Source organism: Dipteris shenzhenensis, chromosome 4 (assembly GCF_047967505.1).
Source record: "Dipteris shenzhenensis isolate YYH24624 ecotype China chromosome 4, Dip_SZ_1.0, whole genome shotgun sequence".
Taxonomy (NCBI): Eukaryota; Viridiplantae; Streptophyta; class Polypodiopsida; order Gleicheniales; family Dipteridaceae; genus Dipteris; species Dipteris shenzhenensis.
In genome coordinates, this window is record NC_141599.1 from 12969205 (window position 1) to 13041293 (window position 72089).

The 72089-nt window shown below is 40.4% G+C and overlaps 1 protein-coding gene across 1 annotated transcript; it reads left to right on the forward strand.

The window, feature by feature from the left end:
• The first annotated feature begins 5730 nt into the window (after positions 1 to 5730).
• LOC147902476 (pentatricopeptide repeat-containing protein At4g39530-like) lies at positions 5731 to 9605 on the forward strand. Its single transcript, XM_087373514.1, has 3 exons — positions 5731 to 5912; positions 5983 to 6059; positions 6153 to 9605. The coding sequence occupies exons 1-3, from the start codon at positions 5831 to 5833 to the stop codon at positions 9000 to 9002; spliced, it is 3009 nt and encodes a 1002-aa protein (XP_087229640.1). The 5' UTR covers positions 5731 to 5830; the 3' UTR covers positions 9003 to 9605.
• Positions 9606 to 72089: the final 62484 nt, after the last annotated feature.

A 72089-nucleotide genomic window follows, 5' to 3' on the forward strand; every position in this document is an offset into this window, starting at 1 on the left:
GATGATCGCATCATTGGCGAGGTCCCCCAAGGAAAAGGGATTGAAAGAAAGATGAGCGAAGAGCAAATGGAGAAATTCAATAAGTTTTGTATCCTCAATAGCCCTGAGATGCAGAAGTGGATTGAGAGATATGAAGTGGCCAAAGCAGAAAGAATAAATGCAAGGACGAGATTCAGAGTAATGTACAGGCGATCACAACCATATCCACGAGATCTGGCTCTTCTCCCTACTCACATATCACTTGATTGGCTACAACTAGCTATACGTAAAGCCGAACGTGATGGAGAGACAATAAACGAGCGCGAGCGGGAGTTATCATTTGGATGTATGGTGCATGTAAGTTTCTTATCTCTTGACGTAATTAAGTAATTATTTGTGGCAATATATGCTATAAAATAGGTGCATCTTCATTGTTTTAATGATGCTCTTTTACAGTACAAAAAGTACAGTGCATTATGGTCATATGGACGACATTTTTGCGTGGAACGCATCGATTCAAAGAGAGTCACGTATGATTGTGGAGTCATGGCTAACTTCACACAAGATAGCCGAGCAAGTGCTTCGGATACCAATCTTCTCTCCTCACAGTTGGATGGATGTGGAACCATACGCGACATCTATGAAATTGATTTCAGACGATTTACTATTTTCATTCTTGATGTAAAATGGTTTAGAAATACTTACAACGGTCCCCATGCGACAGTGAGAAAAGATAGTAGCGGTCTCTTTGCAATAGACTCCACCAAACATTGGACCAATGAAAGTGATACTTTTGTTCTTCCCGAGCACTGTGAGCAGGTGCATACTAATGATTTAAGTAGTCGAAGCTTTCGTTTTTTAAGTCCATTGATATATATATAATTGACAACATTTGGCACGTGATTTTTCATCTTCAATATAGGTGGTTTTTCATCCGGATCGTTCTGATCCAAGATGGTGGTACGTGATCCAAGTTGCACCACGAAGTAAGCAGATTTTTGAAGATCGAGATGTGGATATGGAGATGCCACTACCAATGCCGGATCCAATTGATGAATCTAGCGAAGAAGATGTAGATCACCATATGAGGCAAGAGGAAGATGCGCATAATGACATCGCACGGGAGGAGGATGGAGATCACGATATTGACGAGGAAGACAACAATCATCAAGATCAATCACCACACTTAAGCTTAATTGAAGAAGATGATCAAATACTTTTAGGTGAACGTACGATACTAGAGTACGATGATGATATAGGAGATCAACTCGGTATAGAGTTGGAGATAGACTTGCTTGGCGCCTTAGACTTGGCTCAAGATGAAACAGTTGATGTAAATGCTCTTATTTGATTTTTCTCATCTCAAACTTGGACATGAATATATGAGTTTCAAAGGCTTGATGTACATGCTCTCATTTTTTAATTCTCTATGAGCTCAAACATGTATGAAAATTTAAAAAATTTTGTCATTGGAAAAAAATAATTTTTAAGGCCTAAAAAAAAAAAAAACCTCTCTGTAAAACGTCGCTATAATATATTGTCTCAGTGTCGCTATATAGCGACTTTTAAAAGTCGCTATATAGCGACTTTTACTAATGTCGCTATATAGCGACGTTTAGCAAAAGTCGCTATATAGCGACGATTTACGACACCCGATTTTTATACCGACGATTAACGCTAAGCGGGCACTAATCGTCGGTACGTAAACGTCGCAATAGGATGCGTGTGTACTAGTGACATACGCTTCACCGATTACCATCCCGCCCACCACTTTGAGGGCTTCTTCTTCAACGAGTTGCTAAAGAAGGTTCCCTTCAGGAATGAGAACGAATTGCTCTCCACATCCAATCAGACAAGGTCATACTTTTTGGAATGTCACATTCGTGGGATTATCCAGACAGAGCATGACATCGATACACTCATCTTGAATTACTATAAGATTCATATGCTTGTAGACTAGATAAGATAACAAATTACCAACATGATCTTGCAAAAGAGCCGTCTGCAAGCCATGGAGGATACTTTTCTGATCATTTGTGAGGATGGGAGTAACAACACAATCAAGAGGAGCCGAATCAAGATTCTGCAACTACTAGACGAATTCAAAGGCATGGGAGATAGTACACTGACAGAAGATCAAAGTGCAATCTACAAAAACATCTTCGAGATAGGAGGACTGCACATTGTTTGTGGAACACCAGGCTCAGGTAAGACATTCATGATCAAGTATATTACGTACAATCACATTCTGTAGAAAAAATCCATAGCTCTATCAGCGACAACTGGTGTTGCAGCAATACGCTTGAGCTGCCTAGCAACAATAGTTCATCATCAAAATTTCACCCTTCCGAAGAAGAATGATATGTTTCATAGCGCACTTGCCAATTCCGATGAATGCTACTCTGCTTTACTTGCAGCAGACACAATGATCATCGACGAGATATCTATTGGTGATTCTTTTCGGTGACATGCAACAACTATCACGAGTATGCAAATGTAGGGTCGCTCCAAAGGATTATTGTCGAAAATGCCACATCAATAATTTGCCCTTTTGGAGAATGGGAAGATTTCACTACATGCACGCCTCCATACGGCACCTAAAAGATTTAGATTTCAATACATTCTTAAAAATCATTCGCACAACACCACGAACAGAAGAGTAGATCAAATGATACCTCGGTGGTCTCATGATCACAGAAGAGGAGGCAGCAACATTCATGGACACAGACATGACTATTCTATGTACTCACAGATAAGATGTGAATCGATTTAATGACACAATATTGACATCATGATTCACAGCCTCCGATATCGTACCAGTCCAAGTCATGTCAAATGCCACCAACATTGATGAACTACAAGACTGGATCATGGACTCAGATTTCCATGAAGTTCCTCATGTGGCAATCGGGTCAAAAATCATGCTAACAGAGAACATCAACTTGATGATTGTGGTAGCCAATGGAGCAAACATGAACTATTCAAAGACTGGAGTAGGATAAAGTAACATCCACATTGGTAAAGATTCATGCCATCCTCTCCTCAACAGGAGAGCATACAATCCTTAGATGCTCAAAGCACACTCGAAGGGTCCTGAATGGAACGTGGTACCACAAAACCACATTCACAATCACACTCGCATACGCCATGACTGGCCACAAGTCACAAGACGCAACACTACAAGGGAAGGCAATAATCATGATTCGACAATTGTTCCCTCTAGAACTAACATATGTCATGCTCTCTTGAGTGACTACTTGTCAGAATCTTTGAATCTTACATGGCATAAAATCGTCTGACTTTGTAGCGATGTCATACATTGCACCACTGGAATAAATGAGGTATTCTATTTAAAACAGCCATCACGTCCACTCTTACATTTCCACTAGCAGTTTGCTACGAATAAATCAAAAAATTGTCATCATGTTCACTCTTACGTTTCAACTACAAGTTTGTTAAGAATAAATCAAGTAAATGTTAAAAAATAAAACTTAAATAGCATTCCTCGGTTTCACAGATCAAGGAGCACAAAATAAAAAAGGAGACCGCAAAGTAATGGCTAGCGCAAAAGAGGTAAAGCTATATGCTTTTACGTTTATGCATCGCTACATTAAAGTAAACATGCCTCGACGATCCTCAGCAAAATTAATCGTCACTACTTTGCAGCTCTTCCAACAATTTAGAAGAAAGGCAGTACAAAAGATAAACGAACAAGAACGCACCTCCAAGACGTAGAAAAAAGGAACAAAGATATTCTTCAACGATAAACAAATGCGAAGAGCTAATATAGCAGGAGTATTGCCGGCAGAGTACATCTACAGATCTCACGAAGAATATCATCCACTCATGACAGGAGTGACACGGATCTTGCTAGACAAACCAAGAGGATCAAACAACCTTGTAGATGGGCTAATTAAGCACATCATACACAAACTCTCAGATGGAAAAGAATCAGTCAACAAAGAGATGACTCGTTCCATGGCGCAGACACTACTTGACAAATATAGCAAAGGAATATCAACGTACTGCATGATCATGCTACACTTCGCATTCAATGTTGACATCGAAGAGGTCGCCCAATTGGACAAGCAAGAGGCAGATACCATACTTGAGGAATTCAAAGACGTATACAGTATTCAGGCAGGTCAATGGCTAGTTACTATTGAGAAAGTTGCGTACAAGATAGACCCCAAGTTCGCTAAAGAACATTATGGAAAGGCAGAAACTATCTTCCTGGCACCAACAAAGATCAAAACTGAAGGTAAAATGGAGTTTACATAATTGTCTATAAACTTGCTTTTACAACAACATGAGATTAAACTTACACTTTTCTCCACTGTATGCACAAACCTTGCAGAGATAGAACAAAGCGAGAAAAACGAAAACGACACTTCGGTAATGAATTTTATCTATTACATCACTTGTCTTGACAACGGAAAGAAATACATTGGCCGAACTACAAACACCGTAAAACGACTACAATAGCACAAGACTAACCCACCAAATAAAATGATCAATGATGTACACAGGTACGCCCCATTTGAAAGCCACTTCAAGATAGAAATAATAGCGTTGATGGCAAGCAAAAAGCAGGCAAATATCTTGGAGCGCCAACACATTCTACGCCTAGGAACAACATAAATCTCTAGGGGATACAATATCATAAAAGGAAACTTAGCATGTCTTACGAAGTATTACTACTTGAAGTGGAGGAAAATTATTTGATTGCATTTTTGAGAGGGCTCGAATCGAGCCTACATTTTTGTTACACCATCTCATATACTTTTTACAAATACATTGACTCGATATCAATAATTTCGGTGACTTTTCACGCTTTCTACTTTAACTATACTACATTAAACTTTCATAATTCATTGCTATGCAGTTCTTTTTGGAAAATAAAAACTTTCGTTTTCGGTCTATTGTTCAATCAGATGATCGTACAAACGATCAATCTTTATCTTCACTTTCTTTAAAGCTTACTGTAATTAAATTATATAACTGAATTCCACAATTCATTGCTATGCAGTTCATTATTTTTAAAGAAATCTTTCCTTCTTTGGTGTATTGTGGAAACAGACTAGCGAAAAAAAAAATTAACTGAAATGACCCAAACAAATTAATTTGGTCCGCGAGCTGATGCCACGAGACAAACTGATGCCCTTTGGTCGGTGAGCTGTGGATGACATTAGGGAGGTCGATCTGCTTGATAGGTTTAATGGCTGGATTTGTGTTTGGCTTTGTTGGGGGAAACGGTCTGTCTCCCGTCAACTTTGGCCAGATGTTGGCATTTGTTGCGAGCTGCCCGACTCATGGCTATCTGGTCAGTGAGAAATCGGTTGATCTTTCGAGAGTCGAGGTTGTGGGTGCTTAGGTTTCCTATGCTGATTAGTGACTGCAAGGAGAACCTGCGGGATCTGGGGGGGTTGATGGCCAAGGACTCCCTAGTAGGAGATATGCTCGTGGAGATAGGTCTTAGGCTTAAGGGTAGGCTCCTACTGCTTATGCAAGGTAGGCCACGGGCGCTTGCCCCTTGAGTTGGCCCATTTTTGTATATGGTCTTACTTTTGGGACTGACCATCCCTCCTCTTAATACAAGTCGGCATGGTTATTTAAAAAAAAAAAACGATAACCTGGGAATAGGCCCTAATTGACACAAAAAAAGGCTAATGATAGAGATATCCTTGTAATTGTCATTGTCATTGGACCAGGACCAGGCAGTGGCAGTGGCAGTGGCAGTGGCAGTGAGGCTGTGGCAGGACCAGGACCAGGCAGTGGTAGTGGCAGTGAGGCTGAGGCTCCAAGGACCCAACATTGAACGAGCTCCTCCAACCTGGATACCGCCCCTGCCATGGCTTCCCCAGAAGCTCCATTTATAGTCAATCATGACTCGAGTTTCCCGAATCGAAGTCTCTCAAAAGATTCTAGCTCAGGTACTTCAAATTTGAGTCTCAAGCACGCTTCAGTTCTGGCAATCGGTCTCATCGTGGTCATGCTTCGCAGGTAGCTTAAGGACAGAGCGCTTATGGCAAGAGTCTTTCACGGACCCCTCCGAGTGGTGGGACAATAGGAAGAACAAAGTAAGGGTTCGACAAACTGATTTGCAAAGGCAAAGCTGTAGAAATACTTGGTCATGTTGGCTAGTCTGACGAGTTTCTTGTGAGTTTTAGCAGGCAACCGTAAGGGCTCCATATTTTAAGCATAAAACTACCAAGGAGCCTCTATGGATAAACGATTTGTACAATCCAGGCTGGGTTAGATACATGTTTGAGAAAAAGGAGTCCACAAGCCATGGGGCCAAATCTTCCACTGGCATGGTCCGGTCGAACTGTGAGGACCTTGTCTTGGAGAGCCTCAACAATTGCAAGGCCAGCGTAAGTTCTGAAGTACAGGTGGACACATCTAAAGAACAAGAACTCCATGACAATCGCGGCTGGGAGAGGCTGGGCTTGGAGGAGGCACTCACGTCTTTGGAAGGAATATCCCAGCTGCCTTCGGTTGACAACATTATATGCGTCCTGCAGAAATGCAGAAAAGAGAAAAATCTGGCGTACGGCAAGCGCTTGTTGGTCTATATTAGCAAAAGTGGGCTGGAAGCTCATAGCTCTCTTGGCAACCACCTTGTTCCAATGCTGGTGGAGTGTGGAAGTATGTGCGATGCCTTGCAAGTGTTCAACAGGTTGGTTGATCTGAAAGAGTATTCTTGGACTTATCTTATCAGGGGTTATATCGAATTTGGGGAACCACAGCAGGCCCTCAACCTCTACCAGAAAATGCAAGAGGATGGTGTATATTCTAGCAAGTACACCCTTGTGGCCCTTCTTAAGGCTTGTGCTCGGCTAAAAGATGGGGAAAGGGGCCAAGAATTACATGATGAGATCGCTAGAAAGGGTTTAGAAAGTGATCCTTTTCTTGGCAACACCTTGGTCGATATGTATGCCAAATGCAGCTTGCTTGCAAAAGCACAGGAAGTGTTTGACAAGCTTGCAGTACGAGATGTAGTCTCCTGGAATGCACTAATTACAGGGTATGTCCAACATGGGCTTGCGGAGGAAGCACTGGATTGTTTCCAACGGATGCAACTGGAGGGTGTCTCTCCAAATGCTGTCACGTATATCTGCAGTTTGAAAGCTTGTGTCAGCGTAAGAGCCATAGACAAGGGCCAAGACATACATGGGGAGATTGCCAGAAAGGGGTTGGAAAGGGATTCTTTTATTGGCAGCACTTTGGTTGATATGTATGCCAAGTGTGGCATGCTTGCAAAAGCACGTGAGGTGATTGACAAGCTTTCCGCTCGTAATGTCGTCTCATGGAATGCACTCATCTCAGGATACTCCGAACACGGGCTTGGTGAGGAAGCGCTGAATTGTTTTGAGCAGATGCAAGTGCAGGGTTTGTCTCCTAATTCTGTCACGTATTTTGGCAGCTTGAAAGCCTGTGGCAGTGTAGGAGCTATTGAGAAGGGCCAAGACATACACACTGAAATTTCCAGAAGGGGGTTGGAAAGGGATCCTTTTGTTGGCAACACCTTGGTTGATATGTATGCTAAATGTGGCTCACTTGCAAAAGCACGGGAAGTGTTTGACAAGCTTCTAGTTCGAGATGTTGTCTCATGGAATGCACTAATTGCAGGCTATGCTGAACATGGGCTGGGTGAGGAAGGGCTGAATTGTTTTGAACAGATGAAACTCGAGGGTGTGTCTGCAGATGCTGTGACCTTTGTTAGTGGCTTGAAAGCTTGTGGCAGTGTGGGAGCCATAGACAAGGGCCAAGAAATACATGCCGAGATGGACAGACAGGGATTGGAAAGAGATCCTTTTGTTGGCAGCAGTTTGATAGATATGTATGCCAAATGTGGCTTGCTTGCAAAAGCACAGGAAGTGTTTGACAAGCTTCCAGTTCGAGATGTTGTCTTGTGGAGTACACTAGTCACGGGATATTCCGAATACGGGACTGGTGAGGAAGCTCTGAACTGTTTTGAACAGATGAAAGTGGAGGGTGTTCCTCCAGATGCTGTCACATTTGTTTGCAGTTTGAAAGCTTGTGGCAGCATAGGAGCCATAGACAAGGGCCGAGAAATACATGCTGAGATTTGCAGAAAGGGTTTTGAAAGAGATCCTTTTATTGGCAATACCTTGGTTGATATGTATGCCAAATGTGGGTCACTTGTGAAAGCACGGCAAGTGTTTGACAAGCTTCCGGTTCGAACTGTCGTCTCATGGAATGCACTAATTGCAGGGTATGCTGAACATGAGTTTGGTGAGGAAGCTCTGAGGTGTTTTGAACAAATGCAGCTAGAGGGTGTCTCCCCGGATGCTGTCACTTTTGTTTCTAGCTTGAAGGCTTGTGGCAACATAGGAGCCATAGACAAGGGAGAAGAAATACATGCTGAGATTGCCAGAAATGGGTTAGAAAGAGAACCTTTAATCAGTAGCACCTTGGTCGATATGTATGTTAAATGTGGCTGGCCTGCAAAAGCACAGGAATTGTTTGATGAGCTTTCTGCCAGAGATACAGTCTCTTGGAATGCACTCATCGCAGGATATGCCCAGCTAGGAGAAACTGAAATGGTTTTCTGTATGCTTGAGAGAATGAGAGTAGAAGGCATAAAGCCAAACAGGGTCACACTCCTTATTGTTCTTAATGTCTGCAGTCATGCTGGTCTATTGGATAAGGGCCAGAAGTACTTTGAGGCCATGAGCAGAGACGATGGCATCTCTCCAACTATTGAGCACCACACTTGCATTGTTGATCTCCTTGGCCGTGCAGGCCGATTAGATGAGGCATTGGCGATGGTGGAAAAGATGCCTTTGCAACCTGATCTTGCAATGTGGCATACTTTATTGGGTGCTTGTCAAAAGTGGGGTAATGTGGAGCTTGGAAGGCATGCATTTGAACATGCAGTGCAATTGGATGAAAAGGATGCCTCAACTTATATCTTAATGTCTAACATATATGCAGATGCTCACATGCAAGAGGCCCAAAAGGAGGTCGAGGAAAGGAGAGTGAGACAAGAGGCATGAAAGAACCCTGGACAGTGGTGGACTGAAGTCGATGAAATTGTGCATGCCCTTTGTGGTGGGGGATACAACGCATCCCCAATGCAAGGACATAAAGTAAAGCTAGAAGACCTTTTCCTCAAAATGTGAGGAATGATAGTTCTCAGATACGCATTGTGTCACAAGATATTTTCATCAAGCAAATTCCCATACATTTGTGATGACTTTCGTGTAGTAACGACACTCACATCAAGGATGAAGAAGTATGTTGTTAGTGTCCTTCAAGGAAAGGAAATGTACTTGTGGGACTACCCGGATTGCTCAAATTATATCCCACTGGTCTTGCTGCTCCTCGCCCCCCCCTGCCTACTCGTCCCTCCACTCTCATCCAGCCCCTTCCTCTCAGCCTTCCCTAAGCTTACTCTTCCTTGCCCAGCCCCCATCTCTCTTCTGCCATAATACGGCATAGTCATCAGGGAAGTGGAACGTTCCTGGAACATCTGATGCCCAAATGGAAATGTTTTGGGATGGTGAATGGGAACGCCATGTGATATGACACACAAGGAAATATATCGAAATATGAAAACAGCTCTAAGCCTTCCATTTCAGCTTTAAACTTTTAACACACACAAAAATCCATGGAAATAAGTAAAATACAATTAGAGGCGGCCATCCCTGTAGAATGCTGTATATTAGAGAACGTATAAATATGCAAAATACAAGAAAAGATTGGAATGCTAGAGAACGTGTTTTTGGAATGCGCTCTCGGAACGCCGCAACGGCCCGTAATGGCGTTCCTTGGAGGTCTGAGCTTGGTAAACGTTCTGGGCGTTCCAACTTTCTAGTTTTCTAAGGGGGAACAATGTTTCATGGTAATTCTGCTACACTGAAGCTCGTACATGACATACAACACTATATGATCCCGTATAGTTCCCGGCAACTACCTGCCCCTTCCCTCCGAGTTTCCCGTAGTATTTGTCCCCTCTCTGTCATATGGGAGTATGAAAGCCTATTGAGTCTTTAATCCTTGTATGGCCCGCTCCCTGGCCCCTTCCGCTTAGTTTGTCCAGCCTCCCACCCTCCTTCTATTACCCCTTGCCTTTCCTCCTTTCTGTGGCCTCCATATAGGTTTGTATAGCTAATCCATGTAGGCCGTATTGGCTATCGTTTCCTCGCTCGTAAGTTGCCTCCTAGCCTCTAACACCAGCCTTTGCCTTTCAGCTCTGAGCCCGGGTTCGTTCCTACAATTTTCTTGGACAATCCTGAGAAAAACAGCACGTAAAAGAAAGTGTAGCGGATAGATCTTTAAAGGTTTCAAGTTAGCTGCCCGCTATTCGTAATCATAACTCCATCTCTTCGCCGGCCATGAGAACATGCATTTTCTCTGGAGACAAGTTATGTTCACCATCTTTGCATTCCTTTCACATGTTCACCTTTTGGGGAGAGGTTTATTCCTGGTGTGTCCTTAGATTGAGAAGCAGCTCACGTAGTGTACTTTTGAATGATTACTTGGTTGCATGTATATACATAATAAAATTTTGATGTTTTGAATAAATTGCTATATCCTACAGTCTTCAGGAAGCATGCTTCATATGCAATAGAGCACTGGTAATGCTTTAATGGTCTCATTCCAAATCGGTGTTCCATAAATTTTTTATATGTTCAAGTTTGAAATGCGTACTACAACTTAAAGATAAATTTTATCGAATTCCGTTGAGCAATGCATAAGTTATGGGTCATGCAAGATACCAATATACAAAAAATTATCTGAACCTCACCAAAAATGGCTACACCCAAGAAAACAATGACCCTCCACGACTGGGTTGAAGTGCCTTTATTTTTACAATAACGTTCACTTTGGTCTCTTGGAATGCTCTTGGAATGAAGTAGGCTTGTTGCAAGCTATGAAGCTGGGCTCATCCACTAGAGGGCAAGGTCATTCTTAAATGACTATTTTCATTGCCACTGCTTGCCAAGAAAAGTGGTTACACCGCTTTGACAAAAGAGCAAGAGGCACAACTCGTTGAGGTGCTACATAGTTTACCCATTATTCCTACAACCGTGGCCACATTACATTATCATGAGCAACACTCTCATGGGTGATACTCCTTGCAAGACATCTGCAACAACAAGATTTACAGAATAAGGGCAACACCTTTTTATACCAACACCGAGACTGTCCTTCACTTGAGAGGAAGCATGCCAAGTAGGTCCTGTGGCACCACGACTAAATAAACCAGAGTCCAAACCATTGACTATGCGAATCTCCTTGAGGGGCTATGAAAGAGGAAGAGATCGGTGATAGATACTCTAGCCTTCTACAATAAGGAGGTGCAAGATTCTCATAAGGTTCCCATACAATTATTTATCATTCTATGCCATGCTTCGCAAATTAAATCCAACCACCAAACTCATATTCCAGAATCAAGGAGTTGTGCTAAGTGAGACAACGTCGAATAGTGCTGCATTTGCTCGAGCTGTTCAGCCAAGTAAGAAGGAACCAAACACCAAAGTTTTACTTGAACAACATGGGTCTAGAAACAAAAACGAAACACACATCTATGCTAAACAAAGTCGAGGAATGACTAGTGGAAATAAGAATAACATTTGTGCAAATTTGAGAGCTAGTATGCAAAGGGAAAAATGGTTTGCATGGGAGTGTTTAAATGTATTAAAAGATACTAATAGAGCACAATGTGTGTTGCCATGGTTCCTTTTAGACAATGCAATAGTGTTGGTCGTAATCAACCACACACAACTACATAAGTGGGCTCATTCGTCCAACTACAATGATGTGAAAAATGCATGAACTTTTCCAAACACCACTGAAATTTGGATGGCCCACATATCGATCTTGTAATAGAGCACTGAAGTTGATATTAGTAGCCTTGGACTAGAAGATTCTTCCCATTTGGAAAAGGACATTCAAATAGATACTCTAGTACATGTTCTATACACAAGCCAAAGTTGTTAACTTCAAGATAAACCTGTTGTCATCACTCTGCTGGAAGGCTTCCCAAAATTAAACATATTTAAAGACAAGTGCTACGAGGAGCTAGCATTCTTGACACTATTTTACAGACACCCACATGCATACGACATTCTCGAACCCACAAGTTTCTAAAAGATTGTGAAGTGAATTTGACCAACAAGGCTAGGCAATTTGCATAGAAAATTTGTTTTTCAAGACAATCAATGTTCTAGGCCAACAAGTTCTTTCATCAATATGGGTATGAATTTGCAAAGGACAATTGAGATGTATGATGCTAGATGCATTGATTCACACAAACATCGAGAAACTCCTACAATCTAAAATTGGGTATCATGACTTCTCATGCTTACATACATCTATAGATTACCAACAATGTATAAAGAAGGATTTGTTTGCAATGGTATGAAAAATTGGGCTATCTACTTTTTTTGTGACATTCTCGACCGCTACAGAGAGACTATGGCAGCCCCTACTTTAATTCTTGTCTGTGCTGCAAGACACAAAATCACACTTCTCATCCATGCACATAGAAAGATGTTTGCGAGATGATATGCTTAGACCTGATAATAACAACTAGATATTACGTCCACAAATTCCAAGCTATGAAATGTTTGTTGAAACAATATACCTCTATATTGCACTCGATTGTTGACTCTTCTTTGTCACCAAGTTCCAAAATGGGAGCAACAAACATGACCCTGGTTTGTTATTAAGTATAGGATCATTGACTTACAGTTCAAAAGAAAATCACCTCATAGAATCGTTCATTGATAAGTACATCACAACTGACTTATCACTCCTCAAACTGCCAAAGAAAGATGTTCGAACATGTAAACATTGGTTTGGATTTCCACGGCCACCTATGGTAAGGACTCAAATTTTGGATGTCTTCCAAGCTCTATAGATTTAAGATCATATAAGCCAAAACTCAAATACATTTCTAACTTGTTGATGGGACCATCTATGTTGATGCTTGATTTTGATGCATTCTTCCAAAACATCGAGATATCTAATGATGAGTACGTAACTATGCTACAAAGTGGCATCACCTAGCTGACAATCTTCTTGAGGAGGGAGCCAAAGGACCTGTACACCAACAACTTCAACCCATGATATCCAAACTATAGCAAGCAAACACGAACATTCAATGTTTCCTCAACCTTCATGGAGCATCATCATATTGCACATCATACATGACCAAGAATGATAAAGAGACAAACTACATCACCTGAAATGCTTTGATATCAAGCCAACAAACCAATGCACCTATAAACAAGAGCATAAGAAAGGGTAGGAATAATATACTTAACACACAACTCATCAATGCATAACAAGATGATTATCTATGCCTATTGCTCCCTCTAAGGAGCGCAAGTAGGAAATTCTACTACATTAACATGAGTGCCCCTGGTGAAAATACAGTGCTACTTAAAAGACAATCACAACTTCAAGAAATGGACCCATAGTATCAACGTCTTATTTGATGGGCCATTGCTACCAGGTACCTTTACTATAGAAGTGACTTTGAACGTGTATGTCTAGCAACTGTAGCTAGCCAGAGCACGATTCTCACCAAACAAAAGCACTCAAGAAAGCAAGGTAGAATTATACGATTCAACAATTACAACATATCAAAAGTCCTCGAAAACCACTACAGAGAACTATGCATGCTATACTTTCCATTTCGTAGCATGGAACACACAATCACTTATTAGTTTCCAACTTGGCATGATATGTACAATCCCCACTTGGATACTATTGAAACTGGTAACCATGCAATGCGTGCTAAAATCTCTACATAACTGCCCATCTCTGCCAGCAGTAAGTCCATTATGGGTTTAAGCTCTGACAATACCATATCTTCTATGAGCAAGGATAGATTCTACCTAGCAATGGAAATGAATATCCAAAGCAAGAAGATCACAATACATGATTTGCAGCAATACAAGCAAAGTTTGATGCCCAACGATACTTACTATGATTCTCTTCAGACCTTGAACTCCCAATAAAGGATCATTGTAGAAGACATCATGCTCTAGAAAAGGCTACATCCACAAAACCAATTCTACCTATTCCTTTCCTAGGACATAGGAACATGAAAAACATTCACGTTGATGCTCTTGGTGCAAGTGCTACCTGGGGCACCAACTCAATGTGTAATAAGTTACTACCCTCGTCCAAAATCCAGGGTATGTGGGGACAAGGTCCATATATAATATGCATGGATTTCCTTAAAAATTTCAAATATGCAAGGGTTTCATGTTCTCGCTCTCACAAAATATAAGATACATACCTTGAAAATTATGCAAGATTTTAAGATTTGTACATATTTTTCATAATATGTGAGGCCTAAGGACAATGTCGACCTCCTAGACTACCAACAACGAAGTTTCTCACAAGGCTATGACTGTTTACACTCCATATTTCAAATGACAGAGCATGAAAAAATCGTTATCCCCTTAATTTGTACAAATCATCAACCACCAGAACAACAACTTTGATTCAAGCCCTACTTAATATGATCCAACTCATTACATGCATGACTCTTATGTACATAGAAGGACACCTCAACATAGACTATCCACAAGCATGGAAAAACTACAAGACTTCATGTCTCATCACAATTTCTAACAAATCGTGACCATACCTACAACAATCTATGGATCCACAATCGACCATGTTTGGACCAACACGATGTGCTCATAAGTAAAAACATGAACAAAATTTGTGTAATGGTTAGACTACTCTCTCCTTTTCACATTAGTCGTTTTGACATGAGTATGATGCCACAAAACAATAAACATTTAACAAGAAACCCTTTCACCACAAGTACTTCAACTTGAAAGCCTCTCGGAAGCATCCTAAGCCCTATTGCAAATACAGAAGTAGAACCACTTCTAGTGTATATACAATGAGAATCATCTACCAATGTCATATACCTAGACAAGTCTTTCTCTTCCATGACCACTACATACGTTGCTTGGAACAAGTCACCAAGAACACTGCAAAGCTATTTACATCAAACTATCATAGTCCACAATCAATCATAGAACTCTCCAGTAATGTCGAACATGCACGTACAATAACTTGTATAGTGTTGATATCGAGGGATTTCATGCCTTCTAGTCATAATGCTCCTCCTTTGCTAAGAAACAATGACTATTAGAATATGTCATACAAGGTACGTAGACCTTATGCGGAGGAGATAGTGGCCTTACATTGCCCCTTCATGGATTGCTACACTTGTGCTTTTGTGCCTATCTGCAACTTCTTGTTGGACCACAAGCCCTCAGGACATTTCATCATCAACAGCTCCGGTTTCATTGTAGGGCCTGTGTGCAATGGTTAGAGGTATTGCCTGCTACAATTTCACCTACAATTCATAGTTGCCCTCGTAGTTTCCCCGAGGTCTCCTCCATTCTCCGTACACATGGAACGTAGCACCTAGTATGGGACCACAACAAAATGAGGTACATGCTACAATTTTTTGACAGGACCTGTGCAATTTCTTGCTCAATAGCTGTGAAATGCAAGTGTGCATTCTACGCCAAATCGTATGAAGGACACAAACACTTCCTCAGTTTGTAAATGTAGGTACAATGTCCTTCCATGATCATTGCCTTTTCTCTTTATGTAATGAGATCAAAGTAGGGCTTCCACTAGGACTAGGAATCATTATCAAGGAACTTCTAATTGATAGAAACAGATTTGAGATCTTCCATAGAGGAAGATGGGGTAGTTGGAAGGAGAAAGGTAAGGAGTAAGGAGTAGAGCTTTGACGGTGAAATGGTACACACGATTGATTCAAAATTTGGGTTAAAGAACATGCAGTTTCGAATCCTCCTTAGGGTAGGAGGTCTTGTACTCATGGGTGGCAGTCACAAGATTTCTAGTTTATTTTGATTATCACCAATGTGCTACAGATTCACATTCAAGTGATTTTCAAGCTTATCTCCCAAATGAGCACTCGAAATACCTCCTTGATTCAATAGACAAGTGATCTTTCTGGTACCTCTCAAACTCCCACAAGGAAGAAAAATCCTTGAAGGGTTTTGCACTTTCCAGTTCCCAACCCTCAAACATGAGGATGCAAATCCTTCGACTCTTGATTATTGGGACCAAAATACCCCACCGTCTGAGGATTTGGATATGAATTATTACATATCGAATGGGAAACACCTTCTGCTTCTTTCTCAAGTGAGTATGTGACTCAGAATCCCAAGATTCGAGGAGATCCAACTAGGCCTTTCAATGGGACAAGAAATCCTTATCAAGGGAATTCGAATCCTTTCAAAGAAATAGATACTACATTGAATAACACTTTTTCTTTATCTTTGCTTGTTGGTTCACCCTTCAAACAAGACCATACATTACTATTTCAAAGAAGGGTTTGCACAAGCACATCTATGATAATGTACTCGTTAACCGTGACCTTGATACATTCACTCACAGACGTTAGGCCCATGGAAGAGTGTACATGAGGTATAGTGGGATACTTAGTCCATTTGAAACTACCCAAACAGCACAAACGTGCTCGGTTGCATTACACGATTACTTCAAGAACATACTTTCAAGTTGTTGCTATGTATTTTCCATGGTGAAATTTCAGCAAGTCCGCATGCATACTAAATACCTTCGCATAACCCTTGGCCATGTGACAACATCGAGCCCTCCTTCACTTTCGCAAACAATTACGTTGCACAACTTCCTCAAATCTCTTCCAGTTCAGGCATTTTGATGTATGATTGTTTCAAACATCTCCCTCAAAATTTCGCATGCATATTTTGCTTCATTTTCCTATGGCGGAACACAACTAACAGGATGAAACACATTCGGGTTACCCGACCATGTTAGCATCTGCGAAACACTGTGATAACCCGATTGCTTTCACATCACAAGAACAGATCTTGCAACATTTCGACAGATTTGCACGAGGACCAACTAGTTGAGTACCTGGGTGCCTCGCCAACTTCGCCTACAACTCTCAGTACAAGCCAACAAATGACCACCACTTACCATCATAGCCAATCAGAACCAACTCATGACCTAAAGAAAAACTCTCAAGCATGTCTATTCAACAATATTCATCTTGTTTTAAAAAGCAATACTTTTCTATAGAGGGCGTGGGCCATGGCCCATAAATTGGCACTCACTAGTAAGGCGGAGCATGGGTTTCTTGCTAGCAACATTACATAAGAAACTTTGATGGTATGAGTCCATGACTCTTGTCCAAACTCTTATTAGATCATAAAGAGGATCATGCATGACATCTGAAGAAACTCTCATGGCACGGGTTTCTTGCTGGTGCAACATTACATAAGAAACTCTGATGGCATCAGTCCATGACTCTTGTCCGAACTCTTATTAGATCATAAACGGGATCATGTGTGACATCCGAAGAAACTCTCATGGCACGACTCTTGTCCGAACTATTTGTTATTACCGGATCATGCGTGACGTCTGAAGAAAAAAATGCTTCTTCGTCGTTCACTCACATAATACATTAACTGGAAATAATGCAATTAGATTTATTTAATTTAAACATTGAAAACAAACACAAATAGTTGTGATCTGAAAGATACAGTGTTTCATAGCGACAACTATGTATTCACAACGACAACTATGTATTCACAGATTCATTCAATATGACGTACTAGAGATTACCGCCAGTCAAATTTGGGAACAACTCAAATTAACGTATGTACATACTGACGTTTCTTCTCAAGTCTCTCACCTTAAGAAGCTTATGAAGAATAATATGTCCGAAACGGATGACGTCCCTCGGTTCATACAACAATTTAGATGATCTCACAATCTCTTGACTTACCCTTCCCGGTAATGTCCAGGCGATCTGCCTATTGGAAATAAGCCTATAAAGTCTAATTAACAATAACGTAAGGTGATGTGAAGAGGCATAGCTCCTCGTAACCGTCACCATGATGATCTAAAAATGTAATTCCTTTCTATGAATATACAATTTCTGATTTACGCTTTCCCTGTGAGCACTCTGTGCATGGAGGCAAAATTACAACATGGTATCACGCCTTCCTTCCTGGAGTGCCTGTGTGGGCTCATTTTTTAAATGCCTGCCCCTCTTTGAAGTATTCAATCACGTTCGAGATAATACAAACCTCGAAGATGAAGGAAACTCTGACCCTTCCACCCCTCTACATAAGGGAGACAATCAAGAAGCAAAAAACAATCTGCAAGACCCTCTGCCCGAATCAAACGAGAGCACGGGTATTCATGGCACAGAAACCATTGACCTGCCCAAAGACTTCATCGCAGATACAATTGATCTGCATGACGCACGACAAGGTGACACAAACTCATCCTCTGAGCGTAGCGATGGCCAAGGTGAGGAGACGTCAAACTCACCCTCTGAGCCCCAAATTTCACTCCAGCCACAAGGAGAAAAAGGGTGCAACGACCCAATCAATGCAGACAAGGACCTACGTAGTATGCTCGAAGCAGTGAACCCAGAATTGATCGCTGCAAAACCAAAAGACCTTGCGACGACAGAACCAAAGCAAATAGCACCCCAACAATGGGTGCAAGAGCCCGACAATCAAGATCCGGGCCAAGGCCCTGAAGCGGCAGAGCTATTAAATGCTCAAAAGACTTACGTTCCTACAACAAACATCATCCACGGAGCACAAAATCTGCCCAAATTCAATCCGCGACGACATTGTGACTCCCATCCTTCTTCGCACGGGTTGATTTCTTCAAACGCTCCAAATCACTTTCCCTTTGTACCTTGGCTCTTAACATCTCCTCGTCCACGGGTGAAGATGAAGGCTGAACTTCATCTAATTCGCCTGCACAAATGTTTCATCCACCCTGGGAAATGGATTTCAACGATCAACAGGGAGATCAGGCCCCCAAACGTGCAAGCTACAGTAAGACATGCTGATCATGGAGGAAATGACCCTCCAATCCGTCAAGTTTCATGGGATGAATACCAGTATGAGAACAAAACTTGCCTACGTAACCTTCAGATAGATAACAAGGACATTGAAGAAAATGCCCATGAGGCTCGAGATAAGGATCCCGGCCATGAAGCAAATAAGAATACGGTGGTTTTGAAGAAATCTGTGCCTGAAAATATCGACTTCTATGGAGCAGCAGAATTAATTGTAAAAGAAAAGTTGGGCATACCCACAATCAACAATCGACACCATCCGATTCAACAAAAAGAACTCTTGCCTTCAGATGTTCTTGCAAAAAGAGTCTCCTGTGGTAAGAATATAATGGCCCAACTCTTTCGCCAATCACTTCAATTTGACTCATGGCTACATGTATCTCCTCATCCTGGTGTGAAAATGAAGCGAAGGACATCCAAATTTCCCCGACCTCGTGTGAAGATGAAAGGTGAACTTCATCTCCTGCATCTCCTCAAGTGCTTCCTGCACCCTGGGGAGATTAGAACCGCCTCCCTCCTCAGAAAAAGGGCAGAAACCACAGCATGCAAAGCCAGAGATCTTCCTGTAAGCAACATTCATGAGGAGGCCGAATCTAAAGACAACAGTAAGAACTCCATTAGCGTGGCTAACACTGATCAAGAAGGATGTTCTGAACAAGACCTGCAAGCTGATGCTGAATATGCCACTCGCTCATATGAAGATGTACAAGAGGAAAGCAATACAACTCGTTTGAAGACCACACCCCTAGATTTTTTCATTCCATTGAGGGGGAGTGAAGGTTATCAACATCAATGCAATGAAAAAGGAGTTCACTTGGAGCTGCTCTTACTCAAGTTCAATCAAGCAGTGCAGCACCAGAAGAAGATGAAGACCAAAATGTTCATGCTACTAGTGATTCATGCTGTACTTCATCCTGGATGATTGCATTAGCATACCTGTGAAAACAATATATAGCATATAGCTTAGACTACATTTCTTTTGCTGCACAATAAGACTCAGTCCATACTCTATTACTCAAAGACTTTATGTCTTATGGGGGAGTATTGGAAATAAGCCTATAAAGTCTAATTAACAATAACGTAAGGTGATGTGAAGAGGCATAGCTCCTCGTAACCGTCACCGTGATGATCTAAAAATGTAATTCCTTTCTATGAATATACAATTTCTGATTTACGCTTTCCCTGTGAGCACTCTGTGCATGGAGGCAAAATTACAACACTGCCTACTCGCAGCGCTACGACGATCCTGGCAACCCTTCATCACGACCAAAACAAATCAGGCGAACTTAACGATACCCTTACTTATACCGGCCATACTTCAAGAACACGCCATACGTGGAACTCTATCTTCCTCATCCAATTAATAGACAAATATGGCCATGTATGCAAATCGCCCTTCACAAAACCAACACACATACACGTCCCACCGATGTAATTACTCCCGAATGTCTCAATGCACACAATGATCAAATACTCGAAATCTAAACAGTCGGCCGCGACAATCCACACGCAACAATTCAAACTTTCGAGTCGACCTGAAGCCCCATTGTCAAAGTTGCGGACGATCGCATAAGACAGAAGATTATTGGTTTAATAAATCCAACAAAGGTAAGCAAGTTAGGTCTGCAAATTACGCTTCGGACTCTGAAAGTCCCAATACATCGGATGCAGATAACGCACAATCTTATACATCTGACGTCGACAACGCTGAAGACATCTACCTAGCGTTTACTGCCTCACATTCCCTTCCGATAAGCTCCAACACCACTTGGATACTGGATACGGGAGCCACATGCCACCTAACCTCAAGACTCGACTGGCTTGACGGACTATAAGCCCCTCTCCAAGCCTATCGACATTAGATTCGGCAACAATGGTACCTAGTCTACCATTGGCATTGGAAATGCTCGGATAGAGCTATCCGATGGAAATGTCGTCGTCATAAATTAGATATACTACGTTCCAGAACTCGCACGTAATCTAATCTCAGTAGGTAAAATCACAGGCCCCGATATGTCCGTAACGTTTCATCACACACACTGTGACATTTTTCATACATTGCCCAACGACCGAACTTACACCGTAACTTCCCCAAAATCAGTCAGCTCTACTACCTCGGTCGCACACTTGGCCCAAAACAGGAAAAAAACCACGCCTCTCACAATACAGAACAACCATACGATACCCTGCTTTGGCATTACAGACTTGGTCACCTAAACCATGCGACCATGAAACTAATTTCAAATGTACATAATAACAATAGGCTTTCCCTGTGTGAAGGATGCAGATATGGGAAGCTTCCTAATTCAAAATTCACACGCACTACACAGAAGACAACTAAACCCTTAGAGTTAATCCATAGTGACCTATGCTCACTACCTTCGCGCTCACTCACAAACTCCCGCTACTTCATCACGTTTATTGATGACTACACACGATTTACAGTTTTATCATTCCTCAAAGACAAAACCTCCGACACAGTCCTACGATCCTTTCGCAAATATCAACAACTACTTGAAAATCAGTTACCGTACACCATTAAGGCCTTACAATCCGAAAATGGTGGAGAATACATATCACGACAATTTCAAGAATACTGCTTTGAAAAAGGCATTCGTCAACGACTAACTATCCCTGATACTCCTTGGAACACAGAACCAAATAGCTGAACGGCGCAATCGCACCCTCATGAACTCGGCATGAAGTATGCTGAAAGTTGCAGGTCTTCCCAACTCCTACTAGGAAGAGCTAGTATCTACTGCTTGCTATATTCAAAATCGGGTTTATACCCGGAGTATCCAAGCCGTCCCCTTTACCTTATGGTTTTGTAATCCACCTGATTACAAGTCCTTGCGAATCTTTGGCTCTACAGCTTACGCCTACATGCCACCTTTCATTGCAATAAACTCCATGATCGCACAGTGAAAACAGTATTCATCGGATACGGTGAATCTCATGGAGTGAAGGGCTTTAGGCTTTATGATCCCATAGGACGACGTTTCTTGTATTCACGAACCATCGTCTTTGACGAAGACTCCCTTTTATCTGCCCCTGCACAATCAATCAATCGCTCGTCAATATTGGCGCTTCCGCCCAACAAAGCATCAACCTCCAATTCTACCACTACCTCTTGGCGGGTTCCGCACGATACAATCCTACCTATACCTCTGGTGAATCCACAAGCACTACTTGTCCCTCTAGCTCCTCAGCTTCCGCTCGTTCATCCTGCACAATAGCTTGCGTCCAATCCAACATCTCCTCAGAACTATGGTGCTCCTGTAACTCCTCAAGCAGCCCCTCACTCCTTCGCACAGTCTGATCCAGACACCGATCTGACGCGCGATTGAAGCGCGAACACTCCGGGAGGAAAACAACTGCACGGGCAACTCGTATGACGTTTAACCCCACGCACCACCTATCACCCTTACGTGATACCCCACTCCATGTACGAACTACCAGAACGGTGCATGCGTGACACATGGGCGTTATCGATCGGCCACCATGGCGCCCAACTGGAGCTCTTTCTTCCATTGAAGGACGCCTTCCTAGTGATACATCTCCACTGTCACACGCCTCCCATACCCGTCTAACCCCGTGGTCTCCAATAAACCCCTACCTTCTATACGCACAAGGTCTCTTAGCGACCTTTACAATTCCAGTGAAAGGCTTGATGCCCTTTTAGCCGAGCACGCACTTTCAACTGAATATGCCTATTCGGCAATTTCTGAGCCATCTAATGTATCCACCAATGATGACCCCATCAATGTCACTCTGGTGGTCCTGAAGCTCCACAATGGTGGATAGCCATGCAAGCTGAATTCAATTTGCTTGTCTCTAACAAAACTTGGTCCATAGTTCAACTTCCACCTAACCGCAACTCTATCATTTGCAAATGAAGAAAAAACCTTAAACCTGATGGGTTTGTTGCTCGATATAAGGCTTGCCTTGTTGCTCGAGGCTTTAGCCAAATTGAAGGACTCGATTATCATGAGACCTTCTCACCAACTCTTCGTACGGCCTCCTTCCGACTACTCCTAGCTCTTGCCACCATGCTCGATCTAGAGCTACACCATCTTGATGTCTAGACGATGTTCTTACATGGCAACCTTTCTGAAGAGATCTATATGTAGCAACCCCCATATTTTGTTGATGCGGATCATCCTTAGCATGTGTGCCGACTTCATCGATCACTATACAGTTTGAAGCAATCACCACGACTTTGGTTTCAGTAGTTCAACCACTTGATGCTTCAAAACAGGTATTCTCGACTCCTTTCTGAACCTAATATTTATATTCATCACACCACACACACATTTCTCATTGTTGCACTATATGTATATGACATCCCACTCATTGGCTCATATTCATTGGAAATAATTCAACAAGCTAAGTTTGAAATTGCATTTGCTTTTGTTGTCATGGACCTAGGACCCCTCACATATTTCCTTGGTCTTCAAGTCACTCGTGATAGAGCTCATGGCATGTTGAAATTACACCAAACCAAGTTTCTTGATGAAATACTTCATGAGTTTGGTATAGTCAATATTAAAACTATCACTACACCCATTCTAATCACAAGTAAACTATGCTTATAGTAGATGATTCTCCACAACCTAACCATGACAAATAGTATATGACACAATTCCCATATAAACAACTTATTGGGAAACTACGTTACCTTGTCACTGGTACTCACCTAGATATTTGCCATAGTGTCAATTACTTATCTCGCTTCATGCACAATCCATGTTATAAACATTGGAAATCTCTTTTACGTGTTGTTCGTTATTTGAGATACACACGTAATATGGGGCTTACATACACTCATATTCAAATCCCAGTCATCTCACCTCACTCATTGCTTGGTCTGACTCAAATTAGGGGGGTGAAAATATAGATACTCGGAGATCTACTGCTAGGTTTACTTTTGTGTTTGTAGGTGCAACAGTGACATGGCAATCAAAGAAATAGGTTTCAGTTACTTTATCATCTAAAGCTGAATTTGTTGCTATAGCGCTAGCAACTAAAGAAGGCCTATGGATATAAATGCTACTTGAAGAGTTGAAGATGATCCTGAAGTTATCCTTAAAGATTATTGTGACAACTTGTCTTACATATATCTAGCAAGCAATCCAAAACACTTAGAAAAGACAAAGCATGTTGATCTCAAATATCATTTCATAAGGGAAATGATAGAAGAACATAAGATAGAGTTGGAACACACTCCAACAGAGCTTATGTGGGCGGATTTTCTCACAAAGCCATTACCTACATCAAAACATGAATCATGCTGCTTAAATTTAGGACTTAAAAGAATTAAATAATCATACTGTTAGTATTAAGGGGGTGTATAGGAAATAATGCAATTAGATTTATTTAATTTAAACATTGAAAACAAACACGAATAGTTGTGATCTGAAAGACACATTTAGTAACAAGAACTATGTATTCACAGATTCATTCAATATGACGTACTAGAGATTACCTCTTCATGTTTCTATATGTAATACATGAAAGACCCAGTTCATCACGGAGATCCCATCTTCTCTGTTAGCTTGTTGGAGCTTGCAAGGGCACATAGCACTAGTGACTGGTGGTACTCGAGGCATTGGGTAACTTCCTTTTCTAAAGTCTTGTACAGTGTGGACGGAACTCGGGGGGGTCACTATGTATAAACCCTCTATATCACATGCATTCAAGACCTATTTTTAAAATCCCTTATCTGTAAATTTCTCATTAATAAAATGTACCCCTTTTCTATACAAATCTGTAAATTTTTTCCAAAACTATTTTAAATAGCCCCTTATGTATATTTATTTCTATAAATTTTAGAAATAAAAAATATCCTTATGTTGAACTCATGTGATAGGGTTACATATGATGAGTGAGCCCCCCGAGGTTTGGAAGAGAGCCTGGTTGTGTGTGTGTGCGTGTGTGATACTTTTGTTAAAGCAGCTCGTCTGTTGCATGGACATCCCACAGGAAAGCAATAGTGGAGGAGCTGGCCCTGGGAGCATCAGTGTATACCTGTGCCCGTATAGAAAATAGAGTAATGTGGAATAGAATGAAATTTATGAGTGTGACTTTCATTCGATTGGCATTGTTTTCATTGTTCCTCTTGATCAGGGACTGCAAGTTGAGGCTTTTGGCATATTCAATTTGTCATAGCAGGGTGTTGCCTTGCTCTTCTCCTCTGTGTTGCGGGAGGCTGCCATTGTTCACTTCTTCATTTGTGGGTAGGAGTTTGATTTCTTTCTCTACTCCTACGCTGGATTGGAGATAGCCTTCTTTGGGTTTTCGAAGAGCTGATTGTCCATACTATGTTGTTTTCTCTCTTGCGTATCTATTGAGCACAGACGTTGTATTATTTTCTTACAGAATCTAGGATTGCCACATAATGCTTAAATTTCTCAATGCAGAATACCAAAAACAAGGCATGTTTGTCAACCTCAGAGTAGCATGGTTCAATTTTGAGCAATTGTCGAGAAGCAAATCGAATGGGATACATGAACCGATCCTCCCCTTGCTGGAGAAGAATACCTACCAGAGTATGCTCACCAAACCCAGGATTGATATAGAAAGTGTTTGACCAATCAGGATTGCATAGAATGGGTTTTGAAGCCAGAGCACTCTTGATTTGTACAAACACATGATCACAATCCTCATCCCAAGAGAAATCAGCCCCATCTTTTAATAGCATAGTCATGGGTCGCCTAAAGCAGCATATTGATCAATAAAGTGGTGATAGTATCCTGCTAGATTGACAAATGAGCATACCTGACGTTTGGTTGTTGGCGGGGAGAGCTTGAGGATAGCTTCTACCTTCTCGGGGTTAGGCTTGATGCCCTTGGATGAAACAATATGCCCTAGTAACCTCCCTTGAGTGGCTCCAATGGTGCATTTATTAGGGTTGAGGCTGCCACTCACATCATTGACCCTTTGGAAGGCCAACCTAACCTTCATGACGTGCTTCTTATGTGACGAGAATATATAGAAATCATCTAAAAACACCTCCAAGAAAATCCCCAAATAAGGAGCAAACACCATCTGCATAAATCTTTGAAAGGTACAGGAGCATTGGTGAGGCCAAATGGCATTACTTTGAATGCAAACGTCCCCCAAGGTGTGGCAAATGTGGTTTTAAGCACATCCTCCTCAGCAATTCTGATTTGATAAAACCCGGAGTAACCATCACAAAAAGTATACATCTCATGACCACTTACCTTCTCAAGAATGAGGTCTTGAAAGGGCAGAGGATGATGGTCCCTCTTGGTGGCCGCATTGAGTTTCTTATAATCGATGCAGACCCACCACTTGTTGTTTTTCTTTGGGGTGACTACCACTAGTGAAACCCATTTAGTATTGTGAACTGGAATAATAAACCCAGCTTCTACAAGCTTTTGCAACTCTGAGCGCAAAGCATCGGTCTATAGGGGCCCTAATCTCCAATACTTCTAAGCCACTAGCTTAGCATCAGGCTTTAGCTTTATCTTGTGTTCTATGGCAGTCACATGGCGAAGGTGGTGGTAGCTAGTTGGCAAGAGGTCAGGGAAATATTTGAACATTTCTAGGAACTCATCTTCCTCACTCAGAGTGAGGTTAGGGGAAAGCATAGATTCAAGCTGTTGAGGACTAACTGTTATCTTTTTTGCAAGTGGCGGGGTTGGAGACACCCCCATCATGTAAACTTCCTCCTCTGAGAACTCCTCCCCCCGTCTGATTCTTCCATTGATTCAGACACCGAGGATGAGAGAGTATCACTATCTTGCTCCTCTTCTTCTTCTGGTTTCGTGGCACCTGGTTGCACCAGGATCTTCTCCTTAGAAGCACCAAAAGACATGTGTCCTATCTTCCAATAGCTGATTGCATCACTCTTTCTCAACCATGGTCTCCCGAGTATGGCTGGATAACTCTTGCCTGTATCTTCGATGTCCACCACATAGAAATTGATGGTGGTGGTCAACCCATTGACAATGATGGGCAAATCCTCAATGACTCCCAGAGTGGCGAGTCATCGACCATCTACTACCTTGATTCGAGTGGAGAAACACCTTGTGCATTTCAAATTCAATTTCTTTATGATACGGGCACCATGATATTACATGTAGCTCCCCCATCGACACACACACTTTTGACACGACAATTATCTATGATGACATCTACTGTATGCAGGTGCCGATCAATTTCTTTAGAGATAGAAGAAACCTCTCGTACCTTTCCCTTTTTCTTGCCCTTCCTTGTTGAGAGCCCTTGTTGTAGCTCACATCTGACCTTAGGGCTTAATGCTATTAGTTGAGGAAGCGTGATGCTCAATGAACGATGAGCAAGGTCTTGAATGATCGAATAGTCTTCTTGCCCTGAGCCGATAGGAAAATCCAAGGGCAACCACTTAATCCTGCGAGATCTTTTAGTCTTCTCTGTTGGTGGGTCTGCCATCTCAGCATCTGAGGACTCTGAGAAGGACACCTTCTTCCTGGGGTGGCTCGGTCCACGGTTTGGAGAGGGGTCCAAGGTGGTACGACTTCTCTTCCTGAGGTCTAGGATTTCAACGTCAGAATCCTCCGTGCCTGATTCACTTAGAAGATTCACCCTTGAAATATTAGGACATTCCGTGCAGTAATGACCCTTCTGGTGGCACTCGTAGCACACAACATTGGCACATTCTCTTAGCTATAGGTCATTGACTCTAGGTTCTTTAGCAGGAGGGGCCAGGGGAGTAGGAAGGAGGGGGCTCATGGGCGAGGATGGGGAAATCTTCCAGGTGGAGGGTGAGGATATACAACTTGTTCAGGGTAAGCATCTAAGGGAGGACCATACATTTTAGGTGGAGGCGGTGGATACATCCCTTATGAGGGGTGGGGGTATGCCCCTGAGTTGGACCCCCCAGGTGGTTGTTGCGAGAATTGAGGGGGTTGTGGAGGGACAATCATCTTCTTTGAAGCGGGGTCATTGAAGCGGGGTCAGACTGAACTTTATCAAACTTTTGAGCAATCTCATGTGCTAGCACCATAGTTTTTGGATTCTCCCATTTAAGCTTGAGGCAGAATTTGTCACTTGCTCCTGCTATAAGGTAGCCCAGCACATGCTAAGTCATTCTAGCTCAAAATCTGGCATTGTCCTCCTACGTGGCAATTACACAGTCCAGGAGCACGGTCGCTCAATCCACATATCGATGTGCTATCTCACCTTCTGGCTACTTCAAGTTTACCATCTGCAGGTACACATTCTCTGGCTCACCAAAATACTCAATCATTGCTGCTGTCAACCTTGGTCAGCTTTGGCGAATGTCTTTGGCTTGCTTCTCATACCACACTTGAGCCAAACCCTCTAGAAATGTGGGAAGAACCAATAGCCATCTATCTTCAGTAAGAAAGTTGAAACACAACGGTGCTTGAAGGCCACAAGATACTCATTTGGATTTTCCTCAACCCATCCATAGAACACGGGAATGTCAGCCATGCTTGGAAAATGGAGGAGAGAGACGAAATGAGGCTTATCTATTGGCAATCAATGGAAAGAGGTAGCTTAAACTAAAAATCAGTAGAGGTGGGAGGGGGAGGAAGGAGGCAAGAGTGAGGAGGCAAGGGTTGCGAGCGATCATGAGCTAAAAGCAAAAGCAAGGGAGTAGAACACATGAAAAAATGAATGGCATCATGGGACAAACAATGCATGGTTTTGGTTCCTAGAAACCATCGCTAATAGTGTCGGTATTATTGTGGATATATATCGGAGCACCGATAAGAAGCATGGAGAATTTATAGTATTGACCCAAGGCAACCTACGTGATCCATTCCAATGTGTTGTACATGACCCAATGGAAACAAGTGCATCCGCAATTTTCTTCACCTTCATGGTTCAACCATGGAGCTCCATAGTCTAGACACAATCTCAAGGAGGGTTATCACATCTCTTCTGATGATGGTCTTTCAATGCCTCGTTCATCTAGATATCTAATGGTTTGAAGAGGTATCACCTTTGAACAATGTCTGTAATTGAATATTTTATATGGTCTAGGAAAGGATTATGCATAGTTCCGGACATCCATTGCCGTCCGTGAAAAATTTCCTGATTTTGAGGAGTTGATTGCTCTTCTAATTTCTGAAGACCAGAGAAATGGTGGTGCATCTTCTTCAGGAGGAACCTCAAAAGAAACTGTCTTCTACTCAAATGCTAGAAGGGGTAGAGGTAGAGGTAGAGGAGGCCGATCTAGAGGCCGTGGTAGAAATCAGAATATGCAGCAAACTCAAGAAAACTAGTCCTATGAGGGAGGACATGGTAACTCTAGAGGCAGGGGGAGCCAAAGAGGTCGTGGTGGATGGCAGAGAGGCCAAAATGCAAACAACAATGTTGAATGCTACTACTGTGGTAAAATGGGGCATATGTGCAAGCTCTCCAACTGTTGACATTTGCCATGGCATTCTTGTTTGCCTTGATGAACAACCTCATGCAGTGCCATGTCTCTAACCCTCGCTTGTAAATATGGATGCGATATCATGAGGGTTGGTCCTCTTAAGATTGTCTATGAGCTATTCTATGCTGAAGATTCTTCCCATGTGGTATTTCACAATACAACAATCACTCGAAAAAGGAAAGCAACACTGGTCCTCTTACCAGGACACTGCGAACTTGGTTTGCTTTCTTGAGCTCCTTACCACGAACAAGGCTCTGATACCATGTGAAGATAGTGGGAGAGAGGGAAGGAGTCTCACTTGCAGCTTTCTCACATACACAATGGGGGAATACACACAAAGGTGGAGGCTAAAAATAGTTTTTCTCTTCTTAGTTGTGTAAGCCAAAAGAACTCTAGTACAAAGAAATAGAAGAACCCTATATGTGGGTCTCAAACTAAACTCAACTAACTAAGGTGGAATACTAACTGAGCCACGAACTAGTGTAGATAAGGATATCTGTCATCCAACTATTATTCGTGGGCGGCTCGGTGGGCGGTGTACCAACCGCATCTATAGCTAACAAGTTGGTGACATAAATGCACAACGGTCACCCTGGCATATCGCGAGTAGAGCTCGATATCTCAACAACTATAATGCATGCTTAGCTTAAAGAAGGGGGAAACTTAAGCATAAGCTCATGCTCATGCATGAGCATAAGCTCATGCTTATGCTCATTCATGAGCATGAGCTTATGCGAATGAGAGAAGGGGGAAATAGAGAAGGGGGAATGAGAGAAGGGGGAAAGAGAGAAGAGGGAAACTTAAGCATAAGCTCATGCTCATGCATGAGCATAAGCATGAGCTTATGCTTATGCTCATGCAGACAAAGAGAAGGAGCTTATGCGGAAATAGAGAATGAGTTTCCGCATAAGCTTCTCTCATTCTCTATTTCCGCATAAGCTCATGCATAAGCATAAGCTTATGCGGAAATAGAAGCATAAAGAAGGGGGAAACTTAAGCATAAGCTCATGGTCATGCATGAGCATAAGCATGAGCTTATACTTATGCTTATGCATAAGCATAAGGAGAGCATAAGCTCATGCTTATGCTCATGGATGAGCATGAGCTTATGCGAATGAGAGAAGGGGGAAATAGAGAAGGGGCAATGAGAGAAGGGGGAATGAGAGAAGGGGGAAAGAGAGAAGGGGGAAACTTTAGCATAAGCTCATGCTCATGCATGAGCATAAGCATCAGCTTATGCTTATGCTTATGCATAAGCATAAGCTTATGCTTATGCTCATACGGAAAAAGAGAAGGAGTTTATGCGGAAAGAGAGAATGAGTTTCCGCATAAGCTTCTCTCATTCTCTATTTCCGCATAAGCTCATGCATAAGCATGAGCTTATGCGGAAACTTAAGCATAAGCTCATGCGCATGCATGAGCATATGCTCATGCTTATGCTCATGCGAAAATAGAGAAGGAGCTTATGCGGAAATAGAGAATGAGAGAAGCATAAGCATGAGCTTATGCTTCTCTCATTCTCTATTTCCGCATAAGCTCATGCATAAGCATAAGCTTATGCGGAAATAGATGCATAAAGAAGGGGGGAACTTAAGCATAAGCTCATGCTCATGAGCATAAGCATAAGCATAAGCTCATGCTTATGCTCATGCATGAGCATGAGCTTATGCGAATGAGAGAAAGGGAAAATAGAGAAGGGGGAATGAGAGAAGGGGGAAATAGAGAAGGGGGAGAGAGAGAAGGGGGAGAAAGAGAAAGGGAGACTTAAGCATAAGCTCATGCTCATGCATGCTTATGCTCATGCGGAAATAGAGAATAAGTTTCCGCATAAGCTTCTCTCATTCTCTATTTCCGCATAAGCTCATGCATAAGCATGAGCTTATGCGGAAACTTAAGCATAAGCTCATGCTCATGCATGAGCATAAGCATGAGCTTATGCTTATGCTCTTGCATAAGCATAAGCATAAGCATAGGCTCATGCTTATGCTCATGTGGAAATAGAGAAGGAGCTTATGCAGAAATAGAGAATGAGAGAAGCATAAGCATGAGCTTATGCTTCTCTCATTCTCTATTTCCACATAAGCTCATGCATAAGCATAAGCTTATGTGGAAATAGAAGCATAAAGAAGGGGGAAACTTAAGCATAAGCTCATGCTCATGCATGAGCATAAGCATGAGCTTATGCTCATGCATGAGCATGAGCTTATGCGAATGAGAGAAGGGGGAAAATAGAGAAGGGGGAATGAGAGAAGGGGGAATGAGAGAAGGGGGAAATAGAGAAGGGGGAAAGAGAGAAGGGGGAAACTTAAGCATAAGCTCATGCTTATGCTCATGCGGAAAAAGAGAAGGAGCTTATGCGGAAATAGAGAATGAGTTTCCGTATAAGCTTCTCTCATTCTCTATTTCCGCATAAGCTCACGCATAAGCTCACGCATAAGCTCACGCATAAGCATGAGCTTATGCGGAAACTTAAGCATAAGCTCATGCTCATGCATGAGCATAAGCTCATGCAGAAAAAGAGAAGGAGCTTATGTGGAAATAGAGAATGAGCTTATGCTTCTCTCATTCTCTATTTCCACATAAGCTCATGCATAAGCATGAGCTTATGCGGAAACTTAAGCATAAGCTCATGCTCATGCATGAGCATAAGCATAAGCTTAAGCATAAGCATAAGCTCATGCTTATGCTCATGTGGAAATAAAAGCATAAAGAAGGGGGAAACTTAAGCATAAGCTCATGCTAATGCATGAGCTTATGCTTATGCTTAAGCATTAGCATAAGCATAAGCTCATGCTTATGCTCATGCATGAGCATGAGCTTATGCGAATGAGAGAAGGGGAAAATAGAGAAGGGGGAAAGAGAGAAGGGGGAATGAGAGAAGCATAAGCATAAGAGAATAAGAGGGAAAGGAAATAGAGAATAAGAGGGAAAGGAAAGAGAGAAGGGAAAAGAGATGAGGGGGAAAGAGAGAAGGGGGAAAGAGAGAATAAGAGAAGAGGGAAAAAAGAGAAGGGGGAAAAAGGAGAATAAGAGAAGGGGGAAGAAGGAAAGAGTGGGAGGGGAAGAGAGGGTTCCTACGCCCATCACTGCAGCTAGCGCTTAAGGCACTAGCTGTAGGCCAATGCAAATAACAAAAATAATAAATGGAAAAAAGAGGAAGCACTTACTTGAAATAGTATGTCTCGCTCGGTGTAGTGGACTGGCCCTACAAAAGAGAGAAAACAACCCATTTTTTCAAATAAGATGTTAGTGGAAGGAGGAGATTGCAAAAGCAACTTCTTGAAGGGAGCAGATTGAGGAGACAAGGAAAGGAGGAGATTGAGGAGACAAGGAGAAAGAGAAGGAAGAGAAATACAGAAAAAAGAGGTGAGTTTTCTTTCTTTCTTGAAATCTCGTTTTTTGTTTCAATCCTTTCAAAACAAGCATGAAAACTAGTTTACAGGTTTAGCAATACAAGAAGAAACACTCACAAAACTAAAGCTAACAAACAAACAACCTACATTGTTGAAACAAACTCACCTCTTGAAGAACTTCCTTTTAAGAAACCAAAGAGGGAAAAGGATAGAGAGGGAGTACAAGAGGTAGGAGAAGGGTGAGGAGTGGAAAATAGAGTGGGAGGTTGCTTGGAATAGGTGGGAGGTCATCGAAAACAGGTGGGAGGAGATTTTGGGTTGCTTACTTGAGAGATTAGGGAATAGTATGAAGAAAACACCGCGCGTTTAGCGTTTTAGGTTTTAACCCACAGCGTCGCTATATAGCGACACTTATTTGTCGCTATATAGCGACGTTTTTAATTAAAAACATCGCTATATAGCGACGGAGCACAGCATCGCTATATAGCGATGCTTACTATCACTTTTTTGATATAGCCTCAAGAGAAGCTGAAACATGCTATTTTATAATTGTCAATATCTCCTCTTCATGCTTATGTTGTGATTTTATAAGTGTAGATGGAAGGGACGAGTGGAAGCTCGTCCGATGATGCGCCAACGCCCAAGAGCACGAAGTGGATTACAGAGAGGTTATAGTGTCATTGTACTCATTGCAAGCGAGAAGTACGACATCAACGTCATATTATCATGCGCCACTTGCAGATGTATGGGGAGGAGCCAGAATCAGTACCCCCCATTGGTGTTGCACATGTTGATGGATCATCGATAAGTCAAAGCTATTTAAATTCGCAATCTTATTGTATATCAGGAAATAGAAGATCTTATATTTACACGCAATTTTTAAACAGGATGAGGAGGGTGACGAGGGTACACATATACCTTCCCACTTTCAACAAGACTATAGTCTCCCGGATGACGACGAGGGTAAGGTGAGGGTATGGTCGACATGATGGATTCCATTTTTAGGGGCACTACATTCCACGTACACGTGATGTCAGAGTCTGAGGTCAAAATACGAGAGTTGCAATCAACACAATTGTACGAGGGTGCTAGGATGTCTAAACTACGTGCTTGTCTCTCAATCTTGAATCTACAAGTACAGTATGGGTGGTCAGATACAAGTGTCTCGGCCTTAATGAGGTTAGCCCTTGCATTAATTTGACTCATTATTTGGATATTGTTTGTTTTGAGAATCATCATTTGGATAGTGTCTTTGTCATAGGTTGCTCCAGAAGATGTTGCCTGCACCAAATACCATGCCCGCATCAAGAGATGAAGCGGAAAGATGCTAACAACAGTGGGTATGGATTATAATACCATCCATGCTTTTCGTAATGATTGTATTCTCTTTCGTCATGAGCATGGAGATTTGGCTAGTTGTCCAAAGTGTGGGGAACAACGATATAGAAATGACTTACAGGGTGAGCGGATACCGATAAAGGTCTTAAGACACTTTCCCATCATTGCAAGAATACAACACATGTTTCGATGCAAATCCATAGAGGAGTTGATGACATGGCATGCATCTCATTGGTCCACTGATCACACATTGAGGATTCCCGCAGATTGTGCAGCTTGGAAGCACATAGATAATTAGTGGCCGGACTTTGCGAGGGAGCCATGCAACTTACATCTTGGGCTAGCCATGGACAGTGTGAATCCTTTCGGGTTATGCTCAACATCTTGGTCGACATGGCCCATAGTCATGGTGAATTACAATATCCCACCATGGCTAACAATAAAAAAGGGACACCTCATGCTTGCACTACTTGTGCCAGGAAAGTACAAGGCAAAAAACATGGACGTGTACATGGCACCTTTGATAGAGGAGTTACAGATATTATGGAGAGGAGTGCAGTTCTTTGATATTTCCAAAGTTCCTAGACATACCAATGATATTTTGGTCAGGGGTATCTTGATGTGGACCATGCATGACTACCTAGGATATGGAGAGTGCACAGGTACGTGGTTGTGTCTTTACATGTACAATGAGGGATTATGCTTTTTTTACTCTCTTTTGCATGCATGTCTTGTACTAACACATTCATGCACGCGTGCAGGACTTGTTACAAGTGGGTACCGTGCTTGTCCTGTTTGTGGACCGGCTCTGAAATCGCTTGCATGCTACTCCAAACATATGAGGAAAAATGTTTATGAAGGTTATGGTCGATACCTTCCGCTCGACCATCTCGCACGTGGAGGTCAGCTTGATCCACCACCATCATATTTGAAGGCAAGTGATTGGAATCAAGCTTGGAGGGCGAATGGAGAGGAACCTCCTCCTGGTATGAAGAGGCTATCGATCTTTCACGAGCTTCCATATTGGGGTCAGTTACAAATCAATCATCTCTTGGATCCCATGCATATCTTCAAGAATGTGGGGGCTACTATTTGGGCACACTTGGTTGATTCCAAGGACTCGAGAGGAGTGCGAGAAGACTTGCGTGCTATGAATAGGATGTCTCATTTGTGGCCACAAGTGCATGCTTCGGGAAAAGTTATCCTCCCGAAAGCAACGTGGATCCTCTCTACGAGGGAGGAGGCAGCGGTCAAGGCAGACATTGCCTCTTTTCAAACACCGACAGGGTACATGTGTTGCTTGAAAGGAGCATTTTCAAAGGACAATAAGCTTAGTGGCCTCAAGTCCCATGATTGGCACAAGGTCTTACAGGTATTCTAAGTAGAATTAGTGTACCGATGATAGTGATGCATTAGCATAATTATTATTATGTTATATTGTTGACATGACTTCATTATTGCTTTGATAGTTCATCCTCCCAATTACAATAAAAGGGTGCTTACAAGAAGATGTTAGAAATGCTATATTCAAGATCTGTGGTATTGTGAGGTATGCTTACTATCAAATCGCATTATGTATTTTTTTATGGACATGTGAAATAGATGGATATCTCAAAAAGAGATCTCTATATCGAGCATCGAGAAGGCTAGGGTGGAATCCATAAAAGCCGTATGCTTGCTTGAGAAGCACTTTCCCTCAAGCATTATGACAACTCAAGTCCACTTGCTTGTGCACATAGTTGATGAGGTGGCTATAGCAGGTACCGTTCATAATCGATGGATGTTTTTTCTCGAGCGGTTTATGAAAACTTTAAAGGGGTTTGTAAGACAAAGAGCAAGACCGGAAGCAAGCATGGCAGAGGGATGGCTTGTGCAACAGTCATTAGTATATATCACAGAGTTTCTTGCATCCCCGGATCCTGATATGCCACAAGCTTGGCACAACAAGGATGATGATCGCATCATTGGCGAGGTTCCCCAAGGAAAAGGGATTGAAAGAAAGATGAGCGAAGAACAAATGGAGAAATTCAATAAGTTTTGTATCCTCAATAGCCCTGAGATGCAGAAGTGGATTGAGAGATATGAAGTAGCCAAAGCAGAAAGAATAAATGCAAGGACGAGATTCAAAGCAATGTACAGGCGATCACAACCATATCCACGAGATCTGGCTCTTCTCCCTACTCACATGTCACTTGATTGGCTACAACTGGCTCTACGTAAAGCCGAACGTGATGGAGAGATAATAAACGAGCGCGAGCGAGAGTTATCATCTGGATGTATGCTGCATGTAAGTTTCTTACCTCTTGACGTAATTAAGTAATATAGCCATAGATCTAATTGAGTGGTAGCCATAGATCAAGCCACCTATGATCCAAAAGAGACCTTTGCCATTAAGAGACTGCTTTGATCCAAAAGAGACCTTTGCCATTAAGAAACTTAAGGTATCTCAAAAGCCAAGTGAAAGGGAAGAGAGAAGGTCCATGCGAGAGTTAATGGCAAATATGGAAACAATGCAAGCCCAATTACCTCATAGAGGACTTGTTCGCACGATTGCTCGTGTGATAAATCCTCCAAGATTGGTATACCAGTATTAGAATGGGGAGACATTGGACAAATAGTCAAGGTTAAATGCTATGAACTCAGTGTATGTGGGAGAGGAGCTAGACCATTTATCTCGTGTCCGTACTCATGCCATAAATCTAGCTGGTACTTTGATGGGGACGTTAAAATACATGCATGGAAAAGATCTTTTAATCTAGCTGGTACTTTGATGGGGACGTTAAAATACATGCATGGAAAAGATCTTTTGCATAATGACTTGCATCCTTCGAACATTATGCTTTACTTTGATAGTGAGTCTGATAAGGTCTTCATAGGAATTATCGATTGTGGATTAAGCAAGAGTGATAAATATGTCAATGATGGCAAGGATCGATGTGACCCTCAATTCAAAGAGCAATGCATGCGAAGAAAGTGGTTGGCCCTTGAGTTGTATACTTTTCCATATGCAAAGTTTTCCAAGGAAACTGATATTTATGCTGCAGCCTTTTCATTGGAAAAGTTCTATCGGCTAGCTTACAAGTACTTTGTTCACATCCAAGATGCAACTAAGTTGGATCACTTAAAGTGTTGGTGGAAGAGAATAGAGGAAATGAGAAATCCTATTCCTAAAGCTAGACCTACTGCAACAGATGTTATACATTTGAAGTTATATTCAAAGTTACATGTGAAAGTGCATTACGACATGATGCATTGTAACCTTTTGTAGCACTACAGTTTCTAAATAATATTCCAAAGATTGATGGTTTTCTTTCTAGTACATGATCTATTTATGTATATAAAAAACATGTCAACTTTTTTAATTTATTCTTTCAAATGACTCGTTAATAATGTTTATGTAATATTTGTGTTGATACAAGCAAGAATTAGAAGGTCTGTAGTTATTTGTTTTGATATAGCATTTGTGAAATACTTTATTTTTCTCTCCTCTTGAGCTAGAATATTGATCTTCAATAAATGCAATTAGCTCATTAATTTATTTGGCCATGGTTTTGACATAGTGGGCACTCAATATCTATCTCTTTTTTCATTAGTGATTTAGACTATGGCATACCATTTAGAATTTAAAAGTTATGAGTTTATTTATATTTTTCTCTTATTTTGATTAGGTATACTATTGATCATATCATGGCTTCAAAGACTCACATAAAGGTGTTTGACTATGGATCATCTGAGAAGAAGCTTTTGGGATATGTTAGAGTGCTTGGCGACTCTACCTATAGCATGATACGTAAGGAGATTATGCAAGATGGAATCATTAATGTTCCTTTTCATTTTGTTATCAAGGATGACAATGATGATGAAGGTTGCATACTAAATACAACACAAGAAGAATGTTGGAATGTTGAAGAGGATAGGTGTGTTGGTATAAAGAGGGCTCTAAGTACGATTGTCGATGAGATCACACCATCAAAATGTGTTTGCAGAACATCAGATAATATTCATAAAGAAGTTGATATTGTAAATGTTGATGAAGGAGGTGAGCATGTTTCTTGTAATCATGGTTTAAACATGCACAAAAGTAAACTTTTAGCAACATCTATTCTTGAAGATTGGGATATTCATTGTGAAAAAGTTTGAAAAAATTGAGGCAGCGTAAGACACCTAGAGATGATAAATTTGAGCTCCTCATAGAGGATCTTAATGGAAAGCCTAAAGTTCGAATTTAGTGTGAAGAATGTGGAATGCCATAAGGATCAAGGTCCATTGTCAGGGTCCATTGAAGGCAAGCAATCAGCTTACACTTGCTTGTCTAATTTTCTAAGAACCCATATTCTAGAAAGCCAGAAACATCAAAAAAGATATGCTGCCAATCGAGGATTTATCACTGAAGAAGCATCTCTTCGAAAAGATAGCATGACTCTACAAAAACCATATATGAAGTTATTAAACTATGGGGTGGTCCACGTCTACATGACTTCTTGAGTATAAACCTTGGAGGTCCATCTTTGTCTACCACCAAAAGGCAAGGAAGAAAAGCAATTGAATTTATTTGTGGTGAGCACGAATACATATTCGATGTTGTTGGGAAGATCTATATGGATGCAAAAAAAAGATATGGATCATTTCTGTAGTTCCAGTTATCATAGTGGAAGATGAGACAATCATTAAGCATCGAATAAGGTAATTTTAGCTCTCTATGCATTCTACTTTTATCTATATCATCAAGATATTTATAATTGCTATGTTTGGAAATCTCTCAAAAAGATGAGGAAGTTATTAAACTCTATAATCGTGTTGTGTAGATGGAATGCAAAAGATGACACTCTTATTGGGTTTTGTGGAAAGAAAGGAGAATATCATCAATGCTCATCAAATGACTCCATTGTTGTTGGTGAAGGCTCACAAGGATACTCGAATATTATAGATGCCTTTCAAAATCATATCATAGGTCATTATGCTAGACTTTTGATTGTTAACCCTCTTCATGATCTTCTTCCATGATTGGCTTTGATTGTGCATTGCACATGCAATTGTTTTGATAGTGATTTTGTAAGGAACCAATGGAATCTTTTGGAGACCAGGTGGAATGCAAATCTGCAAGATAAAGTTGGACCCATAATTGGACATGCTTCAAATGGAGATAGTAAAAGACGGAAGTTGATGCTTGAAGACTATTTGGAGAAAAGCGAACAACCTTTTGCTATTAATTGGTGTGGATGGAATTTGAGAGCAAAAATTGTAGGAGAAAATGTGTATGGCCTTCATGATCAAGACTTTGTACACTGTGGAAAGAAACTTACAAGCCCACTTGATAGTCCTACTCGACAACTAGCAATTGGATGTGTTTGGATCACACTAAATCATGTATCTATTATTTACAATTCTTTTTCAATTGAGGAGCACAAGCTACGAGATGGAGATATTCAAAGAAATGATCGACAAAATTGGGGAGCAACTCAACAAGAATAGCAATGAAAGTGAAGAGGTTATTGCACTTAGTGAGATTAGACATGAAATTGATGACATTTTGAAGGAAACAAGAAACACGCCCCCTAAGAAAAAATTAGCCCCATTGTAGAGGTGGATGGAAAGTTTATTTTCAAGTCAACATTGGTGAGCCAACTCAATGGATGTCCAACCTTGTCAAAAGATAGACTCACAAGGGTAAAGCAAGGTGTTTACTTCAACCATGAAGCAAAAGCACAATCATCAAATGGAAATTTATTTGGCATAGGTTGTGACTGTGCTGTATACTTTCATGATGACACAAAAGGACAAGGAAATCAACACATGAAAAGAAATGGCAAAGCTACAATCACGAGGAAGATGGATGCAACTCATGGTACATGATACTTAGGAAGAGTTCAAAAGATGATGAAGAAAGTCGGAGGGAGGTACGTGGATTATAAGCGTGGCTTTGATTTAGCAGATAGGCCCCAAGTTTTGGAAGTTCAACTTGGATGGTATCAAAGGGCAAAAGGAGCACAAATGTTTACTTATGATTTAAGAGACTTAAACATGGTGGACATTGAAACAATTATTGCATTAGCAAATTTGACATATATTGTAAGAATAGACAAGTACCAGCTAGATGAGAATGACTACAAAGTTTTTAATGACTTCTTGAAAAGTTCTAGGTAAGTTTACTTTGCATTTTTCATGCAAGGTGAAACTTTCCAAAATGTCTTATAATGAGCTAGATCATCTAAGGATCATCCTTGGCTAATTTTGGTTTCAGATAATGATACGTCACATGTATCGCATAAGGAGTTGGGCTAGTTCTTGAGGCAAAATTCTACATTTTTTATAAGTCAAATACCTTAATATAAACTGGAATACAAACTTTTCTTGAGATATAATTCTATATTTTTTGTAAGTCAAGTAATTTAGATAAACTTGAGTGCGAACGTTTTCTAGCTTTATCTAACATTAATCATGCAAAGTTCTTGATTCTTATTGGTGAATAAACAGGGAAATACCGGATGGAGGGTCAAATTGAGGTCAAATTTGGAAGCCAAGTGGCATGTTTTAGGTCCCTCCCTTGGCTATAATCTTTACACTATAAACAAGACAATTCCACATCCTCCATGTTATCCAGCTGAGGTCATTCAAGCATCCATCAATGAGGAGGAGAAGTCTATGTAACAAACTTTAGTCTAGCTATCTCTAGCTGATTTTTTGCCACATCTAAGTCTAAGGTTTTGATTAAACTCTTGATGACAAGTCTTGGTTGTAACTTGGATCTATTTTTAGATATCAATATGCTTGTACTTTGAATTCAACTCTACCTTTTCATTTGGTACTTTTGATGAAATTTGGCTATAGCTTGTGACCCTCAGTTGTGTGCTAGAGTCTAAATATCAAATTGAGCATCTACAAAATAGAATTTATCTACCAAATTGTGCAATCAATGCAAGTGTGATATGGATCTCATCGAAGCTTGAAACATCCCAAATCTCTAACTAAACCTTCATGTGAAATTCCATATTGTGCAGCAAAAGATGGATTATAAAACTCTAAAGGACTACTAAACGAAGAATAGACTATATCCAAAAAACTACGCATTTAATGTACTAGTGGTCTATGGCTTCCCTTAAAGATCCACGCATTCCAATTCTATCTGCCAAAACAGCTCATTATTTTATTTACATATGGTCTCAAAATTGTGAGGGGAAGCATGGGTCCTTCAAAAGTTTGAATTGAAATATAGTAGAAATGAAATAAAGGGTGCTTTCCAAACTGAAAAATTGTCAGATGCATTAATAATTAAGATGTAAATTTAATAAAGAAGCTATAATATTTCATCATTCTACAAATTTTTCTTTTATATCATATGCATCTAGCATATGGTTTGGAAGTTAGGATATTCAAAAATTTAGAAAAAAGTGATGCAAATACATAAATATGAAAGCATGTAACTTAAAGAAAAGTAAAGCGACATAAATTGAGAAAAAGATACGGATTGAGTGATAATAAGCTTAATAACTTTGTGCACTTAACATGATTAAGTTGCATGCCTTTATGATGAGATGATAAACACTATCTTTTCCTAATATAGAGAGTGGCATATAGGCAACATGATGCTAGTGCATGCATCATATTGAATATAAACACTTGCACTACATCAACATATTGCTACTACATGCATCATATTTAATATAAAAACTCCCATTAAATTAACACAAGGTTAAAGTTCAAGCCATCTTCTTATAAGTTTGTGCCATTTTATTCATAGCTCAATTCAAGTTACTTCATGCAAATCTCTAGTAGGTAGTGACAGTTTGGGAGCATGCAAGGGAAACAAAATTGGATAAGGTGGAGTAAATACATGAGAATTTGAGAATTGAAAAGATCAAAGGTTGAAAATACGTTCTATTAGGTACTAGTATGGATGTAAAGCATGCATCTCGTCAACATACAATTTAAATGGTTTTATTCAATTATACAATACAATTTCTCAAAAGTAGCGTCTGTTTCAACTTACACTGAAATGTACAAGAGGAGGGCAAAAAATATAGGCTTCTCAAATTTTAAATTTATTGAAGGGATATAATTATTGATCCAAAAAATCATAGTAGGGGTATATAAATAGATAAAATGTGGTTACAGAGGGGTTTTTTAAATACCTTTTGAACGCACGTTGTATAGCTGGCTTATGTAAGGTGGACCCCTGAGAGATAATCAGTGGCCGGACATTGCGAGGGAGCCACGCAACTTACATCTTGGGCTAGCCATGGACGGCGTGAATCCTTTCGGGTTACGCTCGACATCTTGGTTGACATGGCCCATAGTCGTGGTGAATTACAATATCCCACCATGGCTAACAATAAAAAAGGGACACCTCATGCTTGCACTACTTGTGCCAGGAAAGTACAAGGCAAAAAACATGGACGTGTACATGGCACATTTGATAGAGGAGTTACAGATATTATGGAGAGGAGTGCACGTCTTTGATATTCCCAGAGCTCCTAGACATACAAATGATATTTTGGTCAGGGGTATCTTGATGTGGACCATGCATGACTACCCAGGATATGGAGAGTGCGCAGGTACGTGGTTGTGTCTTTACATGTACAATGAGGGATTATGCTTTTTTTACTCTCTTTTGCACGCATGTCTTGTACTAACACATTCATGCACGCGTGCAGGACTTGTTACAAGTGGGTACCATGCTTGTCCTGTTTGAGGACCGGCTCTGAAATCACTTGCATGCTACTCCAAACATATAAGGAAAAATGTTTATGAAGGTCATGCTCGATACCTTCCACTCGACCATCTCGCACGTGGAGGTCAGCTTGATCCACCACCATCATATTTGAAGGCAAGTGATTGGATTCAAGCTTGGAGGGCGAATGGAGAGGAACCTCCTCCTAGTATGAAGAGGCTATCGATCTTTCATGAGCTTCCTTATTGGGGTCAGTTACAAATCAATCATCTCTTGGATCCCATGCATATCTTCAAGAATGTGGGGACTACTATTTGGGCACACTTGGTTGGTTCCAAGGACTCGAGAGGAGTGCGAGAAGCCTTGCATGCTATGAATAGGATGTCTAGTTTGTGGCCCCAAGTGCATGCTTCGGAAAAAGTTGTCCTCCCGAAAGCAACATGGATCCTGTCTACGAGGGAAGAGGCAACAGTCAAGGCAGACATTGCCTCTTTTCAAACATCGACAGGGTACATGCGTTGCTTGAAAGGAGCATTTTCAAAGGACAATAAGCTTAGTGGCCTCAAGTCCCATGATTGGCACATGGTCTTACAGGTATTCTAAGTAGAATTAGTGTACCGATAATCGTGATGCGTTAGCGTAATTATTATTATGTTATATTGTTGACATGACTTCATTGTTGCTTTGATAGTTCATTCTCCCAATTACAATAAAAGGGTGCTTACAAGAAGATGTTAGAAATGCTATATTCAAGATCTGTGGTATTGTGAGGTATGCTTACTATCAAATCGCATTATGTATTTTCTTCATGGACATGTGAAATAGGTGGATATCTCAAATATCTTACATATGCATGGACATGTGAAATAGGTGGATATCTCAAAAAGAGATCTCTATATCGAGCATCGAGAAGGCTAGGGTGGAATCCATCGAAGCCGTATGCTTGCTTGAGAAGCACTTTCCATCGAGCATTATGACAACTCAAGTCCACTTGCTTGTGCACATAGTTGATAAGGTGGCTATCACAGGCACCGTTCATAGTCGATGGATGTTTTTTCTCGAGCGGTTTATGAAAACTTTAAAGGGGTTTGTAAGACAAAGAGCAAGACCGGAAGCAAGCATGGTAGAGGGATGGCTCGTGCAAGAGTCATTAGTATATATCACAGAGTTTCTTGCATCCACGGATCCTGATATGCCGCAAGCTTGGCGCAACAAGGATGATGATGGCATCGTTGGCGAGGTTCCCCAAGGACAAGGGATTGAAAGAAAGATGAGTGAAGAGCAAATGGAGAAATTCAATAAGTTTTGTATCCTCAATAGCCCTGAGATGCAGAAGTGGATTGAGAGATATGAAGTGGCCAAAGCAGAAAGAATAAATGCAAGGACGAGATTCAGAGTAATGTACAGGTGATCACAACCATATCCACGAGATCTGGCTCTTCTCCCTACTCACATGTCACTTGATTGGCTACAACTGGCTCTATGTAAAGCCGAACATGATGGAGAGACAATAAACTAGCACGAGCGAGAGTTATCATCTAGATGTATGGTGCATGTAAGTTTCTTACCTCTTGACGTAATTAAGTAATTATTTGTGGCAATATATGCTATAAAATAGAATCATCTTCATTGTTTTAATGATGCTCTTTTACAGTACAAAAAGTACAGTGCATTATGGTCATATGGACGACATTTTTGCGTGGAATGCATCGATTCAAAGAGAGTCACATATGATTGTGGAGTCATGGCTAACTTCACACAAGATAGCCGAGCAAGTGCTTCGGATACCAATCTTCTCTCCTCACAGTTGGATTATTATTATGGAACCATACGCGACATCTATGAAATTGATTTCAGACGATTTACTATTTTCATTCTTGATGTAAAATGGTTTAGAACTACTTACAATGGTCCCCATGCGACAGTGAGAAAAGATAGTAGCAGTCTCTTTGCAATAGACTCCACCAAACATTGGACCGATGAAAGTGATTTTTTTGTTCTTCCCGAGCACTGTGAGCAGGTGCATACTAATGATTTAATTAGTCCAAGCTTTCGTTTTTAAAGTCCATTGATACATGTACTTGAGCATAATTTCATATATATAATTGATGACATTTGGCACCCATCTTCAATATTGGTGGTTTTTCATCCGGATCGTTCTGATCCAAGATGGTGGTACGTGATCCAAGTTGCACCACGAAGTAAGCAAATTTTTGAAGATCGAGATGTGGATATGGAGATGCCACTACCAATGCCGGATCCAATTGATGAATCTAGTGAAGAAGATGTAGATTACCATATGAGCCAAGAGGAAGATGCACATAATGACATCGCACGGGAGGAGGATGGAGATCACGATATTGATGAAGAAGATAATAATCATCAAGATCAATCACCACACTTAAGCTTTATTGAAGAAGATGATCAAATACTTTTAGGTGAATGTACGATGCTAGAGTACGATGATGATATAGGAGATCAACTCGGTATAGAGTTGGAGATAGACTTGCTTGGCACCTTAGACTTAGCTCAAGATAAAACAATTGATGTAAATGCTCTTATTTGATTTTTCTCATCTCAAACTTGGACATGAATATATGAGCTTCAAAGGCTTGATGTACATGCTGTCATTTTTTTATTCTCTATGAGCTCAAACATGTATGAAAATTTAAAAAAATTTATCATTGGAAAAAACTAACTTTTAAGGCCTATTAAAAAAAAAAAACCTCTGTAAAAACGTCGCTATAATATTTTGCATTAGTGTCGCTATATAGCAACTTTTGAAAGTCGGTATATAGCAACTTTTAGCAACAGTCACTATATAGCGACGATTTATGAAACCCGCATTTCATACCGACGATTAATGCTAAGTGGGCGCTAAACGTCGGTACGTAAACGTCACAATAGGATCCATGTATAGTAGTGACACAACAAAGTAATAGACACGAAGTTGCATAATAGTATCAACCTCTATTGTGTGCTTAATAGTGATATGATGAAAAGATGGGTGAATAAATACGAGGATGCAAAGGCAAGAAGACAAGAAGAAAGGGACCTCTTTCGTACACACCACGGATCTCGTGTGCCATACCCTCAGTATCTAAGAGCACTTCCAAAGGATATATATTCATGTGGATTGGCTACTTGATGAAATGGAGAAAGTAGAGAAAGACGAGGGGATGCATATCACAATGGAGGAATGGGAGTACGCTAGGGGATGCATGAGCAAGGTCGGTATATAGAATGTTATACATAAGTTAGGACCTTTCAATAATTTAGATTGCTTATTTAATTGATTTTGTCTTGGTGTAGTGCACTATGTTCAATGCTATATGGTGTGAGGGCAAGCATTTTCAAACACAACGGATTGATGATAAGAGAAACACACAAGATTGTGGCATCATTGCTAGCTTTGAGGGAGCCAATGGAGCCATGGATGATTATTGTGGCATAATCCAAGATATTATTAAGCTTGACTTTCGACGCTTCTTTGTGTATGTTTTGGATGTAAAGTGGTTTAAGGACGTGGTGGAAAGAGGCCCTAATGCAACAATCAAACGCCATGCAAGTAGCTTTGTAGCTATTGACTCCACAAAGTTTTGGCAAAGTAGGAAGGACACACTAGTACTACCGCAACAATGTGAACAGGTACTGTGCACACATATAAAAATACTCGCTTTTAAATATTTGATGCAATAAAAATAACATGATTGTATTTGTGTTTGAATTAGGTTGTCTATCAACCAATGGTGGATAATAATAGGTGGTGGCATGTCATACCTATTATGCCACATTCCAAAGTGATGTATAGTATATTTACTAATATGGAGCGTATGGAGGATGATCATGGCCATGGACGTGATGATGACCGTGATACGAGAGAGGAGGATGATCATGAGATAGGAGATACAGATATTGAGGCCATTACCCATGAGGATGAGCCTACCATTGGTGATGCTAATTTCAATGAGCATATGAGTAGCACAAGTAGTAGTGGGTTGAATGTATTTGTAGATCTAAACACTTGTTTGGATTTTGAAGTAGATAGTTTGGCAAGGGTTGATCTCATTGAGGATGAGATTGAACCGTAGCCCCATCATTGATATTGGCAAAACTATTTTACATATTGTCTCATTCTCCTCACCTCACTTAATTCTTGTATATGTGGGCTTGTAAAAAAGCATTGATGTTTTTGTTAAAATTATGTGCTTTGGTAATCATGGGCAATGTTTGGAAAGCAATGATGTACACCAAAATCTCACTTTCTGTATTCTCTGGTTTGCATCTATCTATGCGTCTAAATGCACATCTAATTCTTAGTGTAAACGCTCGTGCTAATATAGGTACAAATAGATGCACTGATAAATGCCATGTTAGATGGGCCAGTATTTTCTCAGTTTAGATGCACAAATAGACGTGGTAATACATGCGCAAATAGATGCACTGATAAATGCAACATTAGATAGGCCCGTATTTTCTCAGTTTAAATGCATAAATAGACGTGTTAATACACGCGCAAATAGATGATTTGTTAGACGCACTTTTAGATGCACTCATAATTCATCTACTCAAGCAACGCCTATAGATGCGCCCGCTATTTTGCGCGTCTAAAAAGTGCATCTATAGTTGCTTTGTGTTTTTGTGTAGTGTGTGAACAAGTTAGTGGAAGGTGGAAGGTGCAGAGACAAGGCTTGATTCCATGACATCAACAAGCATTGGAACTTTGCAACCAATTTGAAGAGGTAAAAATTCAGCATATCCCTTGAGCTCAAAATCTAGTTGCTGATTTCTTAGCAAGTGAAGCTTGTACTTCAATCAGACATGAAGTGAGTGGAAGCACCACCCCAACAAATCTGCAAGCCACGAATGAGGGTGATCATTTGTAAGGAATGCAAAGGTTGTGATCATCATGAAAATAAGTGTTGGGCATATTTGATACGAGGTTACTGACTTTGAAATATCATCAGAAAGGTCCTCAAGGACATTGCTCAAAAGAAGTATGCTAGACCGCACACCCCTTGAAGAAATAGCATGGCGATTACAAGAACTAGAAGAAGTTGAAGGTGATGTGCAAGCTCTCCAACTATTAACATTTGTCATGGCATTCTTGTTTGCCTTGATGAACAACCTCATGCAGCACCGTGTCTCTAACCGTCGCTTGTAAAGATGGATGTGATATCATGAGGGTTGATCCTTGTAAGATTGTTTATAAGCTATTCTATGCTGAAAACTCTTCCCATGTAGTATTTCACAATACACTAGTCACACCCTACCTTGCCTTTGTGTGCTTTGTGGATGTATCTTCACCTGATTTTCAATTCAAGCTACCTCTTTCCATTGTTTGCCCATAGATAAGCCTCATTTCGTGTCTCTCTTTTCCATTTTCCAAGCATTGCTGACATTCTCATGTTTTGTGGATGGGTTGAAGAAAATCCAAATGAGTTTCTTGTGGCCTTTAAGCGATGTGTTTCTCTCAGCTTTCTTATTGAAGATAGATCATAATTAGTATATAGGTCTTGCTCAAACAATTATAGACAACCAGTTATTTCTAGTGATGGAGTTTGTCTCTATCCTTAATCGATTGATCACCTTAAAATTTTGGAAGATACAACTAACGATTGATCTCAATATTATGGTGATATAGAACATAACAATGTCTTGTATATAAAATGTTATAGGAATTCTAAGACATTGTTACCATTTATGTCTTGTTAAGTTGACCAAATTTACAAAAATTTATTGACACATTAAAGGTGTACTCTTTTCCGTCTCTCTCTCTTTTGGATCATTAACTTTACCTCTTACATGAAACTCTAGACTTTGCCTAAGCATACTTGAAGTAAAATTCAAAGACAATTTTAGAATCAAGTTTTGATCTTGGCTACTGATGCTAAAGAGGGACAAAAAGAATGCTGCCCCCATGAAGTATGCTTGTTTGTTCCCATGATGAAAATTTTCACCTAGATAGATCATCTCGGGGAGTGTACCATTAAGAAATCCTAGGTACCTCGTGCATTTAAGGGGTATTAAAAAACCCCCGCAACTAAATTTTTTTCCCAATAAAACCACCCCTCTTAACTTATAAAACTTCTTTCTAAAGTTGAATTAGAAACCCCCTCATGTTATTGTAAACCTATTAAATTTTTTTCAATATTGGAATTAAAATACCCCTCCTTTTGAATGCATGTGGTACACTAAAATTTTGGGAGGTGAACCCTTCGAGTAGATCATGGACAAGGAAGTCATTAAACTTAATTTTTTCTTTAAAGAATATTCTCTTTCCAAAGGTGCCTTACTGTTGGTCCTTATTATACCAATCTCTATTTCTCATGGCATAACAATGATGTATGGTTGTTTTTCACCATGCTAGTAACTCTTCATAAGGGTAGGATAATGTAAATTAAGAATTGGATAAGGAAAATATACGAGTTTCTTTTTTGCAAGGAATAATTTTTCAAATACACCTACAAAAGTATACTTTTTTTTTAAAAGGCAGATCAACTAGCTTACAAAAGAACTTTGACCTGATTGTTTTATGCTGCATGTAAAGTTTGGGTTGTTGTCAGTTGAGCCTGGAATCCAAATTTTCGAGACAAGACCCCATTAAGAGTAGCTTTGATCTAGCTTCAATTTCAAGTGCATGCTCATTTTTATCTAATGTTATTGGCTTTTTTCATGACTCTGCATCCCACAACCATGGAGTCAAGCTAGCAAAAGATTATGATCAAATTTTGGTTTATTAATGAGGTACAGGTGCATGTGATCTTTCCATTTATTTGTCTCTCTTTTTTGTCACTTTCTTTTAGATCCTTTCTCAAGAATCTTTGGCCCCATCTAAGAAGTTTAACAAAACTTTCTAGGAAGATATGTAGGGCCTATTATAGTGAAAGTGCGTTCTTTTAATTAAAGCTTCAATAGCAACCGTTAGTTCAAATGACCACATTAGTTGCAATAGATTGAGGAGAGATTGAGAAATAGACTTGATGATTATGAGCATCCACTAGGCTCAAACAAATATGTATTAAATGGGATTCTAGTATTTGCGAATCCAATTTGAAGATTTCTAGGAAAGATCTCAAGAGGTTGTATATTGAAACTTTCTAGACTAAGAGATCATGTCTGATTATATTAGGTGAACTAACAAAGCTTTGGTTGTGAGAGGAGACATCTCAGTCACTCCCTAGTCATTTGATGTTCCACGGTCCCTTCTAAGCTAGATATTAGCACATTCAATTTGCCAATGCTTGAACTATGGAGAAATTATCGCATCATTATGCCCTTGTACTATAGCAAGTCTTAAAAATTAACATTGTAACAATGTTATTTACAGCCATCGAAGGGACCATCTGCATTACTCAACCAACTCACAAACATGGGACTCTACCAAGATTTTCTAAACTATGTTATAATATATGGGAAATTTAGTTTATAATAGAATGTTAAGATTTACTAATAGTGACAAACCATGGAGATAGAATCATAGGAAGAGTTAAGAACACAAGGTTGGAACTTGCTAATCATTTTCTTTTAACATGATTATGTTAGAGGTGGTGTCCTCAAACAAGAAAGAGTAGTACTCTTAGTGATTATCAACTAGTAAGGGAGACCTTATCATTGCACAAGAAAACACAAGCATGTCCATTTTGCATTGAGTCTCATTCAATATCCAAGTTTACATGGATTAAACTACATGAATACTAGAAGGATTATGTCGTGAAATATCGACCATGCCGGAGAAGAATGCATGGCTTCTCAATCATAGCAAGGTTAGACTTATCTTGGAAGTGCATCGCTTCTCAATCATAGTGAGCTTGGACTTATCTTGGAAGTGTTCTCTAGGGGAGGTTAACAATAGCCTTGAAACTCTAGTGGAATTGATTGATGGATATCTTAAGTAAAGGAGCTTGAACTTAGGAATTAGAAAATAATTTACATGAAGCCAAAGAAATTCGCTAGATAGATGGTACCTTACGTAAAGGAGCTTGACATTAAGAACTAGAGAGTGCTTTAAATGAAGCCTAAGAAATTGGTTACATAGATGTATCATGTCGTTTTCTTGTTGAACTAGACCATAATTTCATATTCAAAGACATACCCTTGAGTGATTAGGCATAGTACCCTTTGGGGTGATTCAGGCACAAATGGAATTGTATTTCTGACGAGTTGATGATGATAAGTTGGCCACGTTGATTTGCTGTACTTTGAGTCTGTATCGCATGCAGCTTTCTAAAACGTCTACGCATGATAAAAGGATGCCTAAAGTTGCTGGTAATCTCCTGGACAGCAAGCAGCTCGATTCAGGAGTCGCCCTACAACCAAATCTTGCATCGTCTTTTTTACGCCGTCGTCTGGCGTACATGCCGCTGGAGCCTGCAAAACAATGCAACAGAAGAATCTGATGGAACCGAGATAACGTAGCCGATTAGAATTTCCACGAGTCGAACAGACAATCGGTACGGGAATCACGACTGCACCAGCTTACCTTCGCGCGGATACCATAGAAATCGGTGTTTGTATTGCTCGATGAGAAGGTCACTTGGGCAATGTCGAATCTGTGCTCCTCTAACAGGAGCAAGATTTCCGACAAGGCACCCTTCAGCTTGGGAGATTGAATAGTGAGGATTAGATCTTGATTGGAAAAACGCACCTCAACGAACAGTTTGGAGGAATAGAGCCGTCTGAAGCTCTCATCAAGATGAATGTTTGGATTCATGATGTTGCGTGCATTGATTCCCGACTTTATTTCGACGCTGATCTGCTGCCTAAGATGTTCCAGCCTCTTGCGCAGAGTTTCGATGTACGCAATGGCATCAGTTATGATCGTGTACCTGTTTGCCTGAATAACATAGGAATTCACATGAGATCGCGTGTCCATACTTTTTGTCTAACACTATTTTTTGATAGGCTACTAGATCACATTTGCATGTTTAATTTGTGCTTACGCTCTCAAAGAGAAGCTTACTCTTAGCGTTGGCCCTGGAAGAAGCGATTGCATTGTCGCATAGAGCTCCGCGGTCCTTTTACGCCTTTGTCTTTCCTGGTTATTGTGCACATTGCGTTTCTGCGACAAGGTTTCGGTGACATCTGATTTCTTCCCAATCGATACAATGCTCGCAGGAGTACATAATGCGTCGCCTTGTCTGCCACTTTCGTCATCGTCTAATTTTGTCCATGGCTCGATGTTACTCGTAGTCCACTTCCCCAGAGCCCGTATCGTCTGAGTTCCAGACAGAGGAGAGGGCTTGACGTCATGGGAGTCAACAGCGTTTTGCGTTCCGACAGTAAAACTAGAACCTGTAGCGAGTTCAACTAAGTATTCGTCCGAGAGCCCCAGGAAAAGCTGATTGCTTTCGTCTTGAGAGAAATTGCAACGACCCAGAATGGGTATCACTGCACGAGTCTCTTTGCCGTATTGCATTGGAATGTTTGTCCTCTTTGAACGCAGCTATCAATGAAGCCATGCAGTCGTGAGGCAAGAATTCAAGCTCATTGGACACTGATCTATTTACGTAGCAACAGCAAAGACGGTGACGCAAGAATTCAAACAAATCAGACACTGATCTACTTACTAAGCAGCGGAGACGGTGAAAACCTGACGAATTGCGGAACACGGAGATTGTGCTGGCGATGTACATGCGGACATTGAACGGTGCCGCCTTAGAACTAATACAATTCCGAAGAGCGTTTCATATAAAATTCTTATCATTTGCCTGAAGTGCACCGGGTAGACAGATTCATTGTGCAGCAATTTGTGCTTTCCTGTTCCAAAATTCTAGTTTCCACATCCCATTGAATCTCTCGAGGATGTAACAAACCACCATGGCCTTGGTTGTCGGGACTGGCCCAAATTTACATGTGCTGACTAGAGAATCGCTCTTGATCGTTGAGGACGATGAATCATGAGCCCGATGTTTCAAGACATTCCTAGATAACGACGTTTTGCCAATTGTTGCTTTGCGTACTACTTCGAACATGCAATCCACCGATCGAGCCCGGAATGAACCCACCGATCAGGAAAGAGCCAACTTCAATGCCAGTCGCATTAACTGACACACAACGGCAGAGGTTCAGAAATGCTTTCGGCCCGCAGATCTTAAATCCCGAAATCGCAACACGTTCTTGCTGCAACGGGGCAACATCTCGATATATTCCAACACTGTTCCTGCACAGGCAACAATAGTATCGTCTAAAAGAGAATCAACACCCGAGTCTGTGCAGCGATTCATGAAAAAGGAGGGAGAGAGTTCAGTTTTGTGGGTCGCTAGCCTCTCTCGTGACATCAAAAAGCATGAGCATAAGGCTGTGTAAGTGTTTACAGGCCCCCATCCTTGCATGGCACATTGAACCACAAGGAGGAAAGTTTTTTAACTATTTGGCATGACCAAACCTTCTAGTCCTACCCTCTCTTGGTTGCTCAATGATCTGCACCCTTCAAATTTGCCAATCGATTACCTACGTTTTCAAGGTCTCACAAATTACAAAACCATTGTTGGGTAGGTGTTGGGAGGTGTGTACCCACAGGTAGGCACTACTTAATATTTTAAAACTCACGATGGGCAAGTAGTGTGTTATGGGGTGCACCCATTCAGACTACCTAGGGGCACCCACATGTTACGATGTACTTGGGCACCCTTTGCTTTATGTATTTATAGCCTAAGCTATGGTGGGAAATAGGCCGAGGTCGGCCTTTTCGATTCCATGCATTTTTGGGTGGAAAAGTGCTCGGAATGTGTCTTGTGGCCTTAAATGTATGTGGGTAGCTAGCCTCTTTCATGACATCAAAAATGCACGAGGATAATGTATAAGAGAATGGGTCGAGGGAGAACTTTTCAAGAAAGAAAATGCTCAGAATGTGGCTTGTGGCTTCCAATCGTGAGCCACATTCCGGATGCTTTTCAACCTTGAAAGGCTGACTATGTCCCGTTCTCTCATGGGTCAAAATTTTAATTGTTGGTGGTGATTTAGGTACTTTAGTAGTCCGAGTGCTAGTTAATTTAATTATGGGATGGCTAGTTTAGTTAGGTTGAAACTATGGGTTTATTTAATCATGAGTTAGTTTGCATATGTTGAAATCGAGTAAATTTAATTGTGGGCTAGTTAGGTCTTCGAAATTTGATATTATTCGATGGGTTGAAATTAGGCTAATTTAATTGTGGGCTGGTTAGGTTCAAGATTTCATATGTTGAAATGGATTCCTCTATGAAATGTCCGAGATCCAATGGTGGCAATTAATCATCCACCGATCTCAGCACTTTACATACTGCGAGGCCATCACACAATGTATTTTTCTTTGCATATTAGTGTGAAGTCCTTCTTTCCTCATCGACCAATGTGATTCTCACACCCTCGCATACATGCCAACAACAAAGTCTAGTGTGCAATAGAAGGACTGAGTGCTTGTATAGTATCTTCTATAGTATATTCACAATGGAATAGGTAGGTTCCATGAGGGTTTCATATATAAGGAAATGACTACACACTATAGGGAAGTGTCTGTTGCTATGGTATCTACCCATTTGTTTGTCAAAAAGTACTTGCCAGTCCATTGTGTGAAATCTCATCTACATCCAGATGCCACACAAGGTGTAGACACAGGGAAAAGGTTATGGGTTTAGCTTTGCATTTGTCCACTTATGTGTGAATGGAATACCCATCTCGATGAGAATACTCAGTTCATCCGTCTACATGTCAAATATGACTTAGTAAAGCATGTGTGACAATGCACCATAAGGTGGCGTTGTTTTAAAAAAAACAAAAGCTTAGCCAATCAATTTTCTATTGAATTGCAATCAAGCAAAAAATTTAAAATTTCAATCGACAATTAAGTAGCACGAGCCTGTAATACTAACCAAGTAGTTCCCTCATATTGGTTATACTCTAACTAGGCAATTTGAAAGTTTAACTAGCTCAATGCTAAACTAAAGCTTTCTTTCCCAAATCCTATAAGGCAGGCATCCAAAGACCAAAGCAAAATTACTATAGATGATTACTTTGCCTTCATGCCAAATTGTCCATTCTAAGCAACCTATCATTGGTGGCCTTCATGGAATAGGTAAAGTAAGTAGGGTGGCAATTCTAGTCTAGGCATGGCGAGCAGCATGGTTGTGATTAGTTGACCCATGACCATCCTAGGCAACACACCAACATTAAATTATTAGATATAACTTAAATTAGAATTTTTCATCATTATTAGATATGACTTGAATTATTATTCTTATTTTCATCATTATTAGATATGACTTGAATTAGAATTTTTATTACTTTAAATTTTCTTCTAAACCATAGGATATGTAATCCAATCTCGTTGTGCTTAAAAAATATTTTGCCTTTCTTCCTAAGCATAAGCATCATTTTATTCTTCATATCTTTCATTTGATATCTTGATTAAAAACTTTATGTTCATCAAATATTTAGAAGTATTTTCTTGAAGTGGAGTAAAATTTGCACATGAAATAATAAACTATTCTATTACTTTAATTATGCTAACAAAAATTCAATACCTAGTAAATCCTAAAAAGAAAGGGGGTCACATTGAAAAATATAAAACTTATACTTATTGTTTGTTGGCATGCCATTGTTTATACACTACAAGACACGGGTCACTTTCCGACACCAATATTGACGCTAGATACAAAGATTTTTTTTTTTCAAGTGAAAAGTGTTAAAATGTCCGTCAATGTATGCATCGCAAAGGAAGCATCGGGGTGATTTTAGAGTTCCAAAACTAGCTTGCTCTGTAAATAGGTGCAAAAGGATCCTTGGGTTTAGCTTTGGCTCTCCTCTGTGGGTAGTTTTTAACTGCATGACTTGACAGTCCACAAAGGAAGCAGGCACCCGGCTCTCTCTCGATGATATCGTCAACCTGGCACACAAACGGTTGATGATATCATCTACCAAATGCATGCTAGGTCAATGATATCATTGACCTAGCCTGTGTCTCTCTAGGCTTTTTCAAAAAATCATCAGAAGGTATCCATGTTTGCAGTTGTTTTTAGGGTTTTGGGGCTTATTTCTAATGTTGAAAGTTCCAAAATAGGTATCTAAAAAAAGTTTAACTTTTTTCCCAAATAATTTAGAGCTTTCAAAGATTTTGGCTCACTCAGTCAATGATATCATTGACCAAGCATATAGCTTGGTTGCATAAAGCAAGGTAGAGCTTGATAGATGATATCATTAATTGAGCAATTGGGTTAGATATTTTGGTATATGCATTTCAATTGAGACAAGCAAGGCAATTGCCAAAGGTGACACAATACATAACATTATCCTGAAAGATTCCAAAGACATTGATTGGATGCAGTGCACAAGTTAAAGCCAAGACATGTCATGCAAGAAAGAGGGTGGCATCTCAACTTGGCTAGGTTGACTTAGAGAATGTTCTAGTGGACAGTTTGGAGGAGGAAGGATCTTACAACTTTTACCCCACAAAGCTTTAGCTCTAGTGCATTTGAAGGTATAGGATCCGAGGATGAGTACTATTCTTTGTAGAATCAATGGCATGTATATTTGTGAAGCAATGTAATTTCTAGCATGTTAGACTTTTGAAATATGTCATGCCATGGCCCTTTTATTTGCATTGGATGCATAGATCCATATTGTAATGGATTTGAGACATTATTGCATTTTATGTGGATTTTGTATTCTAAGTAAAGGTTTCCATGGCTGTTTTCTGAAATACCGTTGTAGAGAATTTTTCAAAAAAAGATGGTTTTTATGTCTTTTGTCAAAAGTTTTAGCCCATACTCCTCATTAAACTCTCATGCATATTAGCAAAATTTCTTTTGTACTGGGACCTGCACTTGTGATATCATCTTAGATTCCTTGCAAACTACAATAACTGCCATGATCTCTACAAAGATAGAAAGACTAAAAGTTAATATGATTAATTATGATTCACTGCATGATGAATAGCCAATAATATATTTAGAACGACATCTCCTATGTTCCTTCCATATACAAAACCATATTGTCTGGCATGCACCACCCTACTCAGAATATGCTTGATTCTATTGACCAGATCCTTGACCATAAGTTTGCACACACAATTGAGTAAAGGTCTCCAATGACATGGTAGCCATCCATTCTACTCCTTAGGAATGAGCTTTATCATACCCATATTAAGACTTTGGGGCATCACACCTCTTTAAAAGCACCTATTAATTACTTCCATCATATCCTCCACAAGTTATGTTGATAGAACTTAATAGGCATATTGCCAGCTGGCCCAAGTGACTTACATCTAGCCATAGAGAACACAAATATTTGATCTCAACTGTTGATCTCAGCCAAAGAACATATTTGATCTCAGTCGAAGAAGGGCCTTTGCAATAGCAGAGCCTCATAAGGCATCACCACCTATCATGCAAATTGCTTGGGAATGCATCAAGCTTTACCTTGTTATTTGTGCTTTCAATTGGCCTAGTACCCGCAATGCTAGATAAATGCTACATGAAAATCTCAGCTATTTTTAACTCATACACTAGATTGTCCTCAACATACTTTTCTCTCTAATCGCTCTAAAGAAGAATGCCGATGGTGTGTCACCTTCTTGAAGCCACTTTGAACCTTAGCTACACCTAGCCTAGCATGCTCTATAGCTCTTAATAAAAGCTCAATTGAGGAAAGCAATGAAGGAAAAATAGGATCCAATGGATTCTCAGCAATAATTAACAACAATTACAAACTCACGCAAACCATTGCCTTTCCCTGTCTCCTCATTCTTCCTACTCTCTCTCTCCCAAAATCTTTAGCAATCTTAGTAACCATTTCAATACAAACACTCCCTCTACTGAAAGGTCTCGAATGGCATACTTCCTCCTCCTTCCAAGCGCGATGAACTTCTATATCGATGCTATCAATTCAAGAAATGATGTGTTGAACAAAATCGGGCCTCATTTAGTCTATGCCAACATTTGAAAGTCAAACAAATTAAACAGTAGAAAGTGATAAGCATAAACTGCTTCCATCAAGACTTTACCCTCTAGTTCAAGCGTGTTTGAGTCCTCACTGTGGGGAAACTAAAGTCACGAGCTGGACGATAGCGCAATAGCATAGATGGCAAATATGAAGCTCTTCAGCTTGCAAGAATGGTTGACAACACGATCAAGAGGGAGGAAAATTTATTGTCAGAGTCTAAGAACTACCCGAAACATCTCGTCAATCCTTCAGTTACTTGGTAGTGGTGCACGTAATCATGCAACGAACTCTATATATTTTATTGAAAAATATAACAATGACTTTTGTTTTTTCTTCATCTAAGTACTATGTATTTTGCTATATTTTCATGCTATATAGTGGAAAAAGCATTCCACATTACCTTTCTTTCACTAAAAAGAAAGTGAAAATTTTCAACTTATAAATGTCTTTTAATGGTCCATCTATGTGCAATCTTACAATGTATTCCTTAATGCTTATGAGGTGCTTACATGGGTCCCCATTTTAGCAAAACCCATACCTTGTACGGTCGGGGTTAATTTAAAAAACCCTAGATTTACATGCTAAAGTTTTAGCTTTTCAATTGTTTGAATGAATTTAAAAATAAAAGATTGGAGGAATCTTGTTGCAGGCACTTTCTAGGTCCCATAATTTTGTGACCCTGCTATCCTTATTGGCCAAGTTTTGTAAATTATAACAAGAAGAAAGTTTATAATTTAAAAAATTTGCAATCTATTTTATATGTTGCATGCACATCAACTTGTTGGATTAATGCATCTTTTGTAACCAAACGCCTTACCTAAATTCAAACCCCAAACAACCCAATTCTCTCCTGTATAAAAAGACAAGAAGAAGAAATATTTTAATCGGTATAAGTTTAATCTAAAGTAGTTTCTTTCTTGCTTTTAAGAAACTGATTGTTTGTGAGAATTTCTAGTTTACAATATCAACCATCATTTCATGTACATTGATATAACATGAAGCTTGAAATAGAGGAAACACAAAGGATAGAGGAGTTTTGGTTGTCATTAAATGGACTTGCTAGATCCAAAAGTCACTCTACAAGGCATGTAGATATGGGTGGTGCATCATAGTCACCTGACCATCTTCCCATGGTGTCAATGTGTGATGAACTGTAGCCAAGGAGCCCTAAAATCTGTCACACAAAGGGGCGAGCATGTGGGTCCTCTTGCAAGCAGAGAGTGCATAGGTTTACAACTATGTGGTCCTCGTCAATGTTGAAGTCATGACCAAGGAGGGGGTCTACCACTTGCTCAATGGTGGGCTGAGGGGTTTGGCTCCACCAATCAGCGAGGGTGAGAGAGTGTTGGAAAGCTTTACGACCATTGATCAACTCAAGGAGGATGACACCATAGCTATAAACGTCGGTAGCATGGGAGAGAATTCTAGTGGCAGAGTGGTGGGGATCAGTGTAAGCTAGTGAACCCTTAATTGGGGTAGAGGTGAGGTGAGATTGACTACAGCCAAGCTTGGATAAGCCCAAATCCACAAGCCGCCCAACATTCTCATGAGTGAGGAGGATGTTGGCCGACTTCACATCCCTATGGATAATGGGTGGTTTGGCTATCTCATCTAATTATTGGAGCGCATGTGCAATGTCCTTTGCTATTCCCATCCTTTCCCTCCATCCCAATGGCTTTTCCTTACTACTTGCTCCTTTATGCAATTGATCATAAAGGCTCCCATTCTCAATAAATTCGAACACCAAAATTTGCTCACCTGTACCAAATGAAACCATGTTAAAATGAGGAAAAATCAATGTGGTGGTGACATGTGACATGTTACAAAAGGCACCATGAGATTGTGCAAAATGGCCATCTTTTTCAAAAATATGTAAAATTCACATGAAAAGAAGAGAATCTTTGAAAGATCCCCTTGGAGTTTTCATTTCAAGGTTACAGTTCTCAAATTAGATGTTACATTGTTCTTGTCTTACCCAGTTTATTCTCACCCAACTCTCAATGAAAGCTAAAGGAGGTCTAGGTCCTGGAAGAAATCCTATCAGAGCATGAGTGCTAAGCCAATCTATGGATTCAGATAGAAGATATTCCTTTGATAAAGGCAGAGATTTGCTTACCTCTTGCAGATTTTTGGCTCTCACTAGCAATAGCCTCTTTCTCTTCAATAGGTGTGGAGCTGTTGTTTGGGGCCTGTGGGTCATTCTTTTCTTTCTCACTGCCGTGAAGGTGCTTTTCATTTCCTTCATTTTCTCCCCCACACACCCAGTCATCCCTGCTTCGGGGGTCTCTTTAATTTGTACTTGTGCTTGGAACACCTCTGGAAGGAAGCGTTCCTTCTTTACTACCTTCTCCATCTCTAGCCCTTCCCTTTCCTCTTTCAGCTCGCTCGGGTTCTTGAGTACTGCACTGAAGTTCCCTGGTTTCTTGTAGCTTTGCATTGGAACTGTGTCGTCTTTCCATGCCTTCGACTTCTGTCCATCCTGGATTGGCAAAGCAAGTAGTAGTATCCTTTTGCACTAGAAGGGAGAAGAATCTACCTCCACTTTTTGTGCTACTATCACGTAAGATACCATGGCCTCCCCTCTCCTAGCTCGAGAGCTACCGAGGAGGGTCCATTTCTGTCATTCAACCAATGGCAAGATGACATGTGGAAAGATATGGCTAAGTTGGAGCAACATTAACGTTTAAAAGCTCTTTTGTGTCTATTGTTACCAGTTCAAATTGGGGTTAGTGTTGGGAGATATCTATCTAGTAGAGCTAATAGAGAAATAGCTTTGCTTATGGATCTAAAGGAATATGCATCAACTTATGTAGGTGCGCTATAATGATAATATCATAGGATTTTTCCATATTGCAAATTGTTGGTGTGGTTTATTAATTGGTGTGAGAGAGAAGTGTTTGTAAGAAAGGTTTTGGTTAAGAGAAGGGTAAGAAAGATATATCCAATACTACCATAGCCTTTTGCCATATTTTGGACTCCCATGTGTGGTGTGTCAATTGGTGTCAGGGAAAAGTGTTTGTAAATGAGGTTTTGGGTGTTGAGAGGAGGCTAAGAAAGAGAGATATGATGAAAAATTATTATATATAAAAAGGAAGAAAAAAAACTACTACGTGGAACGTTCATCTAATGGCAAGATGACATGTGCCAAGAAGTGGCTAGATTGTATCGATATGCTCCCTGCTATTTGTTTTGGCCCATTGAGGCAAATTAACCTATGTTTGTCCATGGGTTAATTTATTTTATGCATAAGTTAATATTTTAAGCCTATTTCTAAGAGGGGTGCACATCATATTTGAAATTCAAGAGGGGCTAGATGGCTTTGAACTCAAAAGGTACAAGAAAAGATTCAAACCCACAATCTTGTATTGGGCCACACATGAGCTCTACCACTAAGCTATAGAGGACTATAACATCTTTTATGATAACCATAATATTGTAAATGGGCCCTCCTCCCCCTCCCCCTTTTGGCACGTCCCTTACTGTTTAATGCTCACTTCATAAGTTTCCCCCCCCCCCCCCTTCGTGAATATCATGTGGCTCCCCCTACCCTCCATTATTCTCTAATTGGAACTCCTCCCCTCCCCCCTTTATCCCTTAGTTCCAATCATGGACTTGGCCTCTTCCTTTTCAACCCTTTATTTTCTCCCCAATGAATTAATAGAAATTTCCCATTTTTCAATGTTAGGGGTACATACTAATGGTAGAATCAAAAAGAAAAATCTATTAAATGTGCAATTCAAGTAGTTTGAAGCTCTTAGAGCAATAATCATGATGATTGGTTTGAAGGGATCCATGTGGGGCTATAGAGGTGTGATAGTATGATAGTGCTATAAGATTTTTCCATCTTGTGGGTTGTCCATGGGAGCAAAGAGAGCTATTTGTAAGAAACATTTTGGGCCATGAGAGGAGGGTAGCTAGTGGAACAAAGAGAGACTCAATTTAGATGCACTTCATTAATTTAAAGGCACTTCCGTTGATTGATGGCAATTCAAGCATCTATTCCCCTTTGTTCTCAATTCGGCATAGGCATTTTACAAGAGTATGTGTTCTTACCCACATTACTCACTTGGGATAGCTTGGCTAGGCATCATTAGTAGTAGTACTATCATATTTAACATTAAATTGTATTACGTGCCTTGTCTTTGAGCTTTTCACTAATGTAAGTCCCTATAATTTAGTACCTTTCTTGATCTAGAAACTTAACCCCAAATGCAGCTTGCATTTTGTCTATAAAATCAAACACAAAACAAAAACCCTTATTTAATTCACTAGATGTGCTTTTTCTATTAAAAAGGCTTGAAGAGATGGTGAACTCTAGTAGTGGATTTGAGCTCTCAAGGCGACATCAATTTGGATATTCAGTCCAGCACAATCAAAGCATTGAGCTCAAAGTCTGATATTGATGATTACTAGCCAAGAATAATGGAAACTATTAGAGTATTTTTGTGGTCAAAATGTGGAGAGGAGCTACAAACTATATTTGAGGTACCTTGGGACAAATAAGTTACAGTATGTCTCCCTCGCATGTGCATGGAAGAAACATGTTGACAATGAAGACTTTGAGATGAAGCATGGGCCTAATTAATAAGGGTTGGATTAGAAAGGGAGAAGGGGGGAGACAGAGCAAGAGTGTGAGATGGAGAAAGATAGATGGGTCATATACAAGCTTTGAAAGTCTTATCCAAAAAGACATAGATCTAAAAGTAGTCACGTGGGTTATTATAGTGTATACTATATACTTAAATTGTACATAGTCTTCATTTATTATAGTGTATATTATATATTTAACTTGTACATCGTCTTCATTTTTAAATTTTGAAAACCTAGGTTTTAGTTATTTCTTTCATGAAAGACAATGTTTTTTGTTTCAAGTTCTCTTCAAATGATGGCTAAATTTCTCCAATTTCTCTGTTTTCTGACATGTGAGTTTTAAGGGGATTTTATTATTAGAGAGTTCCATGTTTGCATGATATCATATTTCTTGCATCACAATATGATTTTTTTTGTGCTTTTTGAAAAAGAACAAGAAAGGGATGCCTTCAATAATAGTAAGGCATATAAAAAATGCCTCATATGTCTCCTCTTCACCACCATAAAATAAAATATCCATGTATTGAGATACTTTTCAAATGTCAGGTAGTGTTCATGATTTAGCTTTCTAGGAATTTTAGACTAAAAAAGGGCATCACAAGGAATGGATTAGCAAAATGGATTAAGAACTAGCAAAGCCTTAAGAGGGACCCATCACCCCCATATGATTCCAAAAAAAGGGCATCTCTAGAGAAGTTTCATGGTAAAAAAAAGCTCCCACTTGGAGGCTCCCCCTACTTGGAGAAGGTGCCTCTATTACACCCCAAGGTGGCCCCCATCCTCAAACAATACCTCATGGGTACCACTCCCCCCCAAATTTTATTTTTTTTTTTTGAGTCCCAAAAATGGCATGGAACCCTTCCAAATCTTCCCCCAAACCATACCTCCGCACTCACATCATTTTGCAACCACTAAATCCTTGTTCTTTTCACCATAATCACTTTCCAACCCCTAAATCCTAATTCTTCTCACCATAGTCAATTTTCCTCACGTAAATACATTTTGTTCTCATCACTTTGATATGCTGAACCTTTACTACTTCATAGATTCTATTCTACCCTGTGCTAATATGAAATCCTAGTTCCTCTAACTTCCCATCTACAAATGTATTTTTGAAACCCTCTCATGGTCCCATTGCAAGATCACACCAACAACCCAGAAAAAAGCACCTTACACATTGAAATTGCACCTTAGTATGCTACAGCTGGTCATTGTGGTGGCCATAATAATTTTAAAAATGAAAAACTAAAACACTTATGATAACAAGGATCAAGGCATGTCCACCTATGAAGTGTCAGTCAACTCTATCTAGTGGATCCTTTAACAGGTGCTCCTTCTGCATTTGAAAATTTGTCAAGTTTATTCAATATTGAAAGATGGTCTTGAAGGATTACTTGGCTATTGTAAACACTTAGTCATACGGTGCTGAAGCCCATAGAAGAAAAAGCACCTTGCAGATTGAAATTTCCATTACACCTCAGTGCATAGATGGAAGGAGAACATAAACAACTCATAGATACTATGCACACTCTACATGAAAAGCTAACCCAAGAACAAATAGCAAGCTTGAATCTCAATGAAAAACTTAAAAATCCTAAAATTGAGATTAAAAAATACATTGATGTGTGAAAGGAAGGTCACAAGAGGCAATTAATTGATGAGAAGACAAAATTATTGAAAGAGACTTGGTCCCTCTAGCAGCAAGTTCCTAGTTTGACTACAAAATTCAAGAAAAGAAAAAGAAAACCTCTTGTTTACAAGAATAGGATCAAGGCTATGCGACCAATGGAGAGCTAGGAATATGGTGATGGAGCAAGGAAGTGTAAGATGCAAGCTACTCAGTATGCATCTTTGAATTAGTTTGTAATTATGAAGGTTTTGATATAATCATATAATTCTGTGTTTTTCTAATTGTGAGTTTTTTGGATATAAAAAATGTTATGTAGTAAAGAGTGTAAGAAAGAAAAGAGATTTTATTTTCATTCTTAGGGATCCACATCAGCATGCATTATGACATGAAATTTTGCAAGAGGTTGTAGCTGATTTAGGGAACATTATAGACCAAACAGATTTTGTCCATGCATGTGATGCTACTAGCATTAGTAGACAAGGGTACTTAGTTGTATATAATGTTTTTGTCTTCATTGTCAATGTGTAAAGAAGCCATTGTTTCCAAGATTAGTACATGTTATAAATGCAAGAAGGAAAACAAATTCTACTAAACAAGATATGCATGGTGGGCTTTGACACATGTAGTTAAAGTGAGTCTTGAGTAGATCTTTGATTTTCACTGTTATAGATGCATAAACCAAAGGAGAGTTGCTTTAAGTTTAAGGATTTGGATCCTTTTAAGCTGAATGGCACATGTCAGAAGATCTTAAAACGTTGAAGTGCATGTTTGGAGTGGAATTGAGTGCGAATGCACCATACCATGCCTTTTTTGCATGAACTCACAAAAACTTTGAGTGACCACCGAAAAATGTAGAGGGGAAGGGGAAGATAACCAAATAAAGAATGGAAAAAACAATGGTAATTGTGGTAAATATATGATATGACAATGCTAAGAAATGGATGTATGGAACAATAGAGTCTTCAGATGCAATCGGGATGCTGCACCCAATAGAGATGAAATTAATGAAAAATCTAATTATAGCATCCCATTACAAAGAGTGCATTTTTTTGTGTTGCATGCCAAGATGGGCTCATTGAAAAGTTGCTTCACATATGTATGGAGCATGAAATCAAAAGAAAGGGTGACATCTTGTATTAAAATATCAAAGCTCTTCTCTCGAGCATGGGACTTTATGGAGGAAACATGAAGCCATACAAAGGCACACAACTCTTAGGAAAATCAGCAAATGTTCTGAATAAAGTGTTCTTGGGGGGCTCAAAGGCAAAAAAGTACTTGTCCAATCATGGTAAAAATTGATTAAATATGCATTGGAATTATTGTAAAGACTTGTGTGACCACTAATTTAGAAGCTAACCCTCATTTGGGACATTTGGAAGAATGTGTTGGGAAAGCATTGGATAACCTAGTAAAGATGTTGAGAAAGCCTTCCATAGATGATGCATATGTGCAATTATATGAAGTTGCAATGAAAATTTTAACTAAATCTATGGTGGATGGATGGGATGAATCACACATTACTCATTACATGGTATATTTGGTCTACACATTTTTTAAATTTTAATTACAACTCAATTTATTTCTTTGGTGTTTTCCTCATAAACCTTTCTTATGGATGCAGCACATTATTTATGCTCATGGTCCATCATGCCTTCAAAAATATGGTTCATTGAATGTTTGGAGTGCTCAAGGGATAGAGGTCACATTACAGGGCTCGAGGCACATACTCAAACATACATGGCATGGATGTGGGGTTAATGGAAATAACACTTCTTTGTGAAATGTTTGAGTGGTTCTATTGTGGAATAATTGGATCTTCTAATGTGAGGGATAAATATTTGCAAAAATAGTTAGCCCAAGAAGTTTGTCTAAATTGAGTAAAAGAGGGTGTTCATGGAAAACTTCAAAAGCCTCCCAAAAACACAAAGGGTGGTTAGCAAACTAGAAGATAGATACAAAAACACTAGGTGCTTTCAAAAAGTACATTCATGTTAATCTTAAACATATTGGAAATTTCAATATTCATTGGGGTTTATTTTCTTTGGAATTTATAAGGGCTATATTTATTGAAAGGTTTAACATGGCTAATTAAAACTTTAACTATAAAAGTGGCTTTATATTCTTCATTATCTTAGTGTCTTTTACCTTCTTTACAAAAATTCCTAGTTCTATCTTGGAAAAAAACTCCTATCTCTCCTTCCAAATCTCTCTCCTATTATACTTTTATGGCAAGAACAAAGCAAACTGGTAGAGTAGTGGACAAGAGGACATGGACATTGATCTCCATGAAAGAGTATCGCAGACTTCTGAAAGAAAGACAAAAAAGTATGAGGCAAAAAGTGAAGAAAGTGACATAGAGACATATTTTACTCTTGAAGAAGGTAAACGATGATAGGGAGAGAGTAGGGAGATAAAAGTGTAATAAAACAATACAACATCTGTGCTCAATAGATAAAAGGATCTCGTATGCAAGAGAGAAAAGTAGATAGTATGGAGAATCAAAATTTGATTATTGTAAAATTGATACAATAGATGGTGCTACCTCCCAGCCGTGCACTCCTGTGTGAGAAGCTTCGATGGCATGCTGGAAACAGTAGAGGATGGAGGCTAGATGCTAAGGAATCAAGGTTGCTGTAGCTAGTGATGATGATGGGCTTCATGAGCTTGCTCTTATATAGCCACCAGTTGTAGTCAATTAGACCCAATTGGGTGACCGACCCAATCCGCCCAAAATGGCCGACTGAAGGTTGGTCCCAAAATAGGCCACCGACCAAATGTTAGAACTGTGGCATAGAATAGAGGAACTGATCTATGGTCACCGTTCGGCCCAGAGTGATCCGAAATCATCTAGGGCTCTAAACGGGCCCGGTAACCTGAGAGTGGGCTGCCTCGAGAAATGCTCCGTCTACCCTCAGTGCGATCAGTCATGGGATTCCTTCCCACACTTGCATGTAGCCTAATTGGTAGAGTGCCAACTCTATCTAAAGCCGTCCAGCCATTAGGCCACACATGGCCCCCATCTGGTGTCCAAACCAGGATCTACCAAATAACTGAGCTACTCAAATGCCTTCTCCTCATATGGGGGGCTTATAAGTAGAGTTAGCTAGTTCCCGCATAGTTACACCAGAGTGGAGCATTGATATCTAACACCCCCCCTCAATGTCCACCCTCAAGTGAACTTACTTTTTCGGCCCAATGCCAAGTTGATGAAGATGCATCTCCAGCAAGTCTCTTCCAAGAGCCTTCGTGAAGATGTCTGCAACATTCTCTGTAGTTGGACAGTACACCAAGTCGACCTCTCCATCCATGATGAGCTCGTGTACAAAGTGATATTGAATCTCGATGTGTTTTGTGCAAGCGTGGAACACAGGGTTCTTTGCAATTGCCATGCAACTCTAATTGTCACATGATAACTACGTAGGCTTGTTCTGCACTGCACCCATGTCCCCTAAAATCCTCCTCAACCACACTGCCTCATAAGAAGCAAAACATGTTGATTTGTACTCAGCCTCGGTAGAAGAAAGAGCAACTGTAGGTTGCTTCTTGCTGACCCATGACATAGCTCCAGATCCAAGTGAGAAACAGTAACCTATCACTAATCCCCTGCTGTCCACGTCTCCTGCCCAATCTGAGTCACAAAGTCCAATCAAGATGTTGCCCTTGGTATAGGTGATGCCATAGTCAAGTGTGCCTTTGATGTATCCTTTGATGTATTTCAGCACCCCTGCATCCCTGCCCTCCAATGGTTCTCTCGGGGCTTATTGGAAAACCTGCTTAGTACACCAGGTGCAAATCTGATGTCTGGCCACGTGCTGCACAAGTAAATCAAACTGCCCACAAGCCTTCTATACTTCGCTTCATCCACCAGTGGTGATGAATCATCATTTGAGAGCTTCATGTCAACCTCCATAGGGGTGCCAACTGTCTTGCACTCAGCCATGCCAAATGCCTTCACTATCTCTCTAGCATACTTCAGCAATGAGATGAAGATCTGTTTTGGCTCTTGCCAAACTTCAATCCCCAAACAGAAATGCATCAGTCCGAGGTCTGTCATTTCAAACTCTCTTCCTAGCAGCTACTTTGTCTGTGAGATCTTTTCTTCACGGTTCCCTATTATGACAAGGTCGTCCACATAAAGGACCGTGATCATACACTTGCCTCCTTCTCTGTAGATATACAAATTTGCATCAGATGGGCTCCTCCTAAACCCATTTTGCAAAAAGTAGGCATCAATCCACTGGTACCACGCTCGTGGGGCATGTTTCAGTTTGTAAAGTGCCTTCTTCAGTTTACAGACTTTACCTTTTGAACCAGGGATCACAAAACCTGGTGGTTGTTCCACGTATAATACCTCCTTGAGATCTCCATTCAGAAAGGTGGATCTTACATCCATCTGAAACACGGGCCAACAATCCTTTTGCCACGAGCTGAGCCTTATACTTCTCCAAATGTGCCATCGAACTTGTACTTGGTCTTGTACACCCACTTGGTGCCGATTACCTTGCGTTTTGGTAATTGATCCACAAGGTCCCAAGTGTTGTTCTTCATTATGGAGCCATTCTCTGACTACATAGCCTCCATCCACCTATCATCACCCTGTGCCTCTTCAAGACACTTGGGTTCTTCAGCACGGATCACCTCTGTCATCAAAGCATAGTTGACCAAGTGTTCCTATGCCCTTCTTTGCTCCACTAATCTCTTGGACCAATGTGTTCGGATGGTTCCTCCTCAATGGCTGAAGGTTCTCTACCATCCAAAAGCTGCTTTACCCACTTTGGGAATGGCCGTTGCTATTGTGGTTCTACAGGCTCTTCTTTCTCTTCTTTATCTTGAATCCTCCTAAGCATCATTGGGGGAGTTTGGTCCACTGTTGATGGTTGTACTGGATGGATATCCTGGTCCTAGTTGTCTGGGAAGGAAACATTCTCCTCCAATTGATGTGGCTATTATGAGAAGACCACATCGCGACTTACTATTACCTTCTTGTTGAGGATTATAGAGACGGTAACCCTTCATCTCTTCACTGTAGTCCAAGAAAATACACTTCCAGCTCTTCGGTTCCCATTTGGTCCTATTAGCATCAGGGACATGCACAAAACAGTCACATCCAAAAACTCTAAAATGTGTAGCTAAAGGTTTCTTACTAGAAAAGGCCTACAATGGAGTCATCCCATTCACAGCCTTCGTGTAGCTACGATTCAGAACTACGATTCAGAATGTAAACTGTCGTGTTACATGCTTCAACCCAGAAAGTATTTGGCAAATCTTTCCCTTTCATCATACTCTTGCCCATTTCATAGATGGCGTGCATCTTGTGCTCTTCTACTCCATTTTGTTGTGATGTATGTGGCAGGGGTTTTTGCCTCTTGATCCCGTGACTTTTGCAGTAACTTTCAAATTCACTTGATGTGAACTCATCACCTCTTTCTAATCTCAACTTCTTCATCTTCCTCCCCGTTTCTTTCTCGACCATTACATGCCATTCTTTGAACTTACTAAGAGCCTCATCTTTAGTCTTCAGGAAGTATATCCATATCCTTCTAATGTAGTTGTCGATCAGCATCATGAAGTAGAAGGAACCACCCAAAGCTTCCATCTCCATCTTTCTGCAGAGGTCTGTGTGAACGAGCTCTAGAGGAGCCTTTGCCTTGCTGGCCTCTTTAGGAAAGGGCTACCGATGCTGCTTGCCCATCATGCAAGCTTCACATACATCGGGCAGATCTGTAATTTCTGGTAGGTCTGCAATCATTCCACTTTTATGCATCTCCTTTAAAGAACTAAGGTTTAGATGACCAAACCTCTCATGCCACAGCTTAGTGTTGGTCACATCAGCTCGAGCACTGAAAGCTAAGATTCGTAGATGTTGCACCGTGTACCTTTACCAATGACCTTCCTTTGAAGATCCAAAATCTGTGTGCCATTCTTATCAAATTGAACTTTCAAGTCCCGATCCATGATTGCAGAAACAGACAACAAGCTCCTCTTGATATCTGGCACATAAAGAACATCAAACAATTGTTTTACAACTCCGTCTGTCTTGAGAGCAATTGTACCCTTTCCTAGATATTTTGCATCATTGTCAACTACTACTAGGATGTCATTCCCTACCGTATGTAGAGAGGTATACCAATCCTTCCAACTGGTCATGTGGCGCAATGCACCACTGTCAATAATCCAAGGTTCTTCCATAGGTACATGAACTGCCTCCATGCAAATCTCCTCAATTGTTATGAACAGCTCTACTGGTACTGCCTACACGCTATTGCTGGACCCTTTCTTTACTCTGTTCTTCTCATTTGCAATCTTCTTTCGGCACTCATTCTGCTTGTGCCCTGCCTTGTTGCAATAGAAGCACTTGATCTTCTTCTTTCTCTTTTTATCATCAGAAGAAGATGGGTTACCAGAGTCCTTAGCCTTACCTTTCTTTGATCTAGCCAAGAAAGCCGAATCTTCTCCAATCCTCATCTTTTGATGCATCTCCTCCTCCAGAAGCATTGCGCTGAAATCCTCAAAGTTGAGGGGCAGATTTTTGTTTTACGTATTCAGCACCATAACAAGACCGTCGTACTTTGGTAGGAGAATTCGTATGCACCTTCGTGCTAGATTCTCGCTAGTGATGGTGATGCCAATCGCAATCATCTGATCACGCAGATTCTTCACCCTGGTGATGAACTTCTCTGCCATTTCAGACTCAGACAGTTTCTCGTTTGCGAGTTGAGCCTCTAGATTCTGAATCCGCATTTGATTTGTGGTCTCGTACTAATTTTTCAAGACCATCCATGCCTCCTCTGCTGTGGTGACATGTTGAATTAATGCCATGACAGAATCACTTACACTATAGACAATAGAACACGGCACATCTGCATTTCTTCTTATCCACGTGAGAATCTCATCCGTAGTTAGTACTATCTGTTGTCCTGCATTGGCTGGATTCGGTCTCGCAACCAGTTTCACATCCACCCTAGTAGCAGTATCCCAAAGCTCGTATGCACTTAGGATGGTCTTCATCTTGAACTTCCAGAGTGGATAGTTAGTGCCATCCAACTTTTCGCTTTTGCCGAACAGTGGGATTCGTAGTCTTGCAGGCTTGGCCATCTCTCACAATCTGCTTGCAAAAAGAAACACAGTACCAAATCTTCTTGCTAGAGCCCAAGCTCTGATACCATGTAAGAAAAAAATACAACGTCTGTGCTCAACAGATAATAGGATCTTGTATGCAAGAGAGAAAAGAAGATAGTATGGAGAATCAAAATTTTGATTACTGTAAAACTGATACAATAGATGGCCCTGCCTCCTAGCCGTGCACTCTTATGTGAGAAGCTTCGATGGCATGCTGGAAACATTAGAGGACAGAGTCTGGATGCTAAGGAATTAGGGTTGCTATAGCCAGTGATGATCATGGGCTTCACGAGCTTGCTCTTATATAGCCACCAGTCATAGTCAGCTAGACCCAATTGGGTGACCGACCTAGTCTGCCCAAAATGGCCGACTAGAGTTTGGTCCTGAAATAGGCCACCGACCACATGTTAGAACCGTGGTGCAGAATAGAGGAACTAATCTACGGTCTCTGTTTGGCCCAGAGCCATCCATGATCATCTGGGGCTCCAAACAAGCCCCGTAACACGAGAGTGGGCCTGCCCTGGGAAATGCTCCATCTACCCTCAGTGCGGTCAGTCATGGGATGCCTTCCCACACTTGCATGTAGCCTAGTTGACAGTGTGCCAACTCTATCTGAAGTGTCCAACCATCAGGCCACACATGGCCCCCATTTGGTGTCCAAACCAGGACCTACCAGATAATCGAGCTACTCAAATGCCTTCCCACGTAGTTACATGAGAGTGGAGCATTGATATCTAACAAAAAGAGAGCAAGATAATGAAGAAGAAAGAGAGAAAGAGGAGGAAGAAGACAGATTACAATAGGAAGAAGACCCAAGGTAGTCACAAAAAAGAAGGGAAGGGGAATCATCAAGCAAAAGAGCACACTCAAAAATTGAGTAATGGAAGAAGCGGTAACAAGACCAAAGATGAATGAGTATTCTTATGGCCCAAGCAACAAGGCAATGGTTGTAGCCACCAACATGTGTTTTTGACATTCCATCAGTAAGAAAATGGACTAAGGGAAAACGTTTACCACTAAGGGTGGAAAATAGAAATCTAGTAGAGGTGGAAAATGTGGCAAAGGTCGAGGCAGAGGCGGATGTGGAGGAAATAAATCCTAGTATGAAATATCTTTGTGAGATAAGAAAATAAGAGAAGAGCATAGCGATCCCAATCCTTAGAGCTCCATTC

Excerpts from the sequence above, each read along its gene's own strand:
- LOC147902476 (XM_087373514.1), top strand. The coding sequence starts at position 5,831 with ATGGCTTCCCCAGAAGCTCCATTTATAGTCAATCATGACTCGAGTTTC. Across the intron at positions 5,913-5,982 it reads CTCAAAAGATTCTAGCTCAG|GTAGCTTAAGGACAGAGCGC; the intron begins GTACTTCAAATT and ends CATGCTTCGCAG. Across the intron at positions 6,060-6,152 it reads GGGACAATAGGAAGAACAAA|GCAACCGTAAGGGCTCCATA; the intron begins GTAAGGGTTCGA and ends GAGTTTTAGCAG.